General features: G+C 66.6%; 8 protein-coding genes across 15 annotated transcripts; 5 read left to right on the top strand and 3 right to left on the bottom strand.

Annotated features, from left to right (window-relative positions):
* Positions 1–1,081: 1,081 nt before the first annotated feature.
* Positions 1,082–7,992, top strand: CUNH9orf172 (chromosome unknown C9orf172 homolog). 2 transcript variants are annotated; one of them, XM_018044500.1, is made up of 3 exons: positions 1,082–1,678; positions 3,261–3,406; positions 3,482–7,992. In XM_018044500.1, the coding sequence occupies exon 3, from the start codon at positions 3,534–3,536 to the stop codon at positions 6,459–6,461; it is 2,928 nt and encodes a 975-aa protein (XP_017899989.1). In that variant the 5' UTR covers positions 1,082–1,678; positions 3,261–3,406; positions 3,482–3,533; the 3' UTR covers positions 6,462–7,992. The 2 variants fall into 2 exon arrangements, with proteins under 2 accessions (XP_017899989.1, XP_017899988.1); XM_018044499.1 differs by having other exon boundaries at positions 3,258–3,406.
* Positions 7,993–8,693: 701 nt separating this feature from the next.
* Positions 8,694–10,145, top strand: PHPT1 (phosphohistidine phosphatase 1). The gene is made up of 3 exons (XM_018044502.1): positions 8,694–8,934; positions 9,276–9,400; positions 9,882–10,145. The coding sequence occupies exons 1-3, from the start codon at positions 8,775–8,777 to the stop codon at positions 9,972–9,974; spliced, it is 378 nt and encodes a 125-aa protein (XP_017899991.1). The 5' UTR covers positions 8,694–8,774; the 3' UTR covers positions 9,975–10,145.
* Positions 10,146–11,367: 1,222 nt separating this feature from the next.
* Positions 11,368–19,566, top strand: MAMDC4 (MAM domain containing 4). 3 transcript variants are annotated; one of them, XM_018044497.1, is made up of 28 exons: positions 11,503–12,052; positions 12,123–12,296; positions 12,376–12,501; positions 12,661–12,791; positions 12,867–12,951; positions 13,068–13,193; positions 13,346–13,483; positions 13,564–13,652; positions 13,763–13,936; positions 14,193–14,277; positions 14,385–14,564; positions 14,660–14,785; positions 14,901–15,032; positions 15,139–15,263; positions 15,346–15,457; positions 15,601–15,717; positions 15,834–15,968; positions 16,106–16,242; positions 16,310–16,517; positions 16,603–16,740; positions 16,863–16,981; positions 17,061–17,151; positions 17,292–17,438; positions 17,582–17,716; positions 17,801–17,928; positions 18,013–18,121; positions 18,605–18,783; positions 18,892–19,566. In XM_018044497.1, exons 1-28 carry the CDS (start codon positions 11,704–11,706, stop codon positions 18,931–18,933), a joined length of 3,837 nt encoding a protein of 1,278 aa, XP_017899986.1. In that variant the 5' UTR covers positions 11,503–11,703; the 3' UTR covers positions 18,934–19,566. The 3 variants fall into 3 exon arrangements, with proteins under 3 accessions (XP_017899987.1, XP_017899986.1, XP_017899985.1); XM_018044498.1 differs by lacking the exons at positions 11,503–12,052; positions 18,892–19,566 and adding an exon at positions 11,368–11,447 and having other exon boundaries at positions 18,013–18,712; XM_018044496.1 differs by lacking the exon at positions 18,892–19,566 and having other exon boundaries at positions 18,013–18,712.
* A 419-nt stretch (positions 19,567–19,985) lies between these two features.
* On the bottom strand, positions 19,986–23,537 carry EDF1 (endothelial differentiation related factor 1). The gene is made up of 5 exons (XM_018044501.1): positions 23,359–23,537; positions 21,673–21,724; positions 21,183–21,343; positions 20,825–20,918; positions 19,986–20,412 (listed from the first exon to the last, which is right to left on the bottom strand). Exons 1-5 carry the CDS (start codon positions 23,434–23,436, stop codon positions 20,351–20,353), a joined length of 447 nt encoding a protein of 148 aa, XP_017899990.1. The 5' UTR covers positions 23,437–23,537; the 3' UTR covers positions 19,986–20,350.
* A 6,143-nt stretch (positions 23,538–29,680) lies between these two features.
* Positions 29,681–49,862, top strand: TRAF2 (TNF receptor associated factor 2). Of its 3 annotated transcripts, XM_018044495.1 has the most exons (12): positions 29,681–29,815; positions 30,241–30,696; positions 38,267–38,483; positions 38,895–38,973; positions 39,121–39,219; positions 42,915–43,076; positions 43,212–43,286; positions 44,455–44,529; positions 45,809–46,135; positions 47,614–47,791; positions 48,173–48,321; positions 48,698–49,862. In XM_018044495.1, the coding sequence occupies exons 3-12, from the start codon at positions 38,296–38,298 to the stop codon at positions 48,914–48,916; spliced, it is 1,551 nt and encodes a 516-aa protein (XP_017899984.1). In that variant the 5' UTR covers positions 29,681–29,815; positions 30,241–30,696; positions 38,267–38,295; the 3' UTR covers positions 48,917–49,862. The 3 variants fall into 3 exon arrangements, with proteins under 3 accessions (XP_017899984.1, XP_017899983.1, XP_017899982.1); XM_018044494.1 differs by lacking the exons at positions 29,681–29,815; positions 30,241–30,696 and adding an exon at positions 32,493–32,560; XM_018044493.1 differs by lacking the exons at positions 29,681–29,815; positions 30,241–30,696 and having other exon boundaries at positions 37,582–38,483.
* Positions 32,483–33,265, bottom strand: LOC108634542 (basic proline-rich protein-like). Its single transcript, XM_018044488.1, has one exon. The coding sequence runs from the start codon at positions 33,263–33,265 to the stop codon at positions 32,483–32,485; it is 783 nt and encodes a 260-aa protein (XP_017899977.1).
* A 4,343-nt stretch (positions 49,863–54,205) lies between the features above and the next one.
* FBXW5 (F-box and WD repeat domain containing 5) lies at positions 54,206–58,614 on the bottom strand. 3 transcript variants are annotated; one of them, XM_018044490.1, is made up of 9 exons: positions 58,426–58,614; positions 57,202–57,417; positions 56,894–57,051; positions 56,454–56,628; positions 56,149–56,297; positions 55,660–56,077; positions 55,302–55,449; positions 55,018–55,230; positions 54,206–54,936 (listed from the first exon to the last, which is right to left on the bottom strand). In XM_018044490.1, the coding sequence occupies exons 2-9, from the start codon at positions 57,392–57,394 to the stop codon at positions 54,693–54,695; spliced, it is 1,698 nt and encodes a 565-aa protein (XP_017899979.1). In that variant the 5' UTR covers positions 57,395–57,417; positions 58,426–58,614; the 3' UTR covers positions 54,206–54,692. The 3 variants fall into 3 exon arrangements, with proteins under 3 accessions (XP_017899979.1, XP_017899980.1, XP_017899978.1); XM_018044491.1 differs by lacking the exon at positions 58,426–58,614 and adding an exon at positions 57,931–58,110; XM_018044489.1 differs by lacking the exon at positions 58,426–58,614 and having other exon boundaries at positions 57,202–58,110.
* A 452-nt stretch (positions 58,615–59,066) lies between these two features.
* LOC102183974 (complement component C8 gamma chain) lies at positions 59,067–60,667 on the top strand. The gene is made up of 7 exons (XM_018044492.1): positions 59,067–59,483; positions 59,568–59,704; positions 59,808–59,878; positions 59,946–60,053; positions 60,267–60,368; positions 60,455–60,493; positions 60,574–60,667. Exons 1-7 carry the CDS (start codon positions 59,346–59,348, stop codon positions 60,585–60,587), a joined length of 609 nt encoding a protein of 202 aa, XP_017899981.1. The 5' UTR covers positions 59,067–59,345; the 3' UTR covers positions 60,588–60,667.
* Positions 60,668–60,704: the final 37 nt, after the last annotated feature.

Here is a 60,704-nt window from a genome sequence, read left to right as displayed (position 1 = left end):
CCCCGCCGGCCCTGCTCGCCCCCCGGCCTGCCGCACGCGCTCACCTGGACTGCATGCCGGCTGCCCTCGTTTCCCGCTGTTGGTCGGCCGGCGGCTGCAAGGCTCGGACCCGAGACCCTGCGCGCCGAGGCCAGGCAGGCTGGCGCCCTGCCGGCGGGGGCGGGCGCTTTCTTTCAGGACGCGTCTGCTTTGCACCTGAGCTCGGGCATAGCGCGGGACGACAGAGAGGCCCTCAACACTTGTGTCCCTCACTGTCCTTCCGCACCACTTGGACCATAAAGCTCTCCTGTTTTTACTGCGCGTCTGTGTGTGCTGCTGCTGCCAGGGGCCCTGCCCAGGTCAGCGTGGGTGGGCAGGAGGGGCCCGAGCTCCCTGCCTACAGGCCATGGGGCCCTTCTCCCCGCGAGGTGACTGCTCTCGGGGTAGGAAGCCTCAGGCAGGCCCAGCCCCACTTGCACCGTGCTGTCCAGGCTGGCCAGCGCAGCTGCCCTCCGCAGACCTGGTCCCACCCTTGAGGGTGGCTGTGCACCCCTGCTCCCACCTGGCACTGACCTCAGCCCTGCAGGCTCTGGCTGTCAGCAGGGCCCTACACCACCCAGTTGCCCGAGAACTGTCCCTTCCAAAGGCGTACAGGGTGCCTTCTAAGGCCGAAGAGGGGCTGGTTGGCAGGACGCCCTCTCCCCAATTCAGGTGCCCAGAGAGCCCCACACCCAGGACACAGGTGGCCAGCCAGGACTGGTTGGGGGCTGGGCACCACACTGACCCATAGGGGCTGCCTGTAGCCCAGTGTGTGAGGCTGGCTGTCCTTGCAGTGCCCACTAGCATGAAGACCAGACTGACCTGGAAATGGCCCAAGGCCCCCTCAGCTGACCGGCCCGGACGTGGCCGACCCCAGCTTTGGGAGCCGCAGGCACCAGCGCCCTGCTCATCTGCCAGCCTGGACTGTTCCCTGGTTCAGCCTCGTGTGAGGGGCTGGAGGTGGGGTGTCACCATTGCAGTTCCAGGGTGTGCACACCTGACCAGGGCAGTGGGGCTTCTGCCTGCTTGGACGCTGGACACGGGGGCGGGGTGGGGAGGGGCGGGCAGAGGAGCCTGTCCTCCCAGGAAGGCCGCACAGCGGGAGGACAGGAAGCAGCAGGGCCCTTGGGGGTGCCCACGTGCCCAGGGAGAGCTTGGCGAAGACAGGCCTGCAGCACAAAGGCCAGCAGGGCGTGGGGCTGCCCATCTGCTCCTGCCTAGGCTGGCCGCAGGCGTGAATTCCGGGAGCTGTCCGCAGCGCGGCCAGGACTTGGGCTGCCTCCAAGGCCGGCCAGGCTGCCAGCTGCCCTCCAGCAGGTGTCCGGGAGGTGGGGGCGGGCAAGATGGGCCAGGTGCTCCTCAGCCCGAGGTCTTCTCGCTGGACCCCAGGCCTGTACCTTGAGGGCGCAAAGAGCCCTCACTGCGCACCCAGCTCAGCCCCAAGCAGGAGCCAGCGCGCCACGCAGGTCCCCGGCCCATCGCGCGGTCCCTTTAAGTGCAGTCCCGCCGGCCGCCATCGGGGGCAGCACCGAGCGGCCCGGCAGCCTCACGCCGCTGCCTCGAAGCTTCTGCCGGTGCCGGGGCCGCGGCGGCGCGGGGGACGGCGGAGCGCGCGCGGGCCTGCGCAGATCGCCGGGCGCGGTGCGGGAGCACCGCCCAGGTAAGGGGTCCAGGCCGCTGCCCCGCGGATCTTCCGTGAGTGCGGCGCCCACGAGGACAGGGACGCTGCGCCTTGGAGGACAGCGGTCCCCACACCCGGGGGCTCGGGGCTGGGCCGGGCTGCGCGCCGGGGAGGGCCACCCGCCGGGCTCCTCAGGCCTGGGACCCCGGCGGGGGCGGACCGTCCCATCCCCAAGGGAAGGGGTGTCGCCCAGTCTGGCTCCTCGGGGCCGCGGCAGCGCCAAGGCCGGGCTGTCACCTCCCTGGGGCGGAGCCTCATACCCTGTCATCCAGCCCCCAGTCCTGGCCTGGCTTCAGGATGGGAGGGGGATGGGCCTGCAAACCAGGGACAGGTGGGGGGAGGGTGCTGAGATGCGGACAAGCATGGCCTGGTGGCCCTGACTCAGGGGGGCAGCTCTGCTGGCAGGAAAGCCCTGGCACACTGGGGACACAGAGGGTCAGCCAGACCAGAGGTCCTGCCAGGTGAGCGCCCAGCTCGCTGCTTTTCCAAGCTCACCTTGGAGCGTGCTCCCCTAGCCTGTGAGGAGGTGGAGACCCTGTACCACTGTCTGAGCCACCCACCCCCCACCCACCCCTAGCCTCTCCAGACTGGGCACCCAGAGAAGCCGCTGGCCCAAGTCTGAACGTGGGCCTGGTACAGAGGGGTGGACCCCAGCTCAGCCTGCATGCGGGGGCATGGAACCTCAGGTTTCCATGGAGCTCTCCTGTGATGCTGTGGGGAGGGCCTGCCTGAGAACTGCGGGTGGCAGGGGCTCGATCCACCCACCGCCCTGCCTCCCCTGCTGGCGGCCTCCTGGCCTGCTGCGCCGCTCAGGGACCTGGAGGCAGCCTTGAGCTCCTTGAGCTCACACACCCCCACGTGGTCCGGCAGCCAGCGCCTGGTTTCTGCTGCCGTGCGCTCACTGCAAAGATGGAGGGGTCGCTCTCCTGGCCTTGTCATGATAGCCCCAAAGAGCTTGGTGGGTTTCAACCACTCCAAAAAGGGGGAGAGTCAGAGGCGGTTCCTGCAAAGCAGGAGGAGCTCTGGGCCCAGGCATGCTCCAGAAGCACAGCTGTGGCTAGGGCCACATGTAGACTGGGGGCAGGGCAGCAAGCCCGTGAGCCCCCGGGCCACGCCTGGGCCTGACGGGGCCACTTCAGGGCCCACAGGGGCCTCTGCGCTGGGCCTTGACACAGCGCTGGAGGACCGCTGCATGTCCAGCCGCGCCAGTTGTGGGGGTGGGGGCTGCAGGAGGCTGGCTACAGTTGCTTAAGGCTGGGGCCAGGGGCTTCAGACTGCAGCATGGGGGGATTTCTCTGCACCAGGCGTTAGGAGGGGGCTTCATCACCTGCTTTATAGGAGCCAGCACCTTGAAGCAGTCTGTGAAGGCCCCCAATGAGCACAGTTGTCCCACCTGTGGGCACCAGTAGGGTGGTCCTGGGGCACTCTCTTCCTACCCCACTGCTGGCCTGTCCCTGAAAAGGGGGTCTACCCCAGCCTGCCAGTGGTCACTGGTGAGCACAGGAGCTCAGGGATTGCTGCAATGACGTCCCCTTTCTGGTCACTCACCTCCTCCCAGCAGAAAGTGGCCCAGAAAGGATGGTGTGGAGGAGGGGGCAGGACCCGAGTGGCTGGACAGCTGGGCGCCCCCTGCAGGTGCCTGGGACGCCGGCATGGAACACAGGCCTGTGGCCGCAGGCCTTGGCTGCCTCCCGGGCCGTGCCCCAGGTAAGCTGGGCCAGCACTGGGGGTTAGCGGGGCCTGGGCTGCAGAGGGGCCGCCCTGACCCGCGTCTCCCCTCAGGGCGAAAGCCCCGAAAGGCCGAGTGAGCTGACGCCTGGAGACTTCTTTTAAGATGACCCGCACCGACCCGCCGGATCTGCTGGTGTCGACCGTGTACCAGGACATCAAGGTGGCGGCCCCGGGGCCCGTGTCGAGGCCCCCGCCATGTGAGGGCCCCATGGCCCGGCCTGCAGCGCCCGCGCCTTTCAATAAGCGCCACTGTCGAAGCTTCGATTTCCTGGAGGCGCTGGACGGGGTGGCCATGGAGGCCCGCCCGGAGGCGCCCCCCGCGGAGCCCGCCGCGCCGCGCGCACGATCCCGCGACGGCGAGACCCGGCGCCGCGCCCGCTCCAAGAGCGCCCCCCGCGCGCCCCCGAGCCTGGCGCCCGCGCCCGCCTCACCACCCGTGCTGCCGCGCCGAGGCCGAGAAGCGCAGCGAACGGCGCGGGCCGACGCGTCGCCCCGCCGGGAGCCCGCGTACCCCGCGCTGCGCGCGCTCGCCAACGAGCTGCACCCCATCAAGTTACAGCCGCAGCGGGGCGGCCCTGGCCGCATCGCGCCCCTCTGTGCTGCAGCCAACCGCTGCGCGCCAGCCGAGCCACCCGCGGGGCCCGCCCCCCACGTCCGCTGCCGCCTGGACATCAAGCCGGACGAAACGGTGCTGCAGCACGCCGCCCGGGGCTCACGGCCCTGCGGGCCCCCCGAGACCGCGCCCTGGCCCCGCGCCGCCCCGCAGCTCCACGGCCTCACGGTGCCCGGGCCTCGCCACGTGGCCCTCTCCCGCACCCCCACCCCCAGTGACTCGTACTGCACCGACCCCCGGGCGCTATACTGCGACGGGCCGCTCCCTGGGCCCCGGGACTACGCGGAGCGCCGGAGTGAACCCTTTACCACCCCGCCGGGGCCCACCCAGTTCTTCTACACGGAGGAACCCGAGGGCCGCCCTGGGGGCTTCATGGCCAGCTCTGGCCCGCCCTTCGACGGCTACTATCCCAGGCCCTTTCTGCCCGAAGAGCCCCCAGGGCCCAGTCCAAGAAGCGGGAGCGGCTACTACGCGGGGGAAGTTCGCACCTTCCCGGTCCAGGAACCACCCTCCCGCTCCTACTACGGGGAGGCCCCCCGCGCCTACGGCCCGCCCTGCGGCCCGCGTTATGCCCCGGAGGAGCCTCGAGCCCGCCCCGCCGCCCGCGCGTTTTACACTGAGGACTTCGGGCGGTACCGCAATCGAGAAGCCCTGACGCGGACTTACCCACACCCGCGAGGCAGCCCGGCCTGGGGCGACTGGGGCCCGCGGCCTTACCGCACCCTGCAGGTGGCGCCCCCGCCGGACCCCGGCCCGCTGCTCGCCTCCTGGCATGGCGGCACGGGCACCAGTCCACCCCGGCTAGCGACCGACAGCCGCCACTACTCGCGCTCCTGGGACAACATCCTGGCACCAGGGCCGCGCCGCGAAGACCCCTTGGGCCGTGGCCGTAGCTACGAGAACCTGCTGGGCCACGAAGCGCGGGAGCCGCGGGGCACGTCCCCCGAAGGCAGGCGCCCGCCTGTCGTCGTGAACCTGTCCACCTCGCCCCGACGCTACGCGGCGCTGTCCTTGTCCGAGACGTCACTGTCCGAGAAGGGCCGTGTGGGGGAGGGCCCCGGCCGAAACTGGTACGTAACACCGGAGATCACCATCACCGACAACGACCTGCGCGCCGCCGAGCGTCCGGCCGCCAGGAGCTGGGAGATGCCGGGGAGCCGCCCCCGCCAGTCTCAGCCTGCAGCCCCCGACGGCCCCGCCTCTGGCCGCCAGCGCAGCCTCGAACAGCTGGACGAGCTCATCACTGACCTGGTCATCGATTCGCGGTCCCCAGCCGGCCAGGCGCTCGAGCCCGCGTCCGACGGCCTGGGCCGCCAGCTACGGCGCCTGCTCGACTCGCGGCCCTCGGGGCCCGGGGGCCCGGCGCCTGCGCCGCGCTCGCCACCTGCGTCCGCAGGTAGCGCCGAAGAGCCCGCGGGACAGGGGCAGGCGGCCGACGCCTCCCCTGAGCCCAGCGCCGACGAGGACGACCTGATGACGTGCTCCAACGCGCGCTGCGGGCGCACCGAGACCATGTTCAACGCCTGCCTTTACTTCAAGTCCTGCCACAGCTGCTACACCTACTACTGCTCGCGCCTGTGCCGCCGCGAGGACTGGGACGCGCACAAGGCGCGCTGCGTGTACGGCCGCGTGGGCAGCGTGTGCCGCCACGTGCTGCAGTTCTGCCGCGACAGCGGCCCGGTGCACCGCGCCTTCTCGCGCATCGCGCGCGTCGGCTTCTTGTCCCGCGGCCGCGGGGTGCTCTTCCTGGGCTTCCCGAGCCCCGGCTCCGCGGACAACTTCCTGCGCTTCGGCCTCGAGGGGCTGCTGCTGTCGCCCACCTACCTGTCGCTGCGCGAGCTGGCCACGCACGCGGCCCCACTGGGCAGCTATGCTCGGGAGCTGGCGGCCGCCGGGCGCCTCTACGAACCAGCCGAGTGCTTCCTGCTCAGCGTGTCGGTGGCTGTCGGCCCCGGGGCCACCCCGCCCGGCGCCCCTGCCCGGCCAGCGCCCGCGCCTCGCAGCCCGGGACCCACGGTGCGCAAGTTCGCCAAAGTGGCGCTGGCGGCCGGCAGCCCAGCACGGCCGCCCCCCGCGCGGGGCCGCGAACCCGACATGGAGACGCTGATCCTGACGCCGCCGCCCGGCACTGCGGGCCTAGACCAGGACGGCGAGGCGGGCCGGCGAGCACGCGAGGTGGCCTTCATTCACATTCAGCGAGAGCTGCGGCTGCGCGGCGTCTTCCTGCGCCACGAGTTCCCGCGCGTCTACGAGCAGCTCTGCGAGTTTGTGGAAGCCAACCGGCGCTTCACGCCCACCACCATCTACCCCACGGACCGGCGCACCGGCCGCCCCTTCATGTGCATGATCATGGCTGCGTCCGAGCCGCGCGCGCTCGACTGGGTGGCCAGCGCGAACCTCTTGGACGACATCATGTGAGCCACGCTGGAGCGTCCACCCAGGGCCCACCCTGAACCCCATCAGGTCCACCCAAGCCCCACCCGGTCCACCAGGCCCCGCCCACATCGCCGCAAGCCCCGCCCCGTCGCGGTCTGCCGAAGCGCCGCCTTTCCCCTTTTTCCGGCCACAACCCTCCCAGTCCCGCCGGGCTCCCTCTCTCCCAGTTCGCCCTCGGGGCTCCCTAGAGGCAGGTCCTCGGCCGCTCGGTGCTCCCCGCTGGGAGGCGGGGTGGGTCTGAGGACCAGCCCGCCCTGCCTTTGCGCGGAGGGGTCACTACTGCAGACCCGACCGCGCGTATGCGACTCATCCCTCCCCATCTGCAGGGCCTCCCTGGAGCCTCTCCAACCGTGGCTCGCCGTGGTCCAGGAGCCCGAGTTGACCAAAGCCTAGTCCTGTCCTTTTAAACACCCCCCGACACCCGCTTCCTGTGGTCTGGGATGCACCCTGCTCAGAGGCTTTTCCTCTCTAGAGGACAGACACGCTAATTGGTCTCGGTGTGTCCGCATCCCGAGCACTTCCTGGCCTAGTCGGCAGGCAGGGCCGGCGGGGACCTGCGTGGGGCCCTCGCCCCTACTGGGTCGGACCTCGATACACTGACGGCGCTGCACGCCCTGCCGCAGGGGTTGGGGAAAGCAGCAGTGAAGGGGTACTAGGGGTGGGGGGGGGGATCCTCAACCAAGGCACAAGACACCTAGCCAGAGGGAGAAGGTCCTGGGCCCGGGAAGCAGAGGGGAGGGGCGCTGGCCAGAGCTCAGACCCGGCAGGGCGTGGGTTGGGCTGCCTGCTCCCACCTGGTTGATGGCCCCAGGCGTGCGCCAGAGCAGCCCTAACCTCACAGGCGGGAGCAGGTGCAGAGGCTGGGTGAACGCGAGCGGCCCAGGAGGCCTCCAGCTGGGACCCTATCAGTAGTCCTAGTGAGGACCGAGGAGGAGGTTCGTCCCGTCTGGAGCAGGGGCGGGAGCGAGCTACTTCCACAGGGCGGCGTGAAGGGCGCAACTGCCCGCGCTCTAGCTCGCTCTGGCCCCGCCTCGTGGTGCGGGCTGGACGCTCGAGGCTGGAGTGCACGGTCCAGTCCGTTATCTCCGCTCTCGTCGGGGGCTGCCCGCTGGCCCTGGCCCTAGAGGGCGAGGCCCGGCGCCCAGAAGGGCCCTCCTGAAGCCCCAGGCCCCCGTCAGGGCCAGGTGGTGGGAGATATCGATTCAATTAAATTGTGGGGCCCCACCTCCCACCTCCGATCGCTGCCCTCACCCCCGCCCGCGCACCCGCACCCATCTCCTCTCGTTCCTTCTCCACCTGCCTGCGCGCCTGCCTCGGCTCCGCGCATTCGCACCGGCCACGCGCCCCGCTTAGCCCCTCCCGCCTTCGCGGCCTCACAAACTGGCCGCGGCGCCCCCTGCCCAGGGGCCTCCGCCTTCGGCCCTACGCGCCGCCCAGGAAGGACCCTGGACTGGGGTTACTTCCAGAGGGGGAGCGCTTTCGAACCAAGGAAAATATAACTCGAATGTAGCCACTGCTGCCTCGTTTTTTGTTCAGAGTGGGTGCGACGTTGAAGATTTTCGGAGCCGTGGGGGGCGGGCCTTCGGAAACAGCGGTGGGAAACCACTGAACAACGTGGAGTGGGAGGCCGGAGAGAGGCGGGCTCGGACTCGGTGGGGACGGGGCCGGGAGACCGTGGGACTCGGTGCGGACGAGGGGCCGGGAGGCCGCGGGACTCGGTGGGGACGGGGCCGGGAGGCCGCGGGACTCGGCGGGGACGGGGCCGGGAGGCCGCGGGACTCGGTGGGGACGGGGCCGGGAGACCGCGGGACTCGGCGGGGACGGGGCCGGCAGGCCGCGGGACAGCATGGGGAGTACCCGGGCGGGAGGCCCTCAGATACACTGCGGGGACCCGGGCGGAAGCCGAGGGCAGCGCGCATGGTCTGCGGAGGGAGTCAGGGCCAGCGCGCGCCCCCTGCGCCTCGTGGGCCGCCCAGTCCCCCAGAGGGGCCCGTCAGCCGCCCCTGACCCGCGCGCAGGGGCTTCTCCGTGGGCTAAAAGGAACCCACACCCACTCCCCGCTCCTTGTTCCCCTTTAAGGGGAGCTGGCGCGGTCACCGCGCTGCAAGGAGCTGGGCCGCGATTGGTTCGTCTGTGCCGCCGGTCGGCCGCACGGTTGGCTGAGGCGCTGGGCCCGGGCAGCATGCCCCCGCGGGATTGGCCAGCGGCCTCCAGGCCCCGCCCCGCCGCGGTCCGCGCAGCCAGGGGTCGCGTGGGGCAGGGCCGCGGGCCGTAGGGCGAGCGCGCTCCGGGAACATGGCGGCGGCGGGCCTCGCCCAGATCCCCGACGTGGACATCGACTCTGACGGCGTCTTCAAGTATGTGCTGATTCGAGTCTATGCGGCGCCACCCTCCGGGGACCCGGCCGGGGAGACCAAAGAGATCGTGCGCGGCTACAAGTGGGCCGAGTACCACGGTGAGGGCGGGGCGGCGGGCCGGGGGCGGGGCCTCGGGCGCTGTGGGCGGGGCCAGCGCGGCTGGAGCGGGTCGAGGGCGGGGCGGGGCGGGGGTAGGTAGACTCTGTGCCGGGTCTCCTCGCCGCCCGGCTTGCCAGGCAGGGAGGCATCCAGACTGTCCTGGAGACGAGGGGCTGCCGTGGCCCGACCCCCACTCCTAATCCAGGGCCTCTGCCCAGGCGCATCCTCTCCTCCCTTTTCTCCGGTCCAGAAGGTCTCCTCTCCTGGGGGCGGGGGCTGCGGGGGGAGGGCCTCAGACCCCCTCCGCCCTGGCTGGTGCTGAGCTCCCCTCCCATTCCAGCCGACATCTACGACAAGGTATCCGGCGAGATACAGAAGAAGGGCTATGACTGCGAGTGCCTGGGGGGCGGGCGCATTTCCCACCAGAGCCAGGACAGGAAGATCCACGTGTACGGCTACTCCATGGTGAGCCCGCAGCTGGGGACCCCAGTCCTGGCTGGGGAACACCCGGCCTTTCTCGCCGACATAACCCTGCCTCCAGGGACCGCAGCCTCCCAGTTTCCACGCGGCATGACCCAGGAAACATAGCGGGAGGGAGGGAGCCACTGCTTGCCCGCAGTGGGCTGTGTGCTGTTCCTGCCCGGAAGGCCTGGCCAGGCCCCTGTCCTCCAGCGCTTGGAGGCTGCCAGCGCTGCGTTGGAGCTCGGATGCCTGCCTCTCCCTTCACCGCTCTATCTGCAGGGTCACAGGGCACCCAGAGCCGGCTCGGCCTCTAGCTGGAGGGCTCTCCCTCCAGGTCGGCTCACTCTGGAGGCTACACTTCCCCAGGAGAGTGGCTTGAGTGGCTAGGGGGATGACAGCCTCCCCGCCTGGCTCTTGGTGTCCCTGCTGCCTGGGGGCCCCCGGAGCCAGGACCTGGTGTGTGAGAGCCACCTCCTTCCCTCAGGGTTATGGTCGCGCCCAGCACTCTGTCTCCACTGAGAAGATTAAAGCCAAGTATCCGGACTACGAAGTCACGTGGGCTGACGACGGCTACTGAGGCCCACTCGAGGCCCCCTCCGTCCAGCAGCCCACTCAGAACTCTGCCCTGAAGGCCCCTCCCAAGGGGCCGGACTGCACCCCCTGGCACTTTGCCGCCCTGGCCAGGTCTCGGGGCCTGGGGCTCCCTCTCGGGAGGATTAAAAGCATCGTCAGCTCTGCTGCTCCCTGAGGCTGTGTGCTTGGCGCCTCTGTTCTCGGCGCACCTCGCTGGACTTCCAGCTGGTGTGGGTGGGTGGCCAAGAGCTGGAGGCTGCCCCTCACGAAACCTGCCCCAGGGGCCCAGGGAGGGGCAGGGCACGCTCAGCCCTTTGGGGTCTGATAAGGGGGCCCTGGCCGCTGCCCCCGTTTATGGCCTGATTGCTTCTCCATGCACCTGCTGTCCCCACAGTCATCTGGGAAGAGGCCTGACAAGCTGTTACGCAAGGAGCTAGGGCCAAGTCCCTCCACCCTGCGGAGGCGGGCCTCTCCTGGTATGGGGAGGGCACCAGCAACCCCCACCTTGGCCGCTGCTGACTGAGGTCTCGAGTAGGGTGGTCTGTGGCCCCTCAACTCCAGAATCGGGGCCACTGCCTCAGACTCCTGCTTCAAGTAAACCGGGTGTCAGGCGTGGAGCCCCTCTCCCAGGACCCTTCTCCTGGCGCTGTGGGGAGCAGAGGCCTCCATCACGCTGCACCCGCCTCCTCTGGACTCCAGGGCCCTCACAGGAGCCTTTCCACAGAGGCGCCATCGTTACACTTTTAAAGATGAGGAAACAGGCTCAGGTTAGACAAGCTCCCAAGGCCGGATGGTGATAAACTGGGCAGCGCCTGGCACCAGGTCCTCCGCTGAGGTCAGTGCCACGAGGCCCAGAGCCCCTCGGCTCCTCTGGACCCTGTGCCTGGCCGCGCCCAGCCCACACCACACAGCTCGGACACTTGTTGACGAGAAAACAGTCATCGTTTTTAAGCGAGCAAGCGAAGAGGAGCCCACAGGCTGAGTTACGGGGAGGGACGACGTCCCTGGTTGCCAGGGTTGCCCCCTCCCCGTGCAGGGAACTCAAGCCAGGTGCACGGTTTGCACAAGCTGAGTTCCTGCCCGGCTGAGTTGAACTCTGCGGGACCAGGGGCCCCAGGAGGAGCAGCTGAGGCCTGTGCCACTCGGCGCTGTCTCCAGCGGGGCCTCCACCAGACGGCTGGGCCGCAGTGGGCACCACGGCTGAGGCCCGACCTTTGGCCAAAAGGGGGCCGGGCAGGTGGGAGCCCCCCAGGCTGGGGCCTCTCCTGGATGCACTTACAGCCAGGTGATCATCCTGTCAGCACAGGGCGGGGCCAGCGGTGCAGATACAGGGGCTGAGCCGGGCCCGCGGTCAGAGCAGAGTCCAGGCAGAGTCCCCACCAGGCTGGCCAGGGCACGCAGCACCCAGGCCTCTCTGCCTCGGGCCTGACCATGCTGCTGTGCGGCCACCTCCTGCCCGCGGTGGTCATGCTCCTGGGTGAGTCGCCGCGCCCGGCTCCTGAAGCAGGACCGTCCGGGGGCCCGGCCGCTGGGTCTGCAGGGAAGGAGGGACGTGGGCCCGGGACGGCCTGCAGTGGGGATGCTGAGTGAGCCCTCGGGGTCCTGGGGACAGCCTCGCTGGGGTAGGGATCCGAGTCCAGCCCACGCTGGGTGCAGGCTGGGGGGCCTGGGCCGCAGACCCTCCCGAGTTGCACTGGGCTCCGGTCCTCCCCAGGGAGGGACCTGCATCGGTGATGCTTGGCCCCTCGCACACCCAGGCACCCCATCCTGACAGCCTCTCCAAGGCCAGACATGCCCTCCTGGGCCCTGACAGGGACCCCCGGGGGCAGTTCTCCGTGGGTTCCTGGCCCCCTCCCTGCACAGCCTCTTGGCCCGGTGCCCAAATGTCCCAGGGTGCCTGGCTCTTAGGGGTCTCTGGGCTGAGGAACAGCGGGGCCTCCCTGCCCCTGGCCACCTGGCTGTCTCTGCTGGCAGCAGGGTCCCCCGGCTGGGCCTGGGTCCCCAACCACTGCAGGGCCCCCCGTGAGGCCGCGTGCAACTTCGTGTGCGACTGCAGGGGCTGCCCCGACGAGGCGCAGTGCGGTGAGCCGGGGCCGGGGGCAGCAGCGGGGCCGCCCTCGCCGCCGCCCCGCCTGACCCCCTGCCCCCCCAGGTTACCACGGGGTCTCGCCCAGCCCGGGCGCCCCCTTCACCTGCGACTTCGAGCGGGACTCCTGCGGCTGGCAGGACATCAGCACCGCGGGCTACCGCTGGCTCCGAGACCGCGCAGGGGCCTCACCGCAGGGGCCGCGGCTGCGCTCGGACCACACTCTGGGCACCGACCTTGGTGAGGCCTGGGCGGGGCTTCAGGCTGTCCCCAGCCCTCTGTGCCTCCCACCCCGTCTCCTGACCTCTCGGCTGACTAGGCTGGTACGTGGCAGTCGGCACACACCGCGGGAGGGAGACGGCCACCGCGGCCCTGCGCTCTCCTGTCCTGCACGAGGCCGCCCCCACCTGCGAGCTCAGGCTCTGGTACCACGTGGCCTCAGGAGGTGTGCACCCCACACCCTGCGACCCAGGCCAGGTGGCCTGAGACAAGGGGTACAGAGATGGGAAGGCGCCCCCAGGGTGGGCAGGGGTCCTGGGGTGGGCACAGCCACGGGCCTGGGGGAGGCCTGGGGCCTGAGCTGCCCCCGGACCCCTCACTGCAGATGTGGCCGAGCTGCGGCTGGAGCTGACCCACGGTGCAGAGACGCTGACCCTGTGGCGGAGCCCAGGGCCCTGGGGCCCAGACTGGCAGGAGCTGGTGGTGCCCACTGGCCGCATCCAGGGCGCCTTCAGGGTGAGATGGGCACTCTGGACGGTGGGGACGGCGGGGAGGGTCTGGGCCCTGACTTAGGGACCTCACTCTCTCCAGGTGACCTTCTCTGCCACACGAAATGCCACCCACAGGGGCACTGTGGCCTTGGACGACGTGGCCTTCTGGCGCTGCGGGCTGCCCAGTAAGGTCCCCTGGCCGTGGGCCCACCCCTGGAGCGGGGAGGGGGTCAGCAGGAGGCCCTGGTCAGTGGCCCCGCCCAGGGACTTGGGGCCGGTGATGGGTTAACCCTGCCCCCAGCCTCCCAGGCGCACTGCCCCCTGGGGCACCACCACTGCCGGAACGAGGCTTGTGTGGAGCACCCCCAGCTGTGTGACGGGGAGGACAACTGTGGGGACCGCTCGGACGAGGACGCGGCCCTCTGCAGTGAGTGGGACCGGGGGCTGGCCTTTGGCACCATCCCTTGGGGCCTGAGACAGCTGATGTCTGCCGGAGCTGGGGCCGTGAGCACAGGCCTGGGCGGCGGGGGGGCCAGGCAGGAGGCCCCGCTCAACAGCCGGAGCCCCCTTGCCCCCCAGGACACTATGTAGCCACCGATTTTGAGATGGGCCTCGGCCTGTGGAACCACTCAGAGGGCTGGACCCGGAACCGCAGTGCCGGCAGCCCCGGGCTCCCCGCCTGGCCACGCGGTGACCACACGTGGAACAGCGCGCAGGGTGAGGCCCCGGGGACCCCCGCCCCGCCCCTGGACCCCCGCCCCACCAGCCACCCCAGCCCACGCCTGCCATCTCCCCAGGCTCCTTCCTCGCGTCCGTGGCTGAGCCCAGCGCCCCAGCGGTCCTCTCCAGCCCCAAGTTCCAAGCCTCAGCCCCCCACAACTGCTCGGTGAGCGGGTGGGAGTCGCAGGGCTCGGCCCTGCCTGCCCGGCCCTGCCTGCCCTGGCCCTGCCTGCCCGGCCCTGCGGCTCTCCGCTGACTGTGCTCGGCCCCTCCCAGCTCGTCTTCTATCACTATCTGCACGGGTCAGAGGCCGGCTGCCTCCAGGTGTTTCTGCAGACGGCGAGCCCCGCGGCCCCCCAGACCCCCATCCTGCTGCGCAGGCGCCACGGGGAGCTGGGGGCAGCCTGGGTCCGAGACCGTGTTGACATCCAGAGCAGGCACCCCTTTCGGGTGAGGCTGGCGAGGGCAGCATCGTGCGGGGGAGGGCCGGGGCCCCTCAGGGAGCCCCATGTGGGCCCCTCCACCGTCTCAGGAGGAGGGCAGGCCAGAGGACGGGAGGGCTCCCTGCAGAGATGCCCTCTGAAGGGCTGGGTGTCCAGCAAGAGCCAAGGATGAGGTGTGGATTCTGGGGAGAGGATTCGGGGGCAGACCAGCCTGGGGATCACAGCGGGGTGCTGGGGCACCCCCCGACCCCGTCTGTCCCCAGATCCTCTTGGCTGGGCAGACAGGCCCAGGGGGCGTCGTGGGCCTGGACGACCTCATCCTGTCTGACCATTGCAAGCCAATCCCAGGTGAGCCTGCTGGGCCCTCCCACCCCGTCCCACCCCGTCCCACCCCGTCCCACCCCAGGAGAAGCACAGCCCCCGCCAGCCCACCTGACCGCCGCGCCGGCCCACAGAGCTGGCCAGTCCCCCTCCGGGGTGCTGGGCCCCAGGCCCCTGGCCCCAGCCGTCCAGCCTGCGGCCTCGGAGCTTCTGCGAGCCCGGACACTTCTTCTGTGGGGACCTGTGTGTGCCCCCGGAGCAGCTGTGTGACTTCCAGCAGCAGTGCCCTGGGGGCGAGGACGAGCAGGAATGTGGTGAGCGGGCCAGGGGCCTCCCCTCCCTTCCCCCGGCCTCTCCTCTGGGAGTGGCTGGCGAGGCCCAGGCCCACCCCTGCCCCCTGCCCTTGCAGGCACCACGGACTTCGAGTCACCCTCCGGCGGGGGCTGGGAAGACGCCAGCGTGGGGCGGCTGCAGTGGGCGCGCCTCCCGGCCCCGGACAGAGGGGGGCCCGGCCCAGATGCCCGCAGGGCTGCTGGTGAGGCTCCGCCCGGGGTGGCCTGAGGCCTGCCTTCCAGCTGCCCCCTCTCCCTAGGGAGGGCGCTGGGTCAGGGTCCCTGGGAGGAACCGGCTCTGAGGCCTGCTCTCCCCAGGGCACTTCCTGGCCGTGCAGAGGGCCTGGGGGCAGCTGGCCGAGGAGGCCCGGGTGCTCACACCCACCCTCGGCCCCTCGGGCCCCCGCTGCGAGCTCCGCCTGGTTTACTATCTTCAGAGTCACCCCCAAGGTACCGCCATCCCTTCGCACCCTCTGCCCCGTCCTGGGGTGGGGAGTCGGAGCCCCCGGGCGAGGGGCAGGGGCAGGACGGGCCGCCCACAGTGACCCCTCACCAGGCTTCCTGGAGCTGGTCGTGGTGGAGGGCAGCCGCCGCGAGCTGGTGTGGCAGGCCCTAGGCAGCACCGCTGGGGGCTGGAAGGTGGACAGGGTCCTTCTCGGGGCTCGCCGCCGGCCGTTCCGGGTAAGGAGAGCAGCCTGGGGAGGAGAGGGGCCCCCGTGGGGCCAGCCCTGGCTGACAGCCTCCTCCCTCGTGCCCCCTGAAGCTGGAGTTGGTCGGGCTGGTGGACGTGGACGGCCCCGGGCAGCAGGGCGCAGGGGTGGACGACGTGACCCTGATGGGCTGCAGCCCCGCAGCAGCCACTGAGGAAGACTCAGGTGCTTCTCCTGGGTGCTTGGCCCCCCACCCAGTCCTCCTCCAGGGGCCCCCACAAGCCCCCTCTCTAGGAGCCAGTCTCCCCCAGCCTCTCGGCACTCGGGAGGGGTGTCAGGGGTGCTGACCCGCCTCTGCCCGCCCCCAGAAGTCTCCTGTAACTTTGAGCGGGGAGCCTGCGGCTGGCACACCGGCCACCTCACAGACGCCCACTGGCAGCGGGTGGAGAGCCGTGGCCCAAGGTACGACCACACCACGGGCCAAGGTAAGGTGGGGTGCCGGGGGGCGGCTGCTAGACCTCGACTCCCAGGGGCAGAGGGGAGGGCAGGGCTGAGCCCTGCAGCCTGGGGCCCCGCAGCCCAGCCCCTTGTGCCCCCGCAGGCCACTTCGTGCTCCTGGACCCTACGGATCCCCCGGCCTGGGGCCCCGCTGCCCACCTGCTCACCCAGCCTCGGGTGCCCTCAGCCCCTCAGGAGTGCCTCTCCTTCTGGTTCCACCTCTTCGGGCCCCAAATCGGTGAGGCCTGTAGCTGGGCAGGGCCTCAGTGAAGCCTCACAGGGGCCCCGAGCCCTGCCTCTTGCTCCCTCGGGGGTCCCGGGATGGATGAGAGGCAGAGATTAAGGCCTCGTCCCCTCTCAACCCCCTCCCTCTAGGGACCCTGCGCCTGGTGATGAGGCGAGAAGGGGAGGCAGAAGCGCACTTGTGGTCTCGGTCTGGCACCCATGGCAACCGCTGGCACGAAGCCTGGGCCACCCTCCACCACCAGCCGGATGCGGGCGCCAAGTACCAGGTGAGGCCCAGGGCGCGGGCGCGGTGGGCGAGGCAAGGCCAGCCACTGACCCCTCTCTGCCCCCCAGCTGCTGTTTGAGGGCCTCCGGGACGGGTACCACGGCAGCATGGCGCTGGACGATGTGACCCTGCGACCCGGGCCCTGCTGGGCCCCCAGGCGCTGCTCCTTCGAGGACTCGGCCTGTGGCTTCTCCGTGGGGGGCCGGGGCCTCTGGACACGCCTGGCCAATGCCTCGTGGGGGCCCCACGCTGACCACACCACGGAGACAGCTCAGGGTGCCTGCTGGGGTGGGCAGTGGGCAGACAGGTGGGGCAGGGAGAGCGGGGTGGCGGCCAGCGGGCTGACCCTGCCACCCCCCAGGGCACTACATGGTCGTGGACACGAGCCCGCAGGCCCTGCCCCGTGGCCACGCAGCCTTGCTGACCTCGGAGGAGCAGCGGCCTCTGGTGCAGCCTACCTGCCTGAGCTTCTGGTACCACCTGAGCCTCCGCAACCCAGGTGAGGGGCTGCTGGGAGCCGGGGCCGTGGGGTCCCCTCAGGAGGCCCTTGGGAGCCCCCCCACCGCAGGGCCTGAGCTGGCAGCCCCCGCCGCGCTGATGGGGCTGGCTGCTCGACGGCAGGCACTCTGAGGGTCCATGTGGAGGAGGCCGGCAGGCAGCAAGTACTCAGCGTCAGCTCCCGTGGAGGGGCCACCTGGCGCCTGGGTAGCGTGGACCTGCAGGCCAGGCAGGCCTGGAGGGTAAGCGGAGCGGGGGCCCTCCTTACCCCAAGGGCTGTCCAGGGCACAGCAGGCACAACCTCCACCCGGTGCCCCCCAGGTGGTGTTCGAGGCGGTGGCCGCTGGCGTGGAGCACTCCTACATGGCTCTGGACGACCTGCTCCTCCAGGACGGGCCCTGCCCCCTCCCAGGTGGGCGTCCGTGGCCTGGCTCCTGGTGGTCCCGGCTCCCTGCCACCCTACAACGCCCGGCCTGACCACCACGCCCCACGGCAGTGGTGCCCCAGGGGTGGAGGGCGCGGGTCAGCACCCTCACAGCCAGCCCCTTGCAGCTTCCTGTGACTTCGAGGCTGGTCTGTGTGGCTGGAACCACGTGCCCCGGCCCGGCCTGGGTGGGTACAGCTGGGACTGGAGCAGCGGAGCCTCGCCCTCCCGCTACCTGCAGCCCCCCGTGGACCACACGTTGGGCACAGAGGCAGGTGGGTCCGAGGCGGGAAGGGGCCCCAGAGCCATGCACGCCTCACCCCAGCCTGGCCCACCCGGCACCCAGCGGGGTCGGAGGCCGCAGGTCAGGGCGCCAGCTCCATCGGGTCTGTCAGGCACCCCCGCTTCTCGTTTCCAGGCCACTTTGCCCTCTTCGAGACCAGCGTGCTGGGCCCGGGGAGCCGAGCGGCCGGGCTCATCAGCCAGCCTCTGCCGCCCACCGCGGCCTCTTGCCTGCGGTTCTGGTACCACGTGGGCTTCCCGGAGCACTTCTGTGAGTGGGCCAGAGCCCCGGGGCGGGGCGGGGGGCACGGGGGCCGCCCCACTCTGCCTGACCATCCTGACACCCTGCTCCCAGACCAGGGCGAGCTGAGGGTCGTCCTGAGCAGTGCGCAGGGGCAGCTGGCCGTGTGGGGCGCGGGTGGGCGCCGCCGGCACCAGTGGCTGGAGGGCCAGGTGGACGTGGCCAGCGCCGCAGAGTTCCAGGTGAGGTGGGCGCGCTGACCCGGGAGGCTTCAGGCGGCTCTGGCCCCCTCCCTGGCCCACACAGCCTCCTCTCCCTCCCGTCAGATTGTGTTTGAAGCCACGCTGGGTGGCCAACCGGCCTTGGGGCCCATCGCCCTGGACGACATTGAGTATCTCGCTGGGCAGCGGTGCCAGCTGCCCACACCCAGCCAGGGTAAGCCCTGCCCAGCGGGCCGGCTCTGCTCCAGGGCAGGGCCTCTGCCAGCCCCAGGGGCGGGGGTGGGGGGGTCACGCCCTTGCCTGAGGGACCAGGAGAGCCACAGGCCGGCTGCCCTCGCTGCAGGGCCCCAGCCTGGGGCTGGGCTGTCCTGGGTCCCTGGGCCCCTGGGCGCAGGGTGCCCCCGCCTCTGCCCATGGTGCTCCAGCTCCCAGTCAGGCCAGAGACCGTGGGCCCCCTCCTGCTGAGGCACGCGCCTGTGGCTGACTTCACAATAAAGGGGGCGTCCAGCCTGGGGCCGTGACCCCTGGATCTGCAGCCCCCTGCCCGCCAGGGCCCAGCCTCAGCCCGTGACCGGTGACTTCAGAGGGGACCTGGAAACCCCAGGCCGTGGGGACAGCCATGCTGGGCACCCTCCTCGGGCCTGGGTGGGGATGAGATGGGACTGGGATCCCGGGTCATGTGCCCTGCGGCCCACAGGGGGCGGGGCGGCGGCCGCAGCGGTGCCGGCCGCGGTCGGTGGCACCCTCCTCCTGCTGCTGCTGCTGCTGCTGCTGCTGGGCGTCGCAGGCCGGCGCTGGCTGCAGAAGGCGGGCTGCCCCTCCCGGGGCGAGGTGGACGCTGTGGCCCCCGGCTTCGAGAACATTCTCTTCAGTGCGGTAGGAGCCCTGGGTGGGGGTGGAGGGCGGGAGCCGGGGGCTGCCGTGTGCTGAGCCTGATGGTGCACGGGGCTCCAGCGGTCACTAAGCTCCTCCCCTTCCCCCTAGGACCGCGTCACCCTGCCAGCATCAGTCACCAACGACCAGTAGACAACCCAGAGAAGCTCCTCACACGAGCGCACCTGCCACCGGGACCCTGGCCCAGGGACCAACACCCCCCCCCAATACATTGAGACCATGCATCCATCACCCTCACAGGGGCTGTACCCACAGACCCAAGTGCGGTCCTTACCCCAGCAGTAAGTGCGCCAGCCCTGCTGGCCGGGGTCTGCCCGTCAGCAGGAAGGGCAGTTCCCCAGACCCGATCCAACCTACCCGAGAGGACATGCTTGGGGGCCCCTCCCGTGAGCCTCAGTGGCTCAGGAGACAGCCATGGGCTCGAGGCACCTGGAGGCAGGTGCAGTGGGGCCCCAAGAAGCCACTGCCCCAGCCCAGGCCAGAGGGACCCCCCGCAGGGCCCCACCTCACTGGGCGATTCCGTATCTGAAGAAAGATGGAAACCCTCACAGGTTCAGGCAACAGACAGTAGCAGACACTCGTCAGGGTCCACAGTGGCACGGAGCTGGACTGGCGGGGGAGTGCTCTAATCTGTCCAGAGTCCCAAAGGAAGGCCCCCAGGCCCGCCCTGCCAGGGTCAAGGTCCCCAAGCGCACCCTTCCCCGGTCAAAATCCCTACCCACAAGCCACCCTCACGTAATAAAATGGAGCAGTCTTTCTAACCCAGGGACAGTCCCCGGTTCTGATCTTACACACAGGAGATTCAGACACCACCCACCCAAGTCTACGGAGGACCCCAGGCTTGGCTGTCCCAGAGGGCGTGACAGCCACCCCTGCACAGCCAGGTGCCCCCTCCAGCCCAGGCAGCACCACCTTGCCACCCGAGCGCACTGGGGTCCACAGACAAGGGCGTGACTGGGGAGTTGGCACCGGGGGCACCAAGGTCTGATGCCCAGAGGCTGACCGATGCCCACTAACCGTCCCAGCAGAGGTGACGAGAAACAGCTTGCAGAGGGACCATCCCAGCCCCTCAGGTTCCCTCGCGGCGCCTCATGAAGATAGCGCTTTGCCGCACTGGGGGCCGGAGGGAGGGGGCAATGCGGGCACGACAGCGGAGAGTTGGGGGCAAGGACCCACCACCAGCAGGGAGGGCACAAACTTTATTAGCTTCTCTACGAGCCAGGCTGGACACACAGCTCCTCTCCCAGACGTGACCGCCCACCCCCGCCAGCTCCCGGGAGCCATCCCCGCAGCAGGCTGGGCCCCGGGGGAGAGGGAGGCAGCGTTCGCACCCCACTGAGGGCGGGGGGCAGGGAGGAAAAAATCAGAAGCAAACACTTTGCAAGGTTTTGTTTGTTAGTTAGACAGCAGGTACGAGGAGAGGGGTTCCCGGGTGGGGGTCCCGCCCGTGTTCCGCTCAGCCGCATGGAGAGAGCCGTGCTGGCGCCGGTGGTCAAGGGGACCAGCCGGACGAGATCAGCCGGAACGCACTGACTTCGAGGCTTTATGTTCATTTCGCCCTTGGCCCCTTCTCGATCGGCTTCCCAATGTCCTTCCCCCGGAGCTTCAGGCCTGAAAGAGCCATGGGCGGCCACTAACCACTGGAGCTCCCACTCTGGACTCCAAGGCACAGGGCAGTTCCTCAGCCTCCGAACCCACCCCCTCGGAGAGGGCAGCGCCCCCAGTCCCCGGGGCACTGGCTCCCTTCCTCTGCAGGGAGCAGGGAGCGCCATCCCGGCCCTGGGTTCTCACCCACCCCAGGACTAGCTCTCACGTCTGATTCTAAAGAGCATGTGCCTGCCCCTCCTCGAGGGGAGAGGACAGCCCCTCCCAGGACTAGGCTTCCGCTCCGAGCCACGCTGCTGTCGATGCCGGGTGGCCCCGGCATTCCTCGGGGCCCTCCTGCACCTTCCTCACCAACTACAGCCAGGAGGGGCGGACACCCTGCGCCTGGCCAGGCAGCAGAGGTCAGCAGGACACTTACCAATGGCTCTCTCGATCTTGCCCAGAACCTGGTTGTTGGGAATGGCCCGGCCACTCTCGTAGTCCGCAATGACTTGCGGCTTCTCGTTGATTTTCTAGGGAGAACGTGTGTTTGCCCGTCAGCTCCAGGCGTGGTGGGAGACGGACACAGCCAGGGGAGGGCCTTGGGCTCTGCGTGGCCGCATGCGGGCCCAGGGCCGGAGCAGACGCAGCTCGGCAAGTCACAGCTGACTCGTACGGCCCCTCAGAGGTCTCAGGGCTCCCAGGGCCGGAGTGAACTGAAGCCCCAAGCCACTGGGCGAGCAGGGCCCGCACCCCGCCTGCCTGGCCATGGCCTGGAGGAGGGCCCGCGCGCTCACCGTGGCCAGGTCCCTCTGCGTCAGCCCCTGGCCCTGCCGGCCCTGCTGGATCGCCTTGCCGACCTCCAGGGGCACCCGGTCGTGGTGCAGCTCCTCGGTCTCCCGGTCCAGCTTCGCCGTGTTCTTGGTGACCGAGTGCTGCTTGTTCTGGCCAGCGGCCCCTGGACCGTGCAAGGCAAGAGCAAAGGAGAGGGTCGGCAACAATCCCACAGGTGAGCCGGTTTGGAATGGAACCCGGCCCCACAGGCGCCCTGAGCCTGGAAGACAGGCTCAGCCAGGCCACCCAAAGTGGGGACACCCCACAGACCCAGGAGCACTGAGCCCAGGCCTCCCTCCCAGCGACAGGAAATGGGTGGGAGGAACCCCCCCCCACTCATGCCAACCACCACTGCTCCGAGAGGACCCTCACACCCCCCAGCTCTGCAGCCACCCTAACGCCCAGGGAACCCGGACACTCCCCGGTCCCTCAAGTGGACATATGAGTACCTACATTTCTTAGAAGTCTCCACATCTTCTCCTCGTCTCTGAGCTGCTAAGATGGCCTAGAAAATTAGAAAGTGTTTTTTGGTCAAAATTAGTTTTCCGGTACCTGGCCAACCCCAGTTTAGGCTGCTGCTGCTGCTGCTAAGTTGCTTCAGTCGTGTCCGACTCTGTGCGACCCCACAGACGGCAGCCCACCAGGCTCTCCCGTCCCTGGGATTCTCCAGGCAAGAACACTGGGGTGGGTTGCCATTTCCCTCTCCAATGCATGAAAGTGAAAGTGAAGTCGCTCAGTCATGTCTGACTCTTAGCGACCCCATGGACTGCAGCCCACCAGGCTCCTCCGTCCATGGGATTTTCCAGGCAAGAGTACGGGAGTGGGGTGCCACTGCCTTCTCCGCAGTTTAGGCTACTGTCAGCCAACTGATAACGCCTCATGCTTGCGAGCCCTGGCAGTCAGGCTCTGAACTCACGCCCTGAAGCGCCCTGCTACATGCCTAGTACCTGATGTTTTTTCAAGGACCGACAAGCAAATGCTGGGTTTAAGCCAAAGCTTGCCATACAAATCCCTCTCTGTCCAACTGTCCAGGCAACTCGCAATAAACTTCTGGTCAAGAAAACAGAGCTCATGACTTCACTGTTGAAAAAGACGGGCAAGTGGGTCCTCTTAGAAACCCACACTTGAAATACACTTCTCTACGACACTCTCCTGCAAGAGCCAGAAGGAAGGTCAAATGAGGGCCTGGTTTGGCCTTCCTCAGCCAAACTGGCTCCTAATAAAGTACAGCACATCGCACAAAGTCTGGAGCCCTCGCCCCAAGCGCTGGCAAAGACAGCGCTACCCCTTTTTCCACAGGGCAGAACACGAATGTAACATATTTCTTAAAGTCTCTGACACCTTAGAGACCCGGCTGTGGGGCATTCTAAGTGTGACATGTTCACAAATGTTTTCTAGAGCTGTTCACATGATTCCTAGCTTGTGGCTATTAAGGTTCCTTTGGGAAAAAAAAAAAAAAAAAAGAGAGTGAACTTGGTTTTGACCAACTGAAAGGTCCTGGGCAGGTCAATGAAGACTAGTCAGCAAGGCCAAAGCCAGCCGTGGCCCAGACCTGGCACCGTGTCTAAGGCCAGCCCAAGGCTGCTCAGAGTAGAACCGAGCGGGGCTGGAGACTGACCTGCCCTTCCCCCCTTCCCTTACAGCGACTCACAGGGGAACCCGATGGATTCCCGGAGAACCGTCTGCCCCAAGTGCCCCTCAGGGCATGCCGGCTACTCTGGCAAGATGGGGACCCCAGGGCCACCAGCATGCTGAGTCCTAGGCCACTCAGCCCGGGGCCAGGGACTCCCTTCAGCCGGCAGTGTGCTTCAGTGGGCTCCGCGGGCGGCCTCGGACTGGCCGCGCACCGGGCAGCCGGCGGACGGGGGAAGAACACGCCGGGGCGGTGGTGCCCGCCAACCCTGCCCGCGGCCGATCGCTTCCCAGGGCCCGCCACTGACCGTCCTCGCTGACAGCCTCGGCCCGCTCCCCTCCTCCGCCCGGGTCCCGCAGTCGCTGTCCCGCGGGCCTGTGTCACTGCCCGAAACCGCCAAGACGCCCCCGGGCCCCTCTCCGCGCCCACCCGGTGCCCGGGCCGGGCCGGGCCCACTGCCCGCCCCCGGCCGCCCTTGGGTCCCGAGGCCCGCGCCGCGCCCGCACCTGCTTGGACTTGGCCTGGGCGGCCGTGGGGCCCTTTTTGCGCAGCACCGTCACCGTGTCCCAGTCGCTCTCAGCCATGGCGGGGCGGGCAGGGAAGGCGGTCCGTCCGGCGGCTCCGCAGCAGCGGCTCGAGACCCGGCGACGCGACGTCCCCTCGTCGCTGGGCCGCTTCCGGCGCCCGCTGCGGGCCCGCCCCTCCTCCCATTGGCCGGCGACTCGGGGGGCGGGAACTTCCCTCGGCTCGGAGCCAATCCGCGCCCGGCTCGTCTAAGCAAGCCCCCGCTGTGCGCGACGTGGGGCGGGAGACGGCGCGGCCCGGACGCGTGGCCGCTGGGGGGCGCTGCAGGGGCCGGGGGAGCCGCTGGGGGCGCGGAGGGGTGCAGCGGCCGGGGCGCCCGGGACCCCGGCTCGGGGAGGCGGTGCAGGGTGGCCCTGCTCCCGGTGGGGGCCGCGCCGAGAGGAGGGGCACTGGGCGGGGAAGGGGAGAGGCGATTGGGGCTTCTGTGGGAGAAGCGGGGCGGGGGCGGCGGGGGCGGGAAGGAAGCAGACGGGAGCCAGCTCCTGGCCTCTCGCGCCCGGTTGGCGGGGGACGCGGCCTGGCCCCTCGCGGGCAGGGTGCGCGCGCGAGCTTGACGCAGGGGAAAGGTGGCCTCGTCGATCTCTCTCTGTCGTTGATGTTAGTTTCTCTTTCCTGCCTTTTTTGGTCACCTTGCACGCCAACTGAAGTTCTGTTTCTCTGGAGTTATTATCAAGCGATACAAAGATGGTGGGGGCCAGGGTGGATGCAGGTTAGGTGGGGCCTGAAGCAAATATATTTTGTGGGAGGATGCAAGGAAATATGTAAAATTATAAAAACAAAATTAGTTACACAATACGTTTTTGTGTAACGTATATTTTGGATAATGTGTACATGATTTTACAGTATAATATGAATGTATACGTAATGTAATGAATGCTATTTTACGATAACGAATACATTTATTTTATGGTAATCTTGGATCATGAGAAATAAGTCAAAAATTGACAAATGCCACGAGCATCACAAAATTCAGAAAAATAACTTTGTATGAGTTACTGAATGCATCTTTAATTCTTTTGCTTGCATGTTTGGCTGTATTCTCATTGAATGCCACATCATGACTTTGCAGAATTGTTTTCTGGAAAGAACAGTTCAGACATTTCTTTAACCTGTTGGGTTAAAGTTAATGTTGACCTTGGTTTGGGCAGCACTCCTGGCTTTGCATAGACGAGCTCTGTTTGAAGCATTCCTGTAGGTTTATGCGCCACAACAGAGGAATTCTAATGCGCGTGTAGACTCCACTGTGGCAGGCCACAGGCAGATGGAGAGCATGGGAGGAACCCACTTTCATGGGGAAAAGGGGCAGTCGGGGGGCACCGGGGGTGCAGTGCAGGCTTCCCATTGGCGGGACTGCTGCAACCTCTGACAGACTGGGCTGTGCGTGGGGTGGGGGGCCGACGGAAGTCTCCTTCCTCCCGCCCGATGGGGAGCAGAGGCGCCTCCCCAGTGGGACATGTAGACAGAGACCTCTTCCTGTTTAGAGTAACTGACGCGCCTGGTGGGGTGAGCGCTTCCCCAGCCCGAATCCACCTTCAGGTGTGGTTTCTGTGATTAATTCCGCGTTTCCCCCTCTCATGAAGATCTTTTGTCAAAGTATCAGTGATGGAGAGTTGGGATCTCAGGACTTCCCCCACCATCCTGTGCCTAAGACTCCGAGTTACCAGTACAAAGTGCCCAGGTTGGGTCCCTGACGAGGGAAGTAGATCCCACATGCCTCAACTAAGACCCAGTAAGCCGGAGAAATTGAAAAAAGATGAGAGGACCTCCCTGGCGGCCCAGTGGCTAAGACTCCATTCTTCTAAGGCAGGGAGCTCGGGTTCAAACCCCGGTCGGGCAGCTGGATCCCACGTGCCACAGCGAGGCGTTCTCATGCTGCAGCTAACACCCGGTGTAGCCAAATAAAGGGATATTCAACAGTAAAAAGAAGAGGGTCTCTGTACAGTGGTGTTTTCTCCCTCAGTGCAAAGGGCCTTCCCTGGACGGCACGTCCCCCCCATATTGGTGGTGGTTTAGTCGCTCAGTCGTGTCTGACTTTCACGACCCCATGGACTGTCCCCTGCCAGGCTCCTCTGTCCATGGGACTTTCCAGGCAAGAATTCTGGAGTGGGTGGCCATTCCTTCTCCAGGGGAATTTCCCGACCCAGGGGTTGAACCCGGGTCTCCTGCATTACAGGCGGGCTCTTTACCAGCTGAGTCACCTAGGAAGCCCCACATCACTTCCCGTCTTGGAGGGAAAGTAATAAAATGAGACAGACAGCGTCCGAGTAAGGAAGGCATAGTAGGGAGAGATCTCAGCGTTCCTTTCACAAGTCCATGCTTAGTCAAGGCCATGAGCACTAGGAATTATCTCCAAGTGCTGAGCTGGCAGCTTCTTGAAAGTGAAAGTCACTCGGTTGTGTCTGACTCTTGGCGACCCCGTGGACTGTCCATGGGATTCTCCAGGCCAGAATACTGGAGTGGGTGGCCTTTCCCTTCTCCACGGGATCTTCCCAACCCAGGGATCAAACCCGGGTCTCCCGCATTGCAGGCAGATTCTTTACCAGCTGAGACACATGGGAAGCCCAAGAATGCTGGAGTGGGTTTCCTATCCCTTCTCCAGGGGATCTTCCCAACCCAGGGGTTGAACCCAGGTCTCCCGCATTGCAGGCGGATTCTTTACCAAGTGAGCTATCAGGGAAGCCACCATCTTCTTAGAAGTGTCATTTTTTTAATAAAGTTTCAGCAAACAATAGGTGCAGAACTTAAGTATATTGAGCAGAATTGAAAACCACATAATAGGGGCATCCGTGGTGACACAGTGGATAAGAGTCTGCCTCCCAGTGCAGAGGACACGGGTTCAATCCCAGGTCTAGGAAGATTCCACGTGCCGCAGAGCAGCTCCTGAGCCCTCGGGCCTGTGCTCAGCAGCCAGACGAGCCACCGCAGTGAGAAGCCCGGGCACCCCAACCGAGAGCAGCCCTGCTCACGGCAGCTAGAGAAACCCCGCACTCAGTAACAGAGACCCAGCACCGCCACCCAGAGAGAAATTGTTTTTTAAAGAAGCATACAATAAACCCAATTTGCAAGACGGTTCCAAATCAGGGGCCCAGAACTGCAGGTATCCAGCCGAACAAACAAACAAGACAGCTGGTTATCAGGTGACGGTGCTGTCGCCAACGAGCTTGCTGTTCAACTTTCTGTCCCTGGGTCTCTACTTCCCCAGAGGCTTTTAACCACTGGAGACAGAGGAGTTTGCTATAGCAGACACCTGCTTGCTCAGCACGTAGTGATCACAGGTTCGCTGGCGCTCACTCCCATCCATGGGTGGAAGGGTCTTCCTACAGAGGCAAAGCCGGAAACTCAACGCCTCCTGCAAAATTCTCACGTAAGGCTGTTACAGAGGTTCCGTGGGACCGATCCACGTGGCTTCTCTTCAGTCACGCAGGGCGAACAGGACGGCGAATGCAGCTGGCACACTGTCCTGTCTTCTCCGACCATCCAGACAGGAGCCTGCCCGAGCATAGCCGTTCCCCAAGCTTCCACATGTGAAGGTGCACACGGGGGGCGTATGTACACAAAGCTCCCACACGAGGGGTGGAATCTGTGAATTCCTTCACTGGCTCAGAGGCACTGACGTTACAAAGCCAAGTGTCAAACAGGTTGTCGCTGTCCACGTTAGTAATTATGTCATCAGCAGAAGAGAGTCTATGTGGGAAAGCCGAGGAGTTGCAGTTCAGGGGTTAGAAGTGTGACCGACCATAGGCAAATGCAGGGAACAACAAGGAGGGGAACTTGCTTTTATAGGGAAAGGGGGGGTTGGCAGGGGTTCCAATGGAGGCTTCACGTTGGCTGGGCCCCTTTTTTACTGGCTGGGCTGTGGGGGTGGTTGAGGGTGCCTAGGGCAGTTCCTCCTGCCTGATGGTGAGGAGAGGCACCTTCCTGTCCAAGGCGTAGGTGGAGGCCTCTTCCCCTTCGGGGTAATTGGCATCCATGACGGGCACAAGGGCTTCTCCAGCCCAGTCCCCGCTCCAGCTCTGGCTGGCAGCGGCGGTGGTGGCTTAGTTGCTAAGTCATGTCCGACTCTTGTGACCCCATGGACTGTAGCCTGGCAGGCTCCTCTGTCCATGGGATTCTCCAGGCAAAAATACTAGAGAAGTGAAAGAAAATTACCGTAAGTCTGTTAAGGTGCATAAAGGCCATTTGTTGGTCACCTCTGAGTGAGAATAGATGGACAGATGTGGCTGGATTGTCTATTGAACGTGACAGTCAACAATTGAACAAGACGAGAAAGGTTGCTTGACAAAAACGTCAAATTTGCAGATACTAAGACTCGCAGACAGAAGCTGGTCTATGATGTTATTTATTACTGTGAAAAACGGACGTGTTGGAATATGCACTCCCCTCTTTTTTGAGAAAACATGTTAATATAAAGAAAGTTTTGATCCATCACTTCCCCCTTTTCTGTGCTGTTATTGAGTGCACGTACTTTTCACTTTTTACATGGCCGTGTACAGCAAGCTCAGCAAGACAGCGTTCCCACCACCAGCTCTTCTTTCCAGGCCACTGACATCACTGAATACTCTCGGTCCGCCGGAGAGGGGAGCTGAAAGATCCACTGGGCATCCCCAGGGAGGACTGCAAAGGCCAGGTGTGTGGGAGGAGAGGGTGGGCTGTGGTCTCCGGGGGGCGAGTGGCTGGACCAGGAGTGGACGAGGCCACTAGCTTCTCCAGAGCACTGGCGGCCACCTCTTTCAGTTGCAGAACCTAGCCCCAATTAGACTGAGCCAGGTACAGGGCCTCTGCAGGTGGTCAGGGGAGGGGAGGGGGCCAGCAGGAGAGGGTGGGGCTGCCAGGGATGGGCCTGGGGTCTGTGGAAGCTAGGAGGGGTGGTGGACAGCTGGCAGAACCAGGGTCACAGGTCCCAGCCAGGCTGTAGACTGCTGGGTCCTGGACAGGAGGGAGCCCCGTGGAGGAGGGTGGCCGTGGTAGGGTGGGAAATGTCTGCTGTGGAGGGGTCCTGGGAGATCCCCGAGGGCCAACCCCAGCCTCTCCGACACGGAGCTGGTGGGTCTGAGCGTGAGCAGAGCCATCTTAGGGTTTCCGGGTTCGAACTGAGGCAGTGGAGCAAGATCCCCACAGGTAGCAAGCAAGTGCGGGTCCTAGGCGGGAGGTCCCGCCGGCGTCAAGGGGCCACGGCCGCAGTTCCGGATGAGGCCGGCAGAGAGCGCGCGCGGACCGACCGCTGCTCCCCAATGAGTACGAAGGGGTCTCTGCCCTCCAAGGACCCACGTCAGCGGGAGGACAGGAGCACACGAGACGAGGCCCACCAGGCGTGCGGGAGAGGCCCACTTAACACAGGGCAAGCGGGAGAGAGACCTTCTCTATCTTGAGACCCTAGAGGGCGCAGGCTGTGTCCAGCACCTGGGGGGGAAGGTAGCTCTTCCCGGCCACCTGTGGGCTGGTGCAAAGGCCCTGGGGCCAGATTGGCGTGGTGACGGGAGGCCGTGGATGGTCAGGGCAGCCCCAGCACCTGCGATTCTGCACCTGAGGTTGTCTCCCAGGTCTGTGGTTCTGCATGTGGGGTGGGGTCCATTTTCTAAGAATCTGGGCAGAGCTTGTCTCTAATTGGGGAAATTGGGGGTGATCTTTGCCTTCTTGGCAACTTTATGTGTTTTCCAGAGCTTCCAAAATGATATTCTGTTGTTTAAAACCAAATGTTTTTGAATAGGTGGTACCATGAAGCGCTTTAAAAACAGTAGGTGTTCAGAGAAATTGGCCCCTCCCCGCCTCCCACCACGTCAATTACTTCCTCCTGCCTCTTTCCCAAGTCTGCAGAGAATACAAAATACAAACGGACATGGAGACCCTTCTCTCCCACCCTGGCTCACGGAGGACGCTGCACACACTGTCACCTCCTTGCTCTCTGCACCTCGTCCGCACCTGGGCGTGGGTGGGAGTGACTGGCAGCTGTGAAGTCAGCTGCCGGACCTCACCACCCCCTTCTTTCTCCTTTTTTGGAGGAGGGACAGCGTGGGCAGTGTGCTTCCAGGCAGGGGAGCGGGGGAGCCCCTTGTGGCTGGCGCTGGGGCAGGGGAATTCTGGGCGGGACTGGAGGCTGGCCTTTCTGGAACCCCCTCCATCAGGTGACTACACAGTGAGAGTGAAACTGGCCCCTTTCAGAAGCTGCAGCCCCAGGGTGACCTTCAGGGCCGAGCTCTCAGGACAGGGAGTGGGTTGTGTCAGGAGGCTGGCTCTACCAGCTCCAGCCTCTACTCCGGGGACAGCTTCAGGCGCAGGGGGGCAGCCCACATCCAGGGTCCCAAGTGGGGGCCCATGTTGACCCTCCTGCCTCAGGGCTGAGTGCTGTTCTCCCTGAAGCCTGGGCATAAAGGACAGGAGGTGAGATGTCCAAGGGGACCGGCCGTGCCAGTGAGGAGTGGAGGTGCCCTGGGCATTAGGAAGTGTCCTTGGGCGCCGATGAGGGCCTGGGAGAGGAGACCCCAGGCGGCTGAGCAGGCGCCAGGGGCCGGGGAGGGGGCCTCAGGCAGAGTAGGAGGCGGCGGTCGCACCGTCCCCTGGGGTCTGCAGGCCCAGTGAACGGCAGATGGGGCCTGACCTGCCTGCTTGGGAGAGCTGAGCAAAGCCAGGAGTCTGTAGCCGGGCCCACACCTCTCTGGGGGGCACCGAGGTGGGGGATAGAGGCCCCCGGCCCCAGCCCTCAGGGCGCAGCAGATGACGCAGGCCCCGGCAGGGTCCGCTGGGGCTGTCCCAGTCACCTCCCGGATGACTGCCTCGGAGACTGACTTTTGCTTTCTTTTTGGCAGGAAGGAACCTGCGTGGGAAACCCCCACGCTGCCCTACGACCGGAGTGAGTCATCCCTTCCCAGCCTGCCAGGACCGAGGTGTCACCTTCTGAGCTGGTGGTGGGTGTGGGCCGGCCACTTCTCCGTCAGCAGCCCCTCCCTGCCAAGGCTCCGTCTCCCCGGCCTCTCCAGGGCCTGCTGCCAGAACCACACACGCACACACGCACGCACTCTGTGTATTGATCAGTGTATGCAGGGAGACCCTCTGAACTGGCAGTCTGGAAGACATGAAAGCATTCTCATGCTGGAAGCCTCTCCAGGACCTTCAAGATTAGCTCAGCCCTGTCAGTACCAAGGGCTGCAAGGCAGCCGCCTTCTGAAGAAGCAGGACTTTTGTCCAGGAATCCTCCTCGGGAGGCAGGGTGGGCTGACGGGGCCCTGAGCCCAGCGCCTTCGTGCTGTCCCGATGCTGGAAGGGTGAGTGAGGTCTGAGCCTCCCTGGGGACTTACTGCAGAGGCAGGTGAACGGCTCCCAGATTTTACCCGAAGAAAGAGGGGTGCTGCTGTGGGGAACCTCCTCCCTTCGCTGCCCGTGGGTTCACGTGACAACCTCGGCCCCCCAGACCCTAGGAGAAGAGACCTCCTTACCCCTGAGAGCTCCACGAGTTGCGAGCCTTGAGAGAAAGGCTCATGGAACCCATAAGAGGGGACAGGGTGGGGGACAGGGTGGGGGGCGGGGGGCAGGGATGCTTGAGGCAAGTATTAGTTGCTCAGTGCCGTCCGACTCTCTGCAACCCCAGGACTGTAGACTGCCAGGCTCCTCTGTCCATGGGATTCTCCAGGCAAGACAACTGGCGTGGGTTGTTATGCCCTCTTCCAGGGGACTTTCTCGACCCAGGGATTGAACCCAGGTCCCCCGCATTGCGGGCAGATCCTTTACTGAGTCTGAGCCACCAGGGAAATGGCAAACTCAGCCTCGAGGTTCACAGAACTGGTGCTGGACGCAGGGTGGCCCCGCTGCTGGTGCAGGGCTGTGGTGTTTGGGACTGGGGAATTCCGACTCCCAGTCATGCCTTACGCAGTGTGATGAGAGTACTTCTGGATGCCAGCAGGATCGTTTACATTATGTGGCTTCACAGTCTGCCTGCGTTCGCTCACTCCATCCTTGAGCACTTTGCTTGGCTTCCGAAGCTCCCCTGGAGCAGGGGTGCCCAGCGTTCTGCGACCTGCCAAAGCAATCTTGCCTGCTGCTTCCTGCAAGATAGGGAGAGCCATCCCTTTCCCCCGTGCTGGTGTCAGAGGAGACTGTTCGCAGGTATTTAGAAAGATGTGTCCCACGGGAAAGAATCTGAATCGTCCCCACCCTCCTTCAGCAGATAAGAAACGCTGGTCCTGGGGTCCCACACTCAGAGGCAGTGCCCTGCCGCTCCTGGCGCGGTCCTTTTGTTCTGGTCAAGACTTGCGGCCTCCTTTCTAAATGTTTCCACTTGTGTGTTTGTATGCCAATGGTATGTATATTTGGTTTTGTTTGGTGGTAAAATTCACATAGTATAAAATTCACCAATTTCAAGCTTACATTTCAGCGTCATCTGTACTTTTGCAAGGTCTGGCAACCCTCGCCGCTACTGGATATAGAACATTTCACTACTCGGAAAGGAGACCTCCCTTTAGGTCTTCCTACCCTTTAGACGGGAAGGAAGAGGAGGGCATGGCAACCCACTCCAACATTCTTGCCTGGAGAATCCCAGGGACAGAGGAGACTGGTGGGCTTCACTCCATGGGGTCGCAGAGTCAGACGACTGAGCGACTCAGCACAAGCGCCCTTTAGATAGGCGGGGTCCGTTTGCACTTTTCCTCATGAATGTAACCCACCCTCGGGCCCAGCTCTGCGCCGGCACCCTGGGCCTGGAGTTGACCCTCCGTGGCTGAACAGGCACCACCTGCATAAAGAGCCGCCGAGTCCTTCCAGGAGAGAGCCCACCGGAGACTTAAGTACCCAAGGCGCCGCAGCCCCGCCCAATCGGCGCCCGCTGAGGCTCCCTGCGCGCTTCTGGTAGGCTCCAGTGTCAGTCCGTCAGGAGGCGGGCGGGGCGGGGACAGGGCCGGCCAATCGGGCCCAGCGTGGCTCTCTGCAGGCCCTTGGTAGGCTTTGGTGTCAGTCCGTCAGGTGGGCGGGCCCTAATTAGGGGGCGGGGAGAAATGTAGCCAATAGGTGCTCGCTATGGCTTCCTGGGCGCCTCTGGTAGGCCCCCACAGCAGTCCGTCAGGCGGGCTCGGGGGCGGGTCGGCGGCAGCCGCGGCGGCCGGCTGGCAGGCAGTTCCGGGCGCGAGGCGACCGTTGGTGAGTCCTGACGTCCGGGTCGGGGTCGCGGTGGGGTCGGGGGTCGAGGTCTAGGGGCGGGGACGCGGGGTAGCGGGGCGCGCGGACCCGGGAGGCCCGGCGGGAGGCGCGGACGCCGCGGCGCGCGCGCCTGAGGGGATTTCTCGGGGCCGGAAACCGAAAGTCGGAGCGGGCCCCACGCAGGAAGGTTCGCGAACGGCGGGGCGTCCGCGGGGGCGAACCCGGGTCCGGTGGGGCCCCGCGCCTCGAGCCGCCCGCGAGCTTCGGCCGCGGCCCCCACCCCTTCCTGCCCCGCTTGGGGTGCGGACGGGCTCCCCGGCCTCGGGGGCCGCTGCGGGCCCTCCGCCGGCCCCGGCCCCGCCGCGGGCCCCTCCGCCGGCCCCGGCCCCGCCGCGGGCCCTCCGCCGGCCCCGGCCCCGCTGCGCTTTGGCCTTGCCAGACGGTGACCCGGGCCCCGGCGGGTGCGGGGGTCCAGAGCGGAGGCAGCTGCCGGGGCGGGCGGAGCCCGGGGACCCTGCTCTGCCGTGTGTGCGGGGCCCCAGGTTCAGTGGACGCCAAGCGGGCTCCCGGTGGACCCGGCGGTGGGGACAGCGGGAGCGGGGACGGCTGCGCCCGGGACGGCCGCCGCTCGGCCGATCCAGAGTCTCGCAGGGCAGGGGGCGTCCCGGGCCTCGCGCCTGGCCCTGCGTGACTCAGGGGCCACATGTCCCCGGCGGTGGGGCCGGCGACAGCCTTCAGCAGCTCAGTCACTGAAAAGGGTGGCTTGAGTTTCTGTATTTTTTAACAGTTTTATTGCGGTGTAGTTTGCATACCGTAAAACTCCTTATTGTTGAATTTCAAACAAACTCCTCTAAGAAGTGCTTGTGTAAAGCCTTTGCTGAGGGGCAGTAGCCTCTTGGCGCCTTCGGGCGTCTGACTCTCCGATTCCAGCCCCCCAGCCTGGCCCAGCTCCCACCTCAGCCCGCCCTCCGGGGACCGAAGCCCCGCCCCCCTGAGGCTGCAGCCCGCAAAGGCCGGCGCTGGGAGCCGAGCCTCTGCGCGCTCCGGTCCTGTGGCGGGGGACAGCTGCGTGGGCACCTCCTGAGACACCCGGGCTGCGCCACAGGCCCTTCGGGCATCCCCCTGCGTCCCAGACCTCTGCTGTCCCAGGCTGCGTTGTGCCCTGTGGCCCCGGCCTGTCGGCTGCACCGGTGGTGGTGGTGCCACTCAGTGTCCCCAGCGCCCCACGTGGCTCACGGCAGGACGAGGTGAAGGTCGCGTGTGAGCGTCACGGACTCGGTCACTCTGGGGAGCTGAAGGAATAGGCTGTTTGAACAGCGCTTGTGACCTGGGGCTGGAGCGGAGAAGTTAGAGCCATCCCTGGTGCAGGGGGAGGTTTTGGGGGAAGAATAGACCTTTTGACTTGAGTCAGGTGTGGGCCCCTCTCAGCAGTGGGAAAGGCCAGCCTACCTGCCAACATGGTCAGCGCACCAGTGTGGACTGGGCACAGCCTGGCAGGTGGGTTTCCATGGCAGGAGGGCACGCACAGGCAAGGGGAGGAAGGTCAAGAGAAGAAAACCCAGAAAAAAACGACCTGCAGGCTGCACGGATCACGCCAGAAGTGGGGTGCACCATTCCGTCTGTCCTCGAGTCCAGGCTTGGGCTCAGTGCCCGTCCTCAAGGGGTGCTAGGACTGCTCCTTCCTGGAGACGGGTGAGGACCGCCCCCCAGAGGTCTCCGTGTGTCCAGGGGGAGGGCGTGTCTCTGTTCCGTGGAGGGGCTGCGTCTCGGGGGAGGGACCGAGGCAGGCTCCGAGCGGCAGGGCAGTCCCGCGGGTGGTGGAGAGGCGTTCGGGGCAGGTGTTCTTGTGGACTGGCCGTGGGTTAGGGAGGTGGGTACACAGCAGCAGTGGTAGGGGGTGAGTAGCAGGGGTGAGGCGGTGCGGGTTCCAGGATTGGGGCGCCCTGCTTTGGAACGGGGTAAGGCATGGCTGGGCTAGTGTGTGTCGGGGGGAGAGCAGAGAGGAAGGGCTGGACCCAGGCGTGGGAGTCGGTGGCCAGCAGGAGCCTGGGGAGCAGGGAGGGCAGTCATAACCCCCTGCACATGCCCGGGCCCCTCCTCCCTGCCTCCAGGCCCGCGAGGCCCCTTCTCCAAGGAGAGCAGGTGAGGGCTCTCTGGGACTCTGAGAGCCTGCTTGGGCAGCCTGGGGGTCTGAGGGAGGAGCCGGGTGCCGTCATGTGTTTAAGGGCCTGGGGAGGCCCTGCGGTAAGTCACACCGCGGTGGACGGTGGCCTGGCCTAGCGGTAGCAGTGTGGTCAGGTTCTGGATGCTGGCTTTTTGGGGGGGAGGGGTTGCTGGGTCTTCCCTTCTGCAAGTGGGCTTTCTCTGGGTGCGGCCAGCAGGGGCGCTCGAGCTGTGGGCTCCGGTGTGTGGGCTTCTGGCTGCGGCGGCTCCTCTGCTAGACCTGGGCTCAGCTGAGCCGTGCCCCCCGCCCTGGCAGGTGGACCCTAACCATTGGACACCAGGGAATCCCACTTCTGGACGTGGGCAGCGGCAGAGGCAGTGGGTTTCCTGACCCGCTGGAGGGGAGGCTGAGGCCCCGAAGGGGCAGAGTTGCTGCACCGTTGTTAGTGTCTCCCTGTCGACGGCCCCAGTTTTTAATAAGATTCTGGGTGCGTATCAGCACGAGTAGCTGCGAGCGGGTGCTGCGAGAAGGGTGGGCGCAGTGCTTGCTCCTGAGCTCTCGTGCCCACAGTCGCCAGGCGCTGAGTGGGTCCCCGATCACTCGGCATCACGTTGCGCTTGAAGGAAGGCGGCCGCCGTGTGGACGGCACTGCTCAGTTGGGGCTCTGGTCCTGGGGGCCACACACGCACCGTGTGCAGATGTCGGTCCTTGACTGTGGCCTCGGGAGGTTGGCTGTGCAGGCGGCTTAGACCCGGGGGTGGGAGCCCAAGCGTTGCAAGCAGCAGGGGCCGCTGTCGGTGGGAGCGTGGGTTTGGGGGAGTTCAGTGCCTCACTGGGGCGTCCCAGAGGGAGGCTTTTGAGTTGAACCCGTGTGTCTGCTGGCGACAGGTGGCCCCCCAGCAGCCACCTGTTCAACTCTTGATGTGACGTTGGTTTGGGCAGCAGCTCACCCTTTTGAGATGACTCACTGACACCCGTGCAGCGGGCGAGGACGGTGGGGCCCAGCTGCCCAGGGGCCTCGGGCTCAGTCTCCGGGGTCTGTGCGATCTCCCGCAGGGATGGCCCTTTCCACTGGTCCTCCTGCTCTGCACGCAGGTGGGACCTGGGCTTGCGAAGGAGGCCTGCAGTGAAGGAAATGGCAAGAAGCAGTAGGTGCCAGGCGCCCCCATCCTCCTAGGGGCTGCAGCCCACCTGGGGGCTTCTTTTGTGTTAAAACCCATTTCTAAGATTGCCCTGCCATCGCTGACGTTATGAAGCAGGGTGGTTCTGGGTAAATGTGCATGAGTGTACCGTAATTAGGGATTTCACCATCTTTTTTGGATTCTCTGGGAATACAAGCTCCGTCTCTTTATTCTTAAAATGAAATACTTATACAGCAAAGTGTACAAGTCCTGAGTGCACAGCCAGACACGCCTGTGTCCACGCACACAGCCACGCTTGCCTTCTGGAAGCCCTCCCCTCCTGTAGCGCTGACCCTCCTGCGTGGAAAGCTCTGCCCAGCACTCACAAGGGTTCTGAGCCCAAAAGCGTGGTTTTTCCACACCGAGCAATTCTCCACTCCTCCCTTTTTTTATTGACTCATCTCTCTCTGGCTCTGCCGGGTCTTTGTTGCTGAGGGGCTCTTCTCCGGCTACGGAGGCGGGGGCCGCTCCAGGCGCGCGAGCTCAGAGGCTGTGGCTCAGGCTTTGCTGCCCCACGGCATGCTGAGATCTTCACGGACCAGGGACTGAATCCGTCTCCTGCATTGACAGGCCGGTTCTTCGCCGTTGAGCCACCAGGGAAGCCCTCCGTTTCTTGATGGACACCGACCGGTGTCCTGGCCGCCTGGAGTCAGCACAGGCCCCTCATGTTCAGGGCTTGGCCCCACACGGCTGCCCCCACCCCACCTCCGATGGCAGCAGGTGGGCGAGGCCTCCCATACTTCAGATCTGCTGACTGTAAATGGAGGTTTTTCATGACCCCTCCTTGGGGTCAATGATTTGCTAGCAGAGCTCCGAAAACTCAGAGAATCTCAAGTGTTGGCCCGCTGGGAGAGACACCCAGGGCCAGGTATGGGGGTGGGGAGGGCGGCCTGACCCCCTCGGTGCACTTCCCATGGCCAACTAGAAGCTCCCCAAACCCCCTGGTTTAGAGTTTTCTAGAGGGCTCCACTGTGAAGGCATGCTTGATAAATCATCAGTAAATCTTCTCTAGTTCCCCTCACCCTCCAGGAGATGGGAGTGGTGGTGAAGGGAAGATCCGGCCCCATCGTGCAGGAATGGGGGGTCTGGGTGCTGCCCGCAGAGGGAAGCCCGAGCGCCTGCTGCCTCAGAGTGGCCCCGGGGCAGCCGCCTCCCAGCTCCTTCGCCTCCTGTTAGCTTTGCCTGTCCTCCAGCTCCCTGTAACTGGAGTTATTCTGTAAGTAATTTCTTTTTGGTCTAGTAGAAGTGCCGTCTAACAGGAGGTCATCTGTTGTGTGGAGTTGGTGCACTCCCGCCTGGAGCATGTTTTGGGGGGTGAGTTAAGTGTGAGGCCAGGGCTGGGCACATGGAGCGCTCCTTGTTTTTTACCACCTTGCTCGAGAGAAGTGAGGATTTGGAAGATAAACTGGAAGCTTGGAAGGCCCAGGAGGGGTTTGGTTCCTGGTTGGAGGTTCCTGACACTTGAGCCCTCACATCTGTCACCCTGAGTACAAAGGCGGCTGGCCACCCGCCTGCCCACGCAGGAGGTGCAGTGCAGCCGGGGGGGCCTTCATGGCCGCAGGTGTCTGGGCGGAGCCCCTGTGGTGCCCCCGTTACAGTCCTTTTCAGCTCTACCAGTTTATCATTTCCCGCCCATGTTCCCCACCCCCCCCCCCAGCCCAATGCGTGCTCAGTCAGGTGACCCACGGACTGCGGCCCGCCAGGCCACGCTGTGGATTTTTCCAGGCAAGATACTGCAGTGGGTTGTCATTTCATTCTTCACTCTCTTATGATTAAGGGTTAAAGTGCATTTGTAGATGTGACTGGAACAAAATATTTAAGGCTTTAAGCACTGAGATCTCCCAGGGCGCCCTTGCTCTGGGCCAGGGAGCTGTGACTGCTGAGGGGGAGGTTGAGGCCTGCAATGTGTTGGGGCATTTTCCCTCTTTATTGCTCAAAAGAGAGACTGTTTCTGTGGTTCTTTAGCATCCAACAGGAATAAAAGTCCATGGATTAATGGAATGGGCTCAATCTGCCACAGGAGGTGTGGTCAGCCAGCCGCGTTTGGGTGGAAAGCCGCCACGGGGAGACCGGCTGTCTTGAGGCTGGGGTCCGCGTGGCCGGCTCCTGGGCTGCCCAGGGGAACCTCCTGCAGGAGGGTCTGTGAGAACCATCCGGTGTTTGCTGAGCACTCTTCACGATCGCCGCCTCGAGGAGATGCCAGGCCCAGGGTTGAGGGCTGTGGTCTCCGTCGGACGCGGGCTGGGCCGGCTGGCCTGGGAGAGGGGCCACCCCTCGGTGGGGGGTGCCCGCTGCCTCAGCCTCGGCCCCTGGTGGCCTCGCGTCCCCGGACCCAGCCTGGCACGCTGTGCTCTCCCTTAGGGCGAGGGCTTGGCGGGGCTGCGGCGCTCATGGCTGCAGCCAGCGTGACCCCTCCCGGCTCCCTGGACCTGCTGCAGCCCGGCTTCTCGAAGACCCTCCTGGGGACGAAGCTTGAGGACAAGTACCTGTGCTCGGCCTGCAAGAACGTGCTGCGCAGGCCCTTCCAGGCCCAGTGCGGGCATCGCTACTGCTCCTCTTGCCTGAGCAGCATCCTGAGGTGGGGGCGGGGCGGGGGCGGGGCGGGGGTCTCCTGGGGTGGGGCCGGGGTGGGGGCGAGGCGGTGGTCTCCTGGGGTGGGGCCGGGGTGGGGGAGAGGCGGTGGTCTCCTGGGGCCAGTCTTCCCGCTCCTCCTGTCTTGAGTGGGAACTGCACAGTCTGACGGGGCCGCAGGCTCACAGCCCCTTTGCGCCGGGTGCCCGCGTCCCCGAGGGGCTGGGAGGCGGGGCGGGGGCCAGTCCTCGGGACGGTGTCCCCGGTCCCCGCGGCCGTCTGAGGGGTGCCCTGGCACGCACTGCCTTGTGCCTGCCGGCCACCCCCACTTGGTGGCCGTGGGAGCGCCAGGGCCCTGGGGCAGGTCCGGGGGCTGCCCGCCTCCGCAGCGGGCTCACAGGGCCTCTCCCCCCTCCAGCTCCGGGCCCCAGAGCTGTGCCGCTTGTGTGCACGAGGGCATTTACGAGGAGGGCGTTTCAATCCTGGAGAGCAGCTCGGTGAGTGAGCCTTCGGTGCTGCGCCGGCTGCGCCACGAGATGGGGCCTGGGGGCAGCCGCTGCACGGGAGAGGCGGCCTTTCCCAAGCCTCGGCCCGGGCCTGGGGCGGGTGGCGGGGGGCTCACCCAAGGGCCGCTGTCTCCCCAGGCGTTCCCGGACAATGCTGCCCGCAGGGAGGTGGAGAGCCTGCCGGCCGTCTGCCCCAGCGAGGGCTGCTCCTGGAAGGGGACCCTGAAGGACTACGAGGTAGGGGCCTCCACGGGGGAGAGCAGCTGCCGCTGGGGTGGCCGCATGGAGCCGCGCACCTGGGGCTGGGGAGCTCACCATCTGTGCCCACTCCTGGGGTGGCCAAGGGACGGGGAGCAGCAGCGTGTGCGGAGCCCGGGTCCGGCCCAAGCGCCACGCGAGCGAGAAGTCAGCTTTCTCACTGCCGGGGTTGTGTTGTCTTCTCGCTGAGCGTGTTCACGCTGGAGGGTGCAGGAGTGGCCCGCTTGTCAGTCCTGGGGTCACAGGAAGGCGTCTTGACAAGGCGCCAGCGACAAGGGCAGTGCCCGGGTGTGTCTCTTGTGGGCCCGTCTGGCAGGTTGGGGCACCTGTGTGCCAGCCGCCCTCTGGCAGCCAGGCCTGCCACCCTGCCGCCTCCTTGGGAGCTGGGCCGGTGCTCTTCCTGGGGCTCGAGTGCCGCTGGGTGCTTTCCTCTGTGGGGCGCCCGCACGAGCCGTGCCCACAGCACTTCCCGGTAGCTGAGTGCTCCCCGCAGAGGACAGGTGCCCACGCCATGGCGGGTCGTACCCCGGGCTAGTCCTAGTCTTGAGAACAGGGGAGCCCGCCCCAGGCTGCAGGGGGAGGGGCCTTGGGCTGTCACGCCGAGGCCAGTCTCAGCCATGGGGTCTGTGACGCGGGATCTGGGGGAGGGGAGCGCAACAGGGCAGAGTGGCTGGGCCTAGACCGAGGGGCCGGGGCGTGCGTGTGCGTGTGCGTGTGCGTGTGCGTGTCCGTGTCCCCAGGCTGGGCCTCAGAGGAGGCCTCGGCGCCTGCACAGCCCCCTGGCGAGGCTGCAAGGCTGTCTGCAGGGCACCTGTTCTCTGCCCAGGGCTGCCCAGACCACAGAGCAGCCTCCCAGCCGGGGGCAAATGCGGGCTGTCCTGAGTGTCCGCCTGAGGGCGGGGCCCGTCAGCTCTAGAGTGGGGACCCTGGGTCCCTGCGGCTCCTCCCTTCCTGCCCCCGGCCCCGGGCCCTGTCCAGTGGTGGTCCCTGTCCTCCTGCCCGACTCGACGTCGTGGGCTTCAGGCTCTCGGGGTCTGCCTTTTGCCAGAACAGCTTGTCCACGGCTGTGGAGGAGCCTGGGGGCAGGTGGACAGCACGCATGCTCTGCTCTGATCAGGCGCCAGGCCTGGACGCACAGGTCTCTCTGCGCCCCTCCCGGGAGCGGGATTCCGGTCCATGGGCCACCGTGGGGCAGGGGCACAGACGGGTCCCATCTGTGGACGGGCCTGCACTGTTGCTGCCCGGGGCTGTCCAGAGAGGAGGCCTTGGGGCAGGGTCTCCCTGGGAGGGTGGGGGACGTTGTGATGCTTTTTGAGGGGACCAAAGGTCTCTGAGGACAGGTGGAGTAACCCCAGCTCCCGAGTCCTTGGGGGTCTCTTCTGCATCCGGCTGGCAGTGCGGGGCCAGCTTCAAGGGCCTCTGGCTGAGAGCCTGGGACCACAGCCAGCCGTGGGCCCGCCAGCTCTGCAGGCACGCAGGCTGGAAAGTCCCTGGCTGGGCCTGGGAGCTCAGGAAAGTCCCCGAGGGGGTGGCCATGTGGGAGGCGGGCCTGCCTGGTCTCTGACTGCAGCCTTTGGTGCAGGCTTAACCTGTCACTGGCTTGAGAGGCCACAGCGGGCGAGGCCCGCCTCGGTGTGCGGGCAGCCACCTTGCTGCGTGGTGGTCCCGCCTTCAGCCCTGCACCAAGACATCTGCCCTCTTGGTTGCTCAGAACTTCAGAACTGGGGCCGTGCTGGGAAATGCTGGGGCTGCAGCTGAGCTCCGGAGAGTCTGGAAAGATGGGGAAAATCCTGTGTAGCCTTTGAGTAAGCTTTTCCCTTGCAGTGACGTCTAGTGTTTTCTGAGGATCCAGTGAGATAATGTTCCAGTTCAGTCAGAAGGGGGTGGAGCGCCTGCCAGATGCAGGTGGGGGTGGCTCCCTGGAAGGGAGAGGCAGGGAACGGTGGAGGGAAGAGCAGGGAGAAAGGACCTCGGGCTTCAGAGTAGGGTCTGGGCAGACCGGGGGAGGCCAGGCTATAGCGCTGTCACAGCTGAAAGGGGCGCAGAGCGGGGCTGCTGGGCCCTGCCTGGGCGTCCAAAGTTGAAACGCCTGAGCATTTGGTTTGAACTTTGGCTGACGGCATGTGTGTTGATTTCTCCGTGCCGTCCGAGAGGAGTGGGAGCTGACGGAGCTGGCCCGGCCCCTGAGTGGGCCCCTGCTCTGGGCCGGGACCCTGAGCCTGGGGACGGCCACCATGGAGCGGGGCCGGGCTCAACCAGGACAGGCCTTCCTCTCCAGGCTTGGTCAAGCTGCCCTGAGCCCAGCCTCCAGCATTTCCTTTGCTTTGATCAAACCCAGGTGCCCCTTGTTTGTGCTTCAGGAGCCATGGGCGTCTCAGGCTCCCCTCAGCCTCCGTGTGGTGGTTTGTCCTGCGCCCAGTGCGGTCAGACCAGAGCCCTCTGGGGGTTCAGGGGCGTGCCCCCCCCCGGGCATACCTGCAGGGCAGTCTTTGAGGTGCTCTCCAGGGAGCGGCAACCCCTGGGGCCGGGGTCCCTCTACTCTGCTCCCTGCACCCCGTATCATCCTGCCCACCCACCGCACAGCCCGTCTGTGTCCTAGGACCCGGCCTCCGCAGCAGTGTCCCTGACGCCCCCGGCCATGTGGGGCTGCCTGGGGGCTGCATCCCATCTGATGTGTACCCCTGGGGCAGCGTGGAGCTGGGGTTCTGGGGGCTCCCTGGCTGCCTGGAGGGCCCCCTCCCGTGCTGAGCCTCTGGGGTGCTCCTGGGGTGCTCCTGGGGTTCTGCTTTCCCCGCAGCCAAGCCTGCCGCGGGAGGTGGAGGCCGTGTGTGCACACCGCCCCGGACTGTGGGCACATGGAGACGGCCCGAGGCAGGCTCCTCCTCCTCCGGGGTCACTGTGGCTGACCTTTGGGGCACCCGGCCCTGCAGCCCCGAGCGGCCCCCACTTGGCGGGGGCCCAGCCTGCATCCCCACGGAGGCTCTGGCCCTGTGGGGTGGTGTGCTTGGCGCCCAGCTGCACTCCTACGAGTGGTCATGTTCACGCGATGTGGATTTGACTGCAGGTTTATAAACCAACCGCACACAAACATCGTGTCCCGTTTTCTGCTTACTGCCGCCTCCTGTGCCCCTTCCGGCCAGGTTTCCTGGCGGCTCTCCCAGTCTCTACCTGTCCCCTGTGCCTGCCACCCCTCCCATTTCCCGGCCCACCCTTTCTCACCGCTCCAGCCGCCTTCACCTCCTCGCTCACCCCGTGGCCACTGCAGTGCCCGGCAGGCCTGGCTCTCACGGCCGCAGCACAGCCACCTGCGTCGTCGCCTCTCCTGGGACAGCCTGGGCCTGGCTGATCGTTCGGAGCCCAGGCTGGGAGTCCGCGTCCCTGGCCACATCACCCATGGCCTCGGCTCCAGGAGGGCGAGTGGGGGCCTCGGCATGGCTGTCGCCTGGGCCGCGGCGGCTCTCCTCTGCCTTTCGTCCTCTAGGAGCCTGTCTCTCTGCGTCCGTGGCCCCGTCACCGTCCCCTCTGTGTCCAGAAGGCGGGGCTTCGCCAGCTGGACCCGGGTCCTGATCTCTGCCCTGGAGCAGGGGCACTGGAGTGAGCACAGGGGTCCCGTGGCCTGGACACAGCCAGAATCCTGCCACTGCCCTGCCAACACCCGCTGCCTTTATTGCCAGAGCTGCCATGAAGGACACTGCCCGTTCATGCTGACCGAGTGCCCGGCGTGTAAAGGCCTCGTGCGCCTGGGCGAGAAGGAGCACCACCTGGAGCACCAGTGCCCGGAGCGGAGCCTCAGCTGCCGGCACTGCAGGGCGCCCTGCTGCCCGGCCGGCATGAAGGTGAGCGTGCCGAGGCAGCACGCAGGCCCGCGCCTCCCTCCCTCGGCCTCCTGGCGTCTAGACGGGCCCGGCCCTGAGCCCGCGGACGCCCCCCGCACGCCGGGCCGAGGCTGACGGCCGCCGCGCACCTTGCAGGCACACCACCAGACCTGCCCCAAGTTCCCCCTGACGTGTGACGGCTGCGGCAAGAAGAAGATTGCCCGTGAGAAGGTGGGCGCTCTGGGCCCGAGGGTGGGCTCCATGTCTCTCCCGCCCCCCACCCCCCACGGCACTGCCCGGTGTCTGCGCCCTGGGCCCGCGGGGGCGGGGACCTGGTGCTTGGGTGCCCGCGCTGGCGGGGCCCCTTGTGCCCTGGGGGCTCTGTCTCTGAGGCGGGGCAGGGCGGGCAGCGGCTCTCGTCTGCTCCCGCAGTGCGTGGTCTCCCCTGCTGGCTGTGCGGGGAGCTGACCTGTGTGGCCGGCTGTCTCTCCAGCCCTCTGCTCTGGGGGGAGGACGAGAGCCCTGTGGCCTGTTTTCAGGGAGGCAGCTGTGGTGCGTCTGACAGAGTCCGTCCGTCTTTTCTTGAGCGTCTGGGGTCGCTCTGTGGAGAGAATGTGTTCGTAGCTGTGTTGAGCCGTCATGGTGCTCCAGGGCGAGGACTGGGCGGTGGGTGCTTTCTGGGCACATGGGGGCTCGAGTCCCTCCCAGGCCGGGAGGGGGCCCATCCTGACCCTCCCTGCCAGCCTTGGTCCCTCAGTCCTGGCCGCACAAGGGGTGAGAACTGCATCCCGGCTGGTTTCAGGTGGCGATGCTCGGGATGTGAATGAACATGGCCAAAAGCTTTTCTGCCTTGAGTTTTACCAGCATTTCCTCTCTCTTTTTATATGGGGGTGTAGTTTGATCCCTGGAGGAAGGCATGGCACCCCACTCCAGTATTCTTGCCTGGAGAACCTCATGGACAGGGGAGCCTGGCAGGCTACAGTCCGTGGGGTCGCAAAGGGTCAGACACGAGTAAGCGACTCCCGCTAGCTAACTCACCGCCAGCCTAGAGCCCCGGGGCCATAAATGGGCTGTAGAGGGGAGACGGCGGGGCTGCTTTCTGGGACTTGGAGGCCTGCGTGGGGAATAGAGGCTCTGTGGATGATCTGAGATGTCCTTAGCCTGTGCTGGCTTCAAGCACACATGGCCGAGTTTGCACGTATGTGTGTGAACGTGAGCGTGCGTGTGCACGAGTGTGCACTGCAGCTTTGGGAGCACCTTGCTGGGCCTTGTCTGGCCTGAGTGTGCAGAAGCCGGTGGGGTGGGTCCGGGGACCTTTGCTCGGACTCTGACCTGGTCGGGGCCGCAGGGGTGAGTGGCCGGAGCAGAGGCGGAGCGGTGTTGACCCCAGGCCCGTCAGTTTCAGGACCACGTCCGGGCATGTGGCAGATGCCGGGTCCCGTGCCGATTCCACGCTGTCGGCTGCCCCGAGATGGTGAGTCCAGCTCTGCAGGCGGCCCAGCTCCTTGTTCCCCAGCAGAGGCCCTTCTGGGCACGCCTCTGCTCTTGCCCCAGCCCGGCCCGCGCGTGTCCTGGCTGTGCCCATTGTCCTCCCAGTAACCCCAGTGCCCAGCCTTGGCCAGCCAGTGGGAAGGATGCCCAGCATGTTGCACCCCCCGAGGTCTGGCCACGCCCCCTGCCCATCCGCTCACCTCGCTTCACCTGGCTATTCTGGGCAAAAGCCCCATGGTCACCCTGGACCTGCTCCTATCTATCGTCATGTCCAGTCTCCGGATGAGCGTCCATTCTTCCCAGGCGGCCCCTAGCCCTCCCCGCCTCGCTTCTGTGGCCTGCGTGGTCCGCTGTGAGATCTTGCTCCAGCCACTGGCCCAGCTGTCCTCCAGCGCCCCAGCTTTCTCTGGACCTTGAACCCGCCTCCTGTCTGTGGCCGCATCTGCCAGCTTCTCTGCGGCTCCCTTGGGCCTGGGCAGCTCCTTGTGTGCGTGGCCCTGGCCCTCCTCTCACCGGTTCCGTGTCCCCGAGGGCTGGGCATGTGCAGGCCTGGCCCCAAGAGATGGGCAGCCCAGCCTTCTGCTCTTGGCGGGGGCGGCCTGCTGGCGGCACCGGGCCTCAGCACCTGCCTTGTTTCTCTGAGGTTGAATGGGGGTGGGGCCCTCTTCGTCCCCTGGGTCTGTGTGTGCCCTCCTGCTTCTGGGCAGTGCAGTGCTGGGTGTTGCCCACGCGGGCCCGAGGGCTGTCAGTGGTCAGCGGAGGGGCCCGGGGCGTGAGGGGCCTCTTCTCGGCCTGTGGAGGGTCCCGTCCCGTTGGCCTCGTGGCTCCAGCAGCGTCCTCGGCGCAGCCTCCACGCTGGGCGCCCCAGGCTCCAGGGCGCAAGGCCTCCCGTGCAGCTCCGTCCCTGTATCTGTGCTCTAGACTCCTTGGCCCTTCCGACCCTCCACACTCACTGTGGAGCCCTGCAAGGTCCGTGGCTGCAAAGTCAGGCCTGTGCGGGGGGCTGCCTGAAAGTGAACTTCACCCCCACCCCCCACCGTGTGGCAGCGTCTTTGACGGCTCCTCCGGCACCTCACACGCGAGGGTGGCTCATGCGTGAGGGCGGCCTGCGGGGAGGTCTGTGTCCCGAGGACGGGGTGGGTGGCGCCGCGCTGGCAGCTCAGTGTTGGGACTCGCCCCCCTGCCGCCCCGCACTCAGGCGCCAGCGCCTGCCGAGGTCTGCAGCCCGGGGCCTGGCGGGGCTGATGCTGTCGTCCCGGCAGGTGGAGAGCGAGCAGCAGCAGGAGCACGAGGCGCAGCGGCTCCAGGAGCACCTGGCCCTGCTGCTGGGCGCCCTGCTGGGTGCTGCACGGCCCCCGGGGGACGGCCACCCGCTCCTCGGCCAGGCCGAGGGCGCCTGGGAGGCCAGCACACCCTCCAGGGTGGCGGAGCTGCTGCAGAGGTGCGAGGCCCTGGAGCGGAAGACGGCCACCTTCGAGAACATCGTCTGTGTGCTGAACCGGGAAGTGGAGCGGGTGGCCGTGACGGCCGAGGCCTGTGGCCGGCAGCACCGGCTGGACCAAGACAGGATCGAGGCCCTGAGCAACAAGGTCCGTGCTGGGGGCGGGGTGCGGCCCGCAGTGCCCAGGCCTCCTCATACGGGCCGGGGGCCACGGGGCGTCCAAGCCAGGGCTGGAGGGTGGCGCCTGGGTGTCCGGCAGGCTCCCTGCTCCACCAGTGCCTGCGCAGAGCTCCCCTGGACCCCTCGCCCGACGGGGCAGAGCTCTGCCGGGGTCCAGCCGCAGCAGGATCCAGGGGTACCCTCAGGATGGATGGCATTGGTGAGAGAGACAGAGAGAGAGATGGGGAGACCAAGCTTCGGTGAGCAAGGCCCGTAACTTTATTTTCAAAAGGAGCTTTTATACCCTGACTTGTACATAAAGGGAAATGAAAGATGCAAGGTCATGGAGAATCAGCCCAAACACTCCAGCAGTTTTGCCCTTATCGAAAGCAGGATTTTTTCTGTATGCCTTTTCATAAACAAGGGTCTTATGTTATGTGCATTATCTTCTGGCCTGGAGGCCTGTTGACATTTTATGACCCTTTTTTGATAAAGGTTGATCAACCAGAAAACTTGTTTCCCCTTGAAATGTTTTTTTCTTTATGTTTCTACCCTGTGTCAGCCTCAGGAAATACTAAACAGAGTTACATTCTCATGGAGCAACGGTGCACTGGGTCACAGCAAGGAAAGGCCTTACTGGCTCAGAGGTCTGATGTGGTTCATACCAAGGCTACTACCTGTTTTTCTTACATTCCAGCCTGTTAGCTAATGCACTCCCAGGTGCACAGTGGGTAAGGGATGTGGGAACTTGGCAGCAAGCATTGGCTCAACAGTGAAGCCCTTTACCGGGACTGTTCTAATGACTTTTCGCCCCTTAAAGGGCTCTGTGCCCGTTAGGACTTTTAGAATGTCTAGGCTTCCTGTGCCTCTCATGGTTGGAAGTCTGTGAACAATCATGAGTGTTAGTTCTAAGAGTAAGGAAAACCTGTCAGGAAAGCTAGAATACTAATGGGGGTTTGAATTGAAATACTCCTTTCATGCCCAGGAGACTTATCAACTTAGAGCCCTAAGTTGATTTTCTCCAGAGGAAGGTGGCGGGGATAGCCCCCTGCTAATATCAGAAGAGTTGGTGAGAGGCGTACGATAGTAAACAGTAGGCAGACAGATTCTGGTTTGGGGTGGATGCTCTAGCAGGTCCAGGGAGACCGAGTCCTGGTCTGCCTTGCCCGTCAGGTCTCGTCCACGTGACCTTGTCGTGGGTGGGATCTCCCGTGCTGGCTCCCGGCATTGCTCCTCTGGGCCCCTCGCCCGACGGGGCAGAGGTGGCCGTGCCTCCTGGGTGGGGGTCTCCGGGGCACAGAACCTACCTGCGGCAGCTGACCCCAGGAAGGCTGAGGCGCTGGGCGAGGGGCCGTCCTTCTGGAGATGGGGACAGGCGTGGAGGTCTGCCACGAGCTGGTGCGTGCCGGACGGAAGCTGGTCCCCGAGGGCCTGGTGGAGGCCCGTCCTCACGGCCCCGCACCCCAGGTGCAGCAGCTAGAGAGGAGCATCGGCCTGAAGGATCTGGCCATGGCCGACCTGGAGCAGAAGGTCCTCGAGATGGAGGCGTCCACCTTCGACGGCGTGTTCGTCTGGAAGATCTCGGACTTCTCCAGGAAGCGCCAGGAAGCCGTGGCCGGCCGCACGCCCGCCATCTTCTCCCCAGGTGCTGTGCTGGGCCTTCCCACCCCCACCCCCAGGCTGGGGTCTGCTGCAGGCTTGCTCCCTGCTCCTCACCCTCCTCGCTCTTACACGTCCGCCCCCGCTGCGTCCAGTGCTCAGCCCTCCGCTCCTCGCTGGACGGGAGGCTCGTCCAGACTGGGGGTGGCTGACCTTGGCCCTCTGCCCAGAGCCCTGGGAGCTGCATGTTGACCCAGCCCGAGCCCCCCGGCCGGCATCCGGGCCAGCAGGGCTCACGCTCAGGCCCCGTTTCTGAGCGCTCTGTGTCTGTCTGCACCGGTGGCTGACCCCTCCTGGAGCCCAGGCTGGGTGGCAGGCACTGTGGGGAGGCTGCGCGGCTGGCCCGGCTCACCCCCCTGCCCTGCAGCCTTCTACACCAGCAGGTACGGCTACAAGATGTGCCTGCGCGCCTACCTCAACGGGGACGGCACGGGGCGCGGCACCCACCTGTCTCTCTTCTTCGTGCTCATGCGTGGCCCGCACGACGCCCTCTTGCGCTGGCCCTTCAACCAGAAGGTGCGTGGGGGGCTGCCTCAGAGAGCTTGTGTGCCAGGGCGGCGGGCCGCCGGGCTGAGCCAGGGACCCAGGTTTGTGTCTAGGTCAAGGCGGAAGTAAGGGGACGCACAGCCCCGTGTCCCTCATGGAGGCTGTGGCGTCCCGGAGTGCAGGGCAGGGTCGCGCTTCTTCCCTCGGCCGGGGCAGCTGGGAGCTCCTGCTGAGAAAACGCCCGTGAGACAAGTGTTCTCAGAGAGAAGCCCCACGGCCCGCAGGCCGCACGCTGGCGCCAGCCTCGGGCCTCTGTCAGTGGACGGGCCGGGACGGGCACAGACAGACAAGCCCAGCTGACCGCGGAGCCGTGACTCCCTGTCGCCCCCGGGCGCTCTCCTCCCAGGTGACCTTGATGCTGCTGGACCAGAACAACCGGGAGCATGTAATCGATGCCTTCAGGCCCGACGTGACCTCGTCCTCCTTCCAGAGGCCGGTCACCGACATGAACATTGCCAGCGGCTGCCCGCTCTTCTGCCCTGTCTCCAAGATGGAGGCCAAGAACTCCTACGTGCGTGATGACGCCATTTTCATCAAGGCCATCGTGGACCTGACCGGGCTCTAGCCACCTCTCACGCAGCATGGCCCTGCGCTGGCTGCGCACCTGCTGAGCTCAGTCCTGAAGAGCCCGTCCTGAGCGGGGCCGGGCTGCGGGCTGTGTGTCCCTGGCGGGTGTGCCCCGCAGGCCTGGAGCCCTCAGCCTGCAGCAGGGCGGCCGCAAGGAGCCCGGGAGAGGAGGGTCGGCCTCGGGCCTGGCTGCCGCTCGGGGGAGATCCCTGCTGGGCCAGCCTGACAGGCTGCATGTCGGGGGTGCCCCGTGTCCCCTGTCCTGCAGGGTGTGGGGGGGCCCAGCCCTGCCGAGAGACACGTCAACTTTCCCGTCCATGCGGGGAGGTGTTGGCAAACTCTCAGCTCTTTGTGCTGAGTGCTGTCCTGGCTCCGGCCCTGGGAGCAGTGACCCTGAGTGCCCGTGGCTCCCGGACACCGTGGACCTCAGGGAAGTCGGCTGTTCTCCTGGGAGACTGCTTGCTGGGCAGCTTCCCTCCCTCAGGTCTCACCAGGGGCTGCGTGGAGAGCAGGGCCCCAGGCCTGAAAAGTGCCGGTGGCTTTGTCTTCAGTGGGGGCCTGATGTGGAGTCGCCCCAGGAGCAGCCTCGCCTGCCCTGGGGGTCCCCTTGACAGCGGCAGAGCCCGGGCGGCCTGAGCATGGGACGCAGCTGGTGGGCCCTGTCGGGGCCTCAGCCCTGGGGCCTCCGGCCGGGCGCAGGTCCTGGCCGCTGGCTGTCCACACCCGGCTGTGCTCGTGACTGCGACTGGGAGACTCGAGGGCCAGGTCCTCAGAGACCCCGTGACAGGCGGGACGGGGGGCCCGCTCAGCACTGCCGCCCTTGCTGCTTTGGTTGCGACGTTAAACAGCAGCAAGGCATGGAGAGTTTCCAGCTCCGTGCCCAGAGTTAACCATGTGCACGTTTTGAATTACATATTTTAATTAAAAAGAGGCGTTGCAGAAAAGCGGAGTCCTGCTTCCTCCCCCTCGCGCCGCCTCAGCTAGCCAAGGCGCTGCCCTCGCCGATTCGGGCCTTCTGCTGTGCGTGTAATTTCCGTCTCCGTGTGTGGTCTCCCACGTGTGAGACGTGTGCACCGCGTCCCCCGCGGGGCCCCGTCCTCTGCCCCAGGGTGGAGAGCCTGGCGTGCTGAGCACGGCGGGGTGTGAACACCAGCCCCCGCGTCTGTCGCCTCCCCACTCTGCTCCCACAGACACACACCTGCCCGCGCCCGTCTTGGGCTGGCGGGGCGTCCCTGCTGCCGTGTCCCGCCCAGCCCTGCGCACAGGCGCGCAGCTGCGGCAGGACCCGTCCTGGCTGGAGGACGTGCCTGGAGCCCCGTGCCTGTTGGTGCTGCTGTGGTCGGTGAGGGGCACGTCCTGTATGTGCCAGACCCGTGGCTGATGGCCGTCATGGGTCGAACTGTGTTCCCCCAAAGCTACAAAGTGCTGTTTCTCGGTACTTATTAGAATGTGACCTCGTTTGGAACGACAGCCTTTACAGAGAGAAGTTACAGGGAGGCGCTAGGCCGGGTGCAACCCAGCATGCCCGGAGCCTGTGGACAAGCAGAGGGGAGCGCACGCGCAGGCTCGGTACGCGCTGTGTCTGGAGCCCCGGAGACAGCAGGCGAGCCCAGGAAGAGCCCGGGAGGGCGCCTCCCCAGGAGCGGCCCTGCCAGCCCCGTGAGTTCCGACCTGAGCCTCCACGACTCAGAGAGGATCAGTTCTCCATTTTAAACTTCCCGGCGTGCGACTCCCTGTCTGGGCCGCATAGGAAGCCGCCGGGGAGGGCTCAGCTGTGTCTTCGCGGCCTCTGCCGACTGGCTTCGCCTTTCGCTGAGAGGAGCACTGGCCTCTGTGGCGGTCACTTCTGATGTGTCTCTTTCTGCCGCGTGTGTTTTGAGGCTCTGCTGTTCGCTGCACACACGTGTGGGACGGCTCTGCTTGATGGGCCGGCTGCCTCCCCAGGCGGCATCGCTGGCCTCTCCCTGGTCGGTCACCACACATGCTTGGAGAACTCGGGAGAGGGTTTCCCGTTGCTGCCGCTGCTGCCTCCTGCTCACGTCGTGTCCTGTCGGGAGAGCGCCTCCACCAGGCCCAACAGAGCGGGGCCTTCCCACTGCAGACCGAGTTCCGGGCTGTCCACCTTTCCTCAGCACTCGGAAGATTGGCTGCTTCTGGGCCTCCCTGGCGGGCCAGCGGCTAGGGCTCCGGGCTTGCACCGGGCTTGCACCGCCACGGCCCGAGTTCAATCCCCGGTTGGAAGTGGAGGTCCCGCAAGCCAAGGCGTGCCCACCCAGAGTGCTGCTTCCTGCAGCCCTGGGTCTCTGGGAGGGCCCCATGGCCCCATGCGCCGTCCCCTGGGCAAGCTGCGTCTCCACTCCTGCGTCAGCATCCTGTCTTCACTCTCACCTCTGACTACTTGTGTCCGGGTGTGTGTGCTGTCCCCGAGTCCTGCTCAGCTTCTTCAACCTGTAGGTTTGTATCTTCCACCGAATCTGCGGACGTTGTCAGCCGCTGCTTCTTTGAACCACTTCCTTCTGCCCGCCGCTCTCAGACCCGCACTCGCCCTCACCTGCTCTCCTCTCCGCCCTCTGTCCTCAGTCACGTTCGCTGGCTCTCTGACTTCATCCTGCTGTTGAGTCTGTCTAGTGAGTTTGTTTCTTTGCTGAGACGTATCTGCCCTAACGTCTGTGGCACGGCGTGTGATGCTCGCTTAGGTGTCTGAGCAGCCGCCACAGCCCCATCTGCTCACGCGGACACGCTCGGCACCTCCGGGCGTCTCTTTCCCCCAGATCTAGGTGGCTGGCACCTCCGGGCGTCTTTCCCCTGGTTCTAGGTGGCTGGCACCTCCGGGCGTCTCCCGGTTCTGGGAGGCTGGCACCTCCGGGCGTCTCTCTCCCGGTTCTGGGTGGCTGGCACCTCCGGGCGTCTCTCTCCCCAGCTCTGGGTGGCTGGCACCTCCGGGCGTCTCTCCCCGGCTCTGGGTGGCTGGCACCTCTGGGCATCTCTCCCTGGTTCTGGGGGGCTGGCACCTCCGGGCGTCTCTCTCCCCGGTTCTGGGTGGCTGGCACCTCCGGGCGTCTCTCCCTGGTTCTGGAGGGCTGGCACCTCCGGGCGTCTCTCCCGGCTCTGGGGGCTGCTGTGCATTAGACTCGACGTGGACGTCATCTGGTCTGGGTCTGGTTAGGCTCAGGCTCATGGCCCCACCGCAACCCGTGGGCTGGACCCCACATCTGCTGTCCCCCCAAGCCGTCCTCTCTGGATGGGCCCCGTGTGTGTGCACCCCCAGCCCTGGGCGGGGACGCAGGCCCTCCTCTCTGGATGGGCCCCGTGTGTGTGCACCCCCAGCCCTGGGCGGGGACACAGGCCCTCCTCTCTGGATGGGCCCCGTGTGTGTGCACCCCCAGCCCTGGGCGGGGACGCAGGCCCTCCTCTCTGGATGGGCCCCCTGTGTGTGCACCCCCAGCCCTGGGCGGGGACGCAGGCCCTCCTCTCTGGATGGGCCCCCTGTGTGTGCACCCCCAGCCCTGGGCGGGGACGCAGGCCCTGCTCTGTGAGCTCACCAGGCCTTGGGTCAGATCCTCGGGACCAGCCCCACAGTCGAGGGGCTCCTGGGCCTCACAAGCCCTGCATGGGCTGTTTCTCAAGCCTCTCCCTCTGGCCTGGTTGCCAGCACCCTGTCTGGCCCCCAGCCTGAAACCTGGCGCCTGTGGCCTGGCCGTCAGGCCTCTCCTCAGGCGCCGCACCTGGGGCCACAGAGCCCTCAGGGGTCGCCCCGCCTCTCAGCACTCAGTCCGCTTCATGAGCCCCCTTTCCTGCCCCTCGGAGGGCTGGCGGCCGTGCTGCAGGCCGGGCAATTGAAGGTGGGCGCTGGGGAGAGTTGCGGTCCTGAGGCCCGGCTGCCCTGGTCCCCTCTGCAGAGCCTTGGGCGGTGGGTCCACCGTGCTCTGCCCGGGAGGGGCGGGGCCTCGAGCTGCTCCCTACTGAGTGGGGCTCCTGCCCTCCGTCAGACCTCTGCTCGCACCCTGGGGACCGTCTCCTCTGCAGAGCCACTCCCAGGCGCCCCGTTCCCCTTCTGGCAGGTTTCTGCTGCTCTGCTTTCTGTCGTCTGACTCCGCAGCAGCGGGGCCAGGTCCAGCCTCCTTCTCTGTGTGAAGCGCTTAGCCCCATCGCTGTACGTCTTCCCTGCCAGCTCCCTTTTAAATGTCAGTTTCTGCCTGTTCTCAATTCCTGCTCTGCTGCTTCTGCTGTACAGGTTTCCTATTTCCTTGACGGCTTTCAATTAAAACACATCCCCGGTCTTTTCCAGAAACTTTCATCTTGCAGCTCCTCAGGGCCAGTAGTGTCCATGGGGTCTGCTGGCTCCAGACTGCGGCTCCAGGGCGGTGCACCCCGGCTCCGCCGCTGTTGGGCCCCCTCCCCTATTCTCACGGGTCCAGCGGTTTGCAGACAAATCAACGGATGTGATTTGTGCGCGCCCCTGCTTCTGATGCGGCACTGGGGTCTGTCCTTGGGGAGCCGCTGTGCTGCTGGCTGGCTCCTCCAGACACATTGCCCTTTGGTGTGAAGTCCTCCTAGGCTAGCTTGCCTGTGTGAGCCTGGCCCTGCCTGGCCCATCTCCCTCCTGCCGGCTTGACTGTGACCCCGCAGGCGACTGGGCCGGCCCCTGCTCACCGCTGCCTCTGGCTGGAAGGATGTGAGGTCCCCTAGGGCCTGTCCACGCCTTTCTCGACCATCGTGTTGAGGTGCCGTGTGGGGCCGACCACAGTTCAGCACCGCTGCTCCCCGCGGGACTGCTCAGCAGGCCTGCCGCCACGTCAGAGCCGCCGCCACGTCAGAGCCCCCGCCCCTAGCACCCCCAGACGACACAAGGGCTGGGTGAGCCTTGGGAGGGGCCGCGGCCACCCCTGCCCCTCTGCTGTGTCCAGCCACGTGCCAGGCGCCACAGGGCTCTGCCACTGCCCCAGCCAAGGCCCCCTTGAGGACTCCAAGCCCTGAGCCGGTGGTTCCACAGGCGCCCAGGCAGGCAGAGCTCCGGTTTCCCAACCGGCTGGCCTGCCCGCCTGCCGTCAGACTCCTCCTGTGCCCCCTACTGGCAGGGAGCGGGCACACAGTGGGCCTGTTCAGGAGTCGGTGCCGGGGGCCTTGTTTAGACGCGGTGGGGGCTACAGCTGGGGATGCGCACTTGAGTCCCCGCTGGCCGGCTCAGGGCAGCCCCAGCATGTGGCCTGGGGCCCCCCACCCCATCCAGCAAGTACAGGGGCCCGAGTAGACGCCACGCCCTCCCTGCACAGAGGCTGGTCAGTGCTGTGCTCCTGGCAGCTGTTTATTCAGACCCTGAACAGGCGACCAGTGACATGCAGGTCCCCTGGGCTCACGACGGCCTGACCGCCTTGCAGCCCTGATGCTGGGCAGCTCCCAGAGGAGGGGCCCCGGCTCCCTGGGCAAGGCTGGGCCATGAACAGAGCCAGGCCCCACAGGGGCTGCCAGGGCACACGTGGTGCTGACGGGCCCAGGGCCCAGGCCCAGGGGAAAGGGGTGGGTGAGGGGCGGGGGACCCAGTGTCCTGTGCACCCCGGGCCAGTCAGAGGTGACCCTGGCTGCCCGGCGCTGAGCAGCACAGCTGTGGGAGGCAGTGTGTGTGCGCGAGCGTGGTGGGGGCCAGGCCGCGCTCCCTGCGGCCTCCTGGCCCCCTTCCTAAGGCATTCCTGTGGCGAGCTGCTCTGCCCCTGTGCGGTCTGGGTGGCGCTTAGCCCTGGGAAAGGGCTGCGGGCGTGCTCGGCGGGCCCGGCGCCTCAGCGCTTCTGGCTGGCGAACCAGGAGAAGAAGGGGCGTGGGCGCGGGCGCGGGGCCTGGAGGACGCGCACGGTGCGTGGCGAGCGCCAGGCTTTGATGGTGGCGTCGTCGCTGGCCGTCAGCAGGAGCTCTTGCTCCTGGGGGCTGAAGACCACCGAGTTGACCACATCCTCGTGCCGCAGCTTGGCCAGGCAGATGTTGTAGTGGCGGTCCCAGATGTAGCCGTGGCGGTCCTCGGCCCCACTGGCGAGCGGACAGTGCGGTGAGCCCCGCCCCGCCCCGCCCCCGCGCCGCCCCCGCCCCGCCCTGGCATCACCCTGCCACCTGGCCACGAAGTCCCTGCTGACGTCCAGGAAGATGAAGAAGCACTCGTCGTTGGGCGTGTAGGCGCGGTGCGCGCGCAGAGCCCGCTTCACCTCCCGCATGGTCTTGAGATCGAAAACCAGCAGGTCGATCTCCTCGGCGATGGGTGGCGGCTGCATGGGGTCGGCCACCACGGAGCCGCTGGGCCAGGCGCGGCTGTTCACGTACAGGTACCTGCGCCGGCACACGGCTCAGTGTGCGCCCACGGAGCGCTGCCCGCCCCCGGGCCCCCCACAGAGGCCCACCTGTTGTCAGGGGACAGGCCCATGCCGATGATGTGTCCATGCACGTCGATGACGTGGTCCAGCGCATCGAAGAAGGCGTCGGAGCCCCGGCCCTCGCCCAGCACGGGCCCGGCTGTGGTCATCTGGTGCGGCAGGATCTGCTTGATGCCTGCAGGAGGGCGGGGGTGGGGGCGGCGCCTCGGTGCCTGGCAGTTCCCAGACGGCTGGGGTGCTGCCTGCCCTGCACCAGATCTGAACGTGTGCCTGCCCAGGGGTGAGTGGGGGGCAGTGCTGGACTACAGCGTGCCCCGCCCCCCCAACCCCAGACGAGCGGAGGAACGGACTTTGCCTGCAGACAGACCCGCCCCAGGCCCCTCACCGATCTGGTGCGGCGAGTAGGTGAGGCAGCCGGTGGTGAAGATGAGGAGCTTGCTCCCGGCGGCGGCCCTGCCCTGCTCGGGGGGCTTGGTGTGGCCCTGGGCCAGCAGCTCGGCCACCTTAGTCTCCAGCTTGCTCTCCGGCAGCGGCGGCTGTGCCCGGCCCTCCAGGAGCCCGTCCAGGAGGCGCCGCAGGCCCTTGGCGCGGGCCGGGCCCGGGTCGCTCTCCTCGTCCTCGCCGTCGCTGCCCAGGTCGAAGACGCGGCTGGAGTCTGTGCCGGGGGCACCGGCGTCCAGCAGGAGGTCGGGGCTGTCGAAGCGGCTGCAGTCGGCCACCATGACGGTGCGGATGGTGCTGGCGTTGAGGTTCTGTATCTTGAAGAGCCGCTTCACCACGTTCACGTTCTCCGACTCCACGTCCTGGGGGCGGGAGTGAGGAGGTAGGCGCGGGCTGCGGGAAGCCGCGCCGGCCGCAGGGCCCCAGCGCGCACCTGGAAGGCGTTGTTGAGCCAGAGCACCGAGCAGGACGTGATGTCCCCGATGCGGTGCAGGTTTCCCGAGATCAAGCTGGTGTCCGTGAGCCAGCAGCCGAACACGTCGTAGGGCTTGTTCCGAACCCGGGATAGCAGAGCGAAGGTGTCTGGGGGGAGCAGCAGGAAGGGGCGGGCGGGGGCTGGACGGGTGGGGCGCAGGTGTCTGGGCGGAGGGTGGGACGTTAGGGGCGGGGCGGGCGGGGGCTGCAGGGGCGGGGCATTAGGGGCGGGGCGGTCGGGCCGCCCGCCCCCAGCCCTCTCACCTAGGCTGATGACCGCGATCTCTCCTGAGGAGGAGCTGTGGGGCCCCAGGAACACCCCGGACGCCAGCAGCAGCGAGTCGTCCTGGTTAAACTGGGAGAACTGGGCGTAGCTCCAATTGTAGGGCCGCATGTCCGCGCTGTGCAGCAGCGAGATGGTCAGGTCGTTGTTCCAAATCTGCGCGGGGGGGCGCCCAGCAGGCATGCCTGGTGAGCCTGCCGTCGGGTGGGGTCCCTCCTCTCTGGCCTTCAGACCACCCGAGGCCTGTGAGTGCGTGGGGCTCCGGCCTGCTCTGGCGCAGCTGCGCACAGGGCCCTCTGCTCATCTGTAGGCAGTTAGGGCCACCCAGCCCCGGCCTCCCAGCCCGGGTAGTCGTCCAGGTTCCGGCCCTCTCCAGGGGCCACCGTCAGCCCTAACCTCCCCCCGGGGCTATCGCCCTCACCTTCACCGTGCAGTCCTTGGAGCAGGAAGCAAACTGGTAGCCCGAATGAGAAAAGCTGAGGTGCAGGACCTGGTCGGTGTGCTCCCGGAGCGTCTGCACCTCCACGCAGGGCACCGCGTCATAGAGGCGGCGGAACTCCTCGAACCAGGACGTGGCCGCTGTGGGGAGGGTCATGCTGGGGCCTCGGGCCTCGGAGCCCAGCGCCTGGCAGCCGGGGGCCGCCCTGCCCACCCTCTGGCCCTGCTCCCAGGCCCAGTGCTGGGAGGCCCAGCCCAGCCGTCCCTAGCCAGCTGAGGGCCGGTGCTGACCTGGGTGCCGGGGCACATCTCGGGCCACCTGGAAGTAGCGGTAGAACTGCTCCCTCCACAGGAACTCGTCCCTGGACACGGCCTGCCACTGGCGGCACACCAGCCCGGCGGCCAGCACGTCGGCCGGGCCCAGGCTCAGGAAGACCTGGTAAACCAGGCTGTCTGGAAGCAGGGGTGAGCCCCCCTCGTCCATCGTGACATTCTGCCCAGGCGGCCCTGAAACACACAGGCCCCTTGGCTGCCAGTGGGACCAGGGAGGACACTGGCCCCCAGGCCCAAGGAGAGAGGCACAGGAGCCCGGGGCTGAGCGGAGCCGAGCCAGCCCAGCGGGTGCTCCTCCTGCCCCACCAACTGCCCTGCTGGGCATTCCACTGGACTGAGCATGTGCGGAGGGCCGGCTGGCACTGCCTGCACAGCCAAGGAGCCAAGAGCTTCCCCAAGCCCCCCTAGACAGCCGTGCTCCTCGGACCCTGCACTCCTGAGGTCCCACAAGGCCCAGTGATTCCCTGAACGCGCAGCTTCCCGGCCTGGTCCAGCTGGAGCTGGAGTTGCCATGGGCTCGGGGGACCGTCACCCCAAAAGTTCCTCTCCTCAGGAGGACAGGCTTTCTGGGTGGGGCCCTCTGACTTCCCCCTCATAGGGGCCCGGGGAGATATTGGTTGCCAGAGCTGGTGACCGCTCCGAGGCCCAGAAGGGAAGGGTCGGTGACCCCTGCACACCATCTCTGACCTCGCTGCCCCAGGCTTCGGAGCGGTCAGCATGGGATAGAGGTCCTTCCCAGGAGAGCCTCCGGGCCGGCGGGACGAGGGCCGGCCCGGCCGCCCGTCCCAGACGCCGCCAGGAACACCAACCGGCCCTGACCTCTGCCCTCTGGCCTGGGGGACCCCTGCCAGCTTGGCCACAGGCCAGCGCGGACGCAGCCGGGCGAGCCGGCGGCGGGGCGGGGCGGGGCGGGGCGGGGGCGGGGCCGCCCAGCGCCCCCCACCCTCCCTCCGAGGGGCCGCCGGGGGCGGGGCCGTGGCTCGGGCGCCCCCCCGCCCCCCGCCCCGACCCCGGTCCCGGCGGCCTCGGCGATTCATTCATTGGCCAAGGACGCGTCCGGGGAGGTGGGGGGCCGGGCCAGGGGTCGGGGCGGGGTGACGACACTCTCCGGGCTAGGCCGTGAGGGCCCGCGCCGGGGTCCGGACGCCGCCGTGACGACGTCCCCCGGGCCGGCGCACTCACCGCGGCCGCCTCCGCCCGGATGCGCGGCCCCCGCCCCGGCGCCCGGCCTCAGCCCACGGACCCTCTTCCGCCCTCCGTCGACGCTCCGGCCGCCGCGTCTCTATGATGGAGGCCGCCAGGCTGATGCCACGAGCCCCGAGGCATCGATGACCGTCGCCGGCCGAGCGCCGCAGCCCGCGTCGGCCGTTACTGCGCCTGCGCGCTAGGGCCCCGCGGCCCGGGCCGCGCCTCCTCGCGCCCGTGCGCGCCCGGCCGCCCCTGGAACGTCGCCCCTGGCGGCCGGGAGGGGCGGCGGCCGTGCGCCAGGCCCGTGGGCAGGGCTGCGGGCGAGGCTCAGGGTCGCGGGTTCGAGACCGAGCTCCGGCGTTCCGCGGCCTCACAGGCCCTTGCTCCGCTGTGGGGAGATGAGCGTACAAAGGGGTGAGCACCCGCCGCAGGGGAACCACCGGGTTTGTGGGCAAGAGGGAAAAAGGGAAGGTCGCTCAGTCGTGGCCGACTCTGTGCGACCCCCATGAACTGCAGCCCGCCAGGCTCCTCTGTCCATTCGTGCAGTGTCTCCAGGCAAGAATCCTGGTTCGCCTCTTCCTCCTCCAGGGGATCTTCCCTACCCAGGGTTCGAACCCGGTTCTCCCGCGTTGCAGGTGGACTCAGAGCCACCCAGTGGACAAGGACCAGAGGTCAACTTGGACTTTGGACACCGGACATGGCGACGGGCCCCTGCCGGGAAGCGCAGGACCGAGGTCAGATGTCCGGGGTGAGGCTGAGTTCACCCGGAGCCTGAGTCGGGGGTTGTCTGGCCCAGGGCAGGGGTTTCTGGCTGCGGGAGCGTGGGCAGACTTCCTGGGCGGGGCTGCTGGGCAGCAGCGGACAGCGGACTCCGACCCCGGACGTGGCCGTCTTGCTCTGTCCCTGCCATCGCCATGCTAACCCCCAGGATTGCAGCCCTCTTGACTCTGCTCCTGGCCAGCAGCTCCCTGGGTCAGCGGGCACGGAGACCCCCGCGGCCCCCATCCCCTATCAGCACCATCCAGCCCAAGGCCAACTTTGACGCCCAGCAGGTAGAGCTGGGCCGAGGTGGGGCAGGGGCCCACCTGGCTCTGACGCCCCCATCCCTGCATGCTCTCACGCGGCCTCCTCCCTAGTTCGCAGGGACCTGGCTCCTGGTGGCCGTGGCCTCCCCGTGTCGCCACCTGCAGGAGCAGGGCCATCGGGCTGAGGCCACCACTCTGCACGTGGCTCCTCAGGGCTCAGCCATGACTGTCAGCACCTTCCGAAAGCTGTGAGTCCCAGCGAGGACCCCTGAGCCCACCTCAGCTGCGGCCTCACCCGGGTCGGGGTGCCCCAGTATGCTGGGCATCCTCCCAAGCCAGCCGTGCCCCCAGGGATGGAATCTGCTGGGCAGTGCGGCAGCTGTACGGAAACACGGGACGCCCGGGGCGCTTCCTGCTCCAAGGTGAGGTGGTGGCTGCTGGGGGCGGGCACAGCGCTGACGGTGGGGCTGACCCACCGGCTCCCCACAGCCCGGGGCGCCCGCGGGCCGGTGGACGTGGTCGTCGGGGACACGGACTACCGCGGCTTCGCCGTCTTGTACCTGGAGCGGGCGCGGCAGCTGTCAGTGAAGCTGTACGGTACGTCCCGGGGGTCTGGATCTGCCTGCCCGCAGGGCTGTTGGGTGGGCTAGGTGGGCCCTCTCCTCCCTCCTCCCTGCCCCTGCCCTCCGGCCCAAATGTGGGGCCAGAACGGGACGGGGAAGTGGGGGAGCAGGGGCGGATTGCAGCCCCCAGAGCGCCCTGCAGGCCCCGCCCCCTGGGTGCCCAGGAGCCCTTGTGTCCCGCACACAGTCCGCTCGCTGCCCGTGGGCGACTCCTTCCTGAGTGTGTTTGAGCAGCGGGTCCAGGGCGCCAACCTGACCGAGGACCACACCCTGTTTTTCCCCAAGTACGGTGAGTGTCCCTCCCTGCCCGTGTCCCCCCGGCTCGCCGCCCGCCCCCTACCCCCGGCTGCCCCTGACCCCTGGCCTGGCCCCCAGGTTTCTGCGAGGCCGCGGACCAGTTCCACACCCTGGACGGTGAGCGGGCAGCTCCAGCGGGCAGCGTGGGGGGGAGGTGCCCAGGGCCCCCTCCCGGCTGAAACGCGTCTGTGCTGCAGAAGCGCGGAGGTGAGGCGGGCGGCTGCCCTGTGGCAAGGAAGGAGCCGGCCTGGAGCTGGACCTGCCACCCCTCGTCCACCGCCCCCCGGAAGCTGCCCCTCGCCCCGGTAGGAAGCTCCGTGGGCTGTCC

This window comes from Capra hircus, unplaced genomic scaffold (assembly GCF_001704415.2).
Source record: "Capra hircus breed San Clemente unplaced genomic scaffold, ASM170441v1, whole genome shotgun sequence".
Classification (NCBI taxonomy): Eukaryota; Metazoa; Chordata; class Mammalia; order Artiodactyla; family Bovidae; genus Capra; species Capra hircus.
Note: the sequence above shows the minus strand (reverse complement) of the source record. Positions and strands in the feature narration are given on the sequence as shown.

Coding starts and splice junctions, on each gene's coding strand:
- CUNH9orf172 (XM_018044500.1), top strand. CDS start 3,534: ATGACCCGCACCGACCCGCCGGATCTGCTGGTGTCGACCGTGTACCAG.
- TRAF2 (XM_018044493.1), top strand. CDS start 37,906: ATGGGCTCAATCTGCCACAGGAGGTGTGGTCAGCCAGCCGCGTTTGGG. Junction 43,287..44,454: donor AGAAGATTGCCCGTGAGAAG/GTGGGCGCTCTG, acceptor CAGGCCCGTCAG/TTTCAGGACCACGTCCGGGC. Junction 44,530..45,808: donor CTGTCGGCTGCCCCGAGATG/GTGAGTCCAGCT, acceptor TCGTCCCGGCAG/GTGGAGAGCGAGCAGCAGCA.
- LOC102183974 (XM_018044492.1), top strand. CDS start 59,346: ATGCTAACCCCCAGGATTGCAGCCCTCTTGACTCTGCTCCTGGCCAGC. Junction 59,484..59,567: donor CCAACTTTGACGCCCAGCAG/GTAGAGCTGGGC, acceptor CCTCCTCCCTAG/TTCGCAGGGACCTGGCTCCT. Junction 60,054..60,266: donor GCTGTCAGTGAAGCTGTACG/GTACGTCCCGGG, acceptor TCCCGCACACAG/TCCGCTCGCTGCCCGTGGGC.
- PHPT1 (XM_018044502.1), top strand. CDS start 8,775: ATGGCGGCGGCGGGCCTCGCCCAGATCCCCGACGTGGACATCGACTCT. Junction 8,935..9,275: donor CAAGTGGGCCGAGTACCACG/GTGAGGGCGGGG, acceptor CTCCCATTCCAG/CCGACATCTACGACAAGGTA. Junction 9,401..9,881: donor ACGTGTACGGCTACTCCATG/GTGAGCCCGCAG, acceptor TCCTTCCCTCAG/GGTTATGGTCGCGCCCAGCA.
- FBXW5 (XM_018044489.1), bottom strand. CDS start 57,568: ATGCCCAGCAGGGCAGTTGGTGGGGCAGGAGGAGCACCCGCTGGGCTG. Junction 57,052..57,201: donor AGATGTGCCCCGGCACCCAG/GTCAGCACCGGC, acceptor CCCTCCCCACAG/CGGCCACGTCCTGGTTCGAG. Junction 55,231..55,301: donor GGCCTGTCCCCTGACAACAG/GTGGGCCTCTGT, acceptor GTGCCGGCGCAG/GTACCTGTACGTGAACAGCC.
- MAMDC4 (XM_018044496.1), top strand. CDS start 11,704: ATGCTTGGCCCCTCGCACACCCAGGCACCCCATCCTGACAGCCTCTCC. Junction 12,297..12,375: donor CACTCTGGGCACCGACCTTG/GTGAGGCCTGGG, acceptor TCGGCTGACTAG/GCTGGTACGTGGCAGTCGGC. Junction 17,152..17,291: donor CGGGCCCTGCCCCCTCCCAG/GTGGGCGTCCGT, acceptor AGCCCCTTGCAG/CTTCCTGTGACTTCGAGGCT.
- LOC108634542 (XM_018044488.1), bottom strand. CDS start 33,265: ATGTGGCCCCTGAGTCACGCAGGGCCAGGCGCGAGGCCCGGGACGCCC.
- EDF1 (XM_018044501.1), bottom strand. CDS start 23,436: ATGGCTGAGAGCGACTGGGACACGGTGACGGTGCTGCGCAAAAAGGGC. Junction 21,725..23,358: donor CCCAGGCCAAGTCCAAGCAG/GTGCGGGCGCGG, acceptor CTAATTTTCTAG/GCCATCTTAGCAGCTCAGAG. Junction 20,413..20,824: donor CAAGATCGAGAGAGCCATTG/GTAAGTGTCCTG, acceptor TGGCTCTTTCAG/GCCTGAAGCTCCGGGGGAAG.